Source organism: Bufo bufo, chromosome 8 (genome assembly GCF_905171765.1).
Source record: "Bufo bufo chromosome 8, aBufBuf1.1, whole genome shotgun sequence".
Lineage (NCBI taxonomy): Eukaryota > Metazoa > Chordata > Amphibia > Anura > Bufonidae > Bufo > Bufo bufo.
In genome coordinates, this window is record NC_053396.1 from 55,884,206 (window position 1) to 55,956,294 (window position 72,089).

A 72,089-nucleotide genomic window follows, 5' to 3' on the forward strand; every position below is an offset into this window, starting at 1 on the left:
TGGTGACCATCAACACAATTTCTATCCGATCCTCACGTGTTAACCTCAGCGACATGTCAATGGCTGTAAACAAAGAGAAACTTGTAAATAACTCATGAAAGAACAAAGTTACATTAAAACCAAGCACACCATTGTTTTTCTTGTGAAATTCCCAATAAGTTTGATGTGTAACATGACCCTCTTCCTATTGAAAAAAAAAAAGTTTCCCCCCTCACATATACTAATATGCCACAAACAGGAAGTTAATATCACCAACCATTCCCATTTTATTAAGGTGTATCCATATAAATGGCCCACCCTGTATACACACACAAAATGAGAATATATATGTTGGAGGGCACTATGCTATCTGCTGTTGCACAGAGTAAACAGATGCATTTATTTGTAAATTTTTACTTTTTTTTTATTAAAAAAGCCGGAATTAGACTTACCGGTAATTCAGTTTCCACGAGATCACCACGACGGCTACAAGGAGATTGACCCCTGACCTCTGTAGGGGCAGGAACAGAGAGAGGGTTTAAATCCCCCCCTCCCACCACCAACACCAGTGTGTCCAAAATTACAGAGACAATCAAACAAAAAAGGTGGTGAGAACAAACATAGTAAATCAAGAGGGTATTACTTCATAACCTCATAGAAAATAAGTAAGGGGTAGGGAAAATACGTGCCGTCGTGGTGATCTCGTGGAAACTGAATTACCGGTAAGTCTAATTCCGGCTTTCCACCTCATCACCACGACGGCTACAAGGAGATATACAAAATTATCGCCTAGGGGGGGACGACCGCCTGAAGGACCTTACGTCCAAAAGACAGGTCTGAACTGGATAGGTCTAACCTATAATGTTTAGTGAAGGTGTGAATGTTAGACCAAGTGGCAGCTTTACAGATATCCTCCAGGGAAGCTCCTGCTCGCTCGGCTTGGGAAGAGGACATAGCTCGAGTAGAGTGGGCTCTCAAATTTGTGGGGCAAGGAAGACCCTGAGACTCATAAGAAAAGGAAATGGAATCCCTGATCCATCGAGCTAAGGAGGACCTGGAGGCTTTTAGGCCCTTATTCTTACCGGAGAAGAGGATGAATAGGTTGTTAGATCTACGGAAACCTTTAGATACCTCGAGATAACGTAGTACTGAATGTCTCACGTCCAGGGAATTGAAGCTAGCCTCTCTATCATTAGAGGGATTACTGCAGAAGGAAGGAAGGATTATCTCCTGGTTCCGGTGGAAATCTGATACTACCTTAGGTAGAAAACCTGGATCTAATCTTAGGATAATTCGGTCATCGGTGATGCGGAGGTAGGGCTCCTGAATGGATAGGGCCTGAATCTCGCCTAACCTTCTTGCGGACGTGATGGCCACTAAAAAGGCTGTTTTTAGAGAGAGATGTTTGATAGAACAGCAATCCAAGGGCTCAAACGGGGCGAGGGTCAGGCCTGTGAGTACCGTATTGAGGTCCCAATTGGGGATCCTAGTTTTCAGGGAGGGACGAAGTCGGGAAGCGGCTCTCATAAACCTTTTGATCCAGCGATGATTGGCTAGGTCTAGATCAAAAAAACAGGCTAGGGCCGAGACCTGTACCTTCAGGGTGGAAGGCCTGAGACCTAATTCAAGTCCCTGCTGGAGGAAATCTAAGATCCTCTGGAAGTTGGGTGGCTCTAGATTTGGGGCAGGATTGCCGCTCCAAGAACAAAAACGCTTCCAAATTTTTAGGTATATTGAAAAGGTGACTTTCTTCCTACTTGCTTTAAGGGTTCAAATCACTTGATCAGAAAGTCCTTGAGATCTCAACCTCTGGACTTCAGGATCCAGGCCGATAGCTTGAGAAAACTCGAATTTGGGTGCAGTATCGGCCCCTGATGAAGAAGGTCCCTCCTGGAGGGAAGAGGCCATGGATCTTCTATCGATAGGTTCATTAGTGAAGTGAACCAGCTCCTTTTCGGCCAATAGGGGGCTATTAGGATCAAAGTCGAGTTTTCTGAGTTGAGCTTTTGAATTACCCTGGGAAGCAGAGGCAAGGGTGGGAATGCGTAGCCGAGATCCCAGTCCCAGGGAGTCGTCAGTGCGTCCAGAGCCCAAGGGTTGTCCCGAGGGTTCAAGGAGCAGAATGTTGGTACTTTTGCGTTTTTCTTGGACGCAAACAGGTCCACCTGTGGGACACCCCACTTCTCTACGAGAGTCTGGAACACGTCCTGATTCAGGGACCACTCGGTATGGTCTATCCACTGACGACTGAGATAGTCTGCCTCCACGTTTAGGATCCCTTTTAGATGGATTGCGGAGATGGACTTCACGCGGGACTCTGCCCAGTCGAAGATTTTTCTTGAGATTGACATCAGTTTCTCTGACCTTGTGCCTCCCTGATGAGAAAGGTACGCCACTGTCGTCGTATTGTCGGAGAGTATTTTTATGTGGTGACCCACAAGGAGGGCTTCTGCCGCCTTCAGGGCTTTCCGGACCGCTTCTAGCTCCCTGAAATTGGAAGATTGGGAGCGGGTTACCGAAACCCAGGAGCCTTGAAAGAAGTGATCTCCCACTTTCGCACCCCATCCTTTCTCGCTCGCGTCCATGAGAACTTGGATGTAGGGGGTCTTCTCCCAGGCGACTCCCAAGGACAGGTTGGCTGAGTGTCTCCACCAGTTTAGGGAGACCTTCACCGCGGTGGGAATCAGAACCTTGTGGTTCAGTGAGGACTGTCGCCTGTCCCAAGATCTGAGGATCCATAGCTGAAGAGATCGAAAGTGAGACTGGCTCCAGGGAATGGATGGGATGCAGGATGAAAGAAGGCCCAGGAGGCTCATAGCCTCTCTTATGGGACAAGACCTTCTGCTCTGAAACCGACGGATCTTCAGTTGGAGGCCTTTGATTTTGTCTGGTGGAAGGAAGGTACGCTGAGCCCGGGAGTCCAAGATGACCCCCAGAAACTGGATAGTGCCGGACGGTACCAGATGTGACTTTTTCTGGTTCACCAACCATCCCAGATCTTGGATGAGAGATAGGAAGGTTAGTAAGTCCGATTTTAGATCGTCCTCTGAGTTCCCGACTAGGAGGAAGTCGTCCAGGTATGGAACGATTACTAGTCCTTTGTGTCTCAGGAAGGCTACCATCTCGACCACCAGCTTCGTAAAGATTCTGGGCGCAGACGATATCCCAAAGGGGAGGGCCGTAAACTGGAAGTGGTTGGTTGTCCCCTTGTGATCCTGAATAGCAAATCTTAGGAGCCTCTGGGATTCTGGATGAATTGGGACATGATAGTAGGCATCAAGAAGATCTACTGAGCACATTAGGGCGTTCTTCCCTATTAAGGGGATCAGGGATTTTAGGGATTCCATCCTGAACTTTCGATAAGTTATAAACTTGTTTAGGGCTTTCAAGTTTATAATTGTACGGAAAGACCCCTCTTTCTTCTCCACTAGGAAAAGGCTTGAATAGAAGCCCTGCCCCAGTTGAGAAGGGGGGACCCGTACTATCACGTCCATAGCCAGAAGGCTCTGAACTCCTTGTAGAATTTTTAGATGAGTGTTGGGGGAGCCTGGATTCGTAATGACGAAGCAGTTTGGGGGAAATGAGGAAAGTTCGATCCGATAGCCGGATTTTACGATGTCCCGGACCCAAGGATTCGGGGAGATGGACTCCCACGGAGTCAGAAATCTCCTCAATCTCCCCCCTACGCTGGCGTCATTGTTTATCGGATTTATTTTGGGCAGAAGAGGGATTACCTCTACCCCTGCCCCCTTTGGAATAGCTCCAACGCCCTGACTTTCCCTTATCCCTAAAGGGTTTATTCTGGCTAGAGGGGGCCCGAAAGGGATATTTCCTTTTAAAAGATTTTTCCTCAGGAAAGCCCTTCTTCTTATCTGCGGCCTTTTCCAGGATACGGTCCAAGACCGGGCCAAATACATATTCCCCCGAAAACGGGATAGCACACAGCTTCATCTTTGAAGTGTTGTCGCCCGACCAGCTTTTCATCCACAAGGCGCGGCGGGCAGCGTTGGAAAGCCCCGCATCCTTTGCGGCGAATCTAACAGATTCGGCCGAGGCGTCTGCCATAAAGGCTGTGGCTGATTTCAATAAGGGAAGGGACCTGAGTAGCTCTTCCCTAGGGGTATTATCCCTAATATGATCTCCTAACTCATCTAGCCATATCCTCATGGACCTGGCTACCGAGGTGGCCGCGATGTTAGTTTTTAAATTAATCATGGCCGCCTCCCATGATTTTTTCAGGAGACTATCTGCCTTCCTATCCATAGGATCACGTAATTGCGAGGTATCTTCAAAGGGCAAGGCAGTCTTTTTATTGACCTTGGCGACCTGAATGTCCACTTTGGGAGTTTCATTGAAGATCTTCACCTCGTTTGAATCAAATAATAAACGGTTCTTGAAGGATTTGGAAACCCCCAACCGTTTTTCGGGGTTGGACCATTCGTCCAAAACCATATCTCGGATATTTTCATTGACTGGAAATACACGGGTTTTCTTAACCCGGAGTCTCCCAAACATCTCATCTTGTATAGAGTGGGCTTTTGGGGTGTCTTCTATACCCATCGTAGCCCGGACAGCCCTTAGAAGGTCTGGCATCTCCTCTAGCGAAAAGCAAAACTTCCTCTCTGACTCAGCCATATCGGTATCAGAGAGAAGCTCCTCGTCTTCCCAGGCTCTAGATGTAGACGCATCTTCCCCTGTTACCTCCGGGTCAGATAAGGAGGGAGATGGTTCCCTTCGCCTTTTCAGTGGAGGCGAATCCCGGGGAGGGGGGGAAATTTGGGATAAGGAGGTCTTTACTTCATTACGAATCATGGACCTCAGTTCCTCAAGGAAGGAAGGCTGTTCTTCTGCAATGACGCTAGAGATACAGTCCTTGCAGAGCTTTTTGCGATACTCGTCCGGAAGCCGTTTGAGGCAGGACACGCATTTGGCCTGTTTCTTGATCCTTTTCTGGACCTCCTTAGGAACCTGGGGGAAATAATCCCTATCAGCCATAGGTAAAAGTCGAGGAGAGAAAAAAGCCCCAAGCCTGAGAAGTGGAGGAGAAGGAGTATGCAACCTGGTACAGTGTTTTCAAAACAAGTAGCAGAGCAACGAGCGCTTCCCCACAGGGGACTTACTGTAGGCAGCACAGGAGGGTCTCCAGGGGAGCGGGGTTCAGCCGACATGACCAACACAGCTCCAGGTACACCGCACAGATCGGGCGTTCAGCGCTTGCTGGCGCCGAAAATTTGAATCTGGAGACGCTTCCTGGATGACGTCACTTCCCTCCGTCCACCGGAAGTGACGTCGGCCGCCCCAGAAGCGCTTTGGTGCGCACCCGGCGAACGCCCCAGACTCGGCGTCGGCGGGAGATCGCAGCCGGGAGCAGGCTCACATCTAATAATGGAGCGAGGCCTCCCTCCTCACCCCTGCCCAGCATTAGTACACCGACCGCAGGAGGGCAGGGGGAACACCGGTAGGTGCCAGGAAATTATTACCATCTTCATCTCCCCGCAGGGAGACTCTCTCTGCCCCTGTCCTCTGTAGGGACAGGAAACATTGGTGTTGGTGGTGGGAGGGGGGGATTTAAACCCTCTCTCTGTTCCTGCCCCTACAGAGGTCAGGGGTCAATCTCCTTGTAGCCGTCGTGGTGATGAGGTGGAAATAAATAATAAGGATACGGATAAAATGAGCAAAACACGAGTTGAATCCATCTTGTTTTACTTTCTTTTTTTTTTTACTTTTGATAATTTTATTTTGTATGTTTTTTTATTATAAAAAAAAATATAACTTTTTTCCCCTATAAACCCTGAAAGAGATAAAGATACTATTCAGTATACAGTACTCCTGCCATTTGATTCCACATGTCCTCTACCATGAGTGTGTATTTGGGGGAAGGGTACAGAAAACAATAGGCTTTTTAATTCGCTCATTAACAAGCCTATTGTTTCTGCTTCCCTTCCTCCACATACACACTCAAACAGAAATGGCAGGAGTACACATGAATGCTATGGAATCGCAATTGTGACATTTGATGTACTGTAGTCATATATGAACTGGCTAACTGTCTATCCATCAGTGATATCAATATGGCACAATAGTGATTGCTATTCCTATGCTGGACATTGCTATTCCTCCTCTGGACATAGATAGAGGAAATCTAGCACTCCTACTGTATGTGCAGGCATTATTTTTCCTTTTTCATATTCTTTCTATGTTATAATTATAGTTGTGTATTCTAATCGTGATTGTTCCTATTATCAGTTTTATTATTAATTTGTCATAACATGATCATTAAATGTAGCTCATAAACTCATCCTATAAAGGCTAGTCATTTTTTCCCCATTTTTTTTTATTGTACATTTACTCTATTATTTAATATTATAATAATATCTATTTTGGTAATATTTTCATAATGTCCATTGCAATTGCTTTGATCTTGTTTATCAATGTATAGATTTTTTTTAAATGTATACCTAAATAGTATGATATGGGTATTTTATCAGGTGATTCCTACAGCAACAAGTGGGAGAGTAGCAGAAGTTCCTGTGGTGTCACCGTGCAGCCTTACAAAGGGAAGTCATGAGGAATATGTGGATACTACTCAGCCTCTCCTCGCTAGCCTTGTTGCCGATATATATATATATATATATATACACACACACACACTCACCTAAAGAATTATTAGGAACACCATACTAATACGGTGTTGGACCCCCTTTTGCCTTCAGAACTGCCTTAATTCTACGTGGCATTGATTCAACAAGGTGCTGATAGCATTCTTTAGAAATGTTGGCCCATATTGATAGGATAGCATCTTGCAGTTGATGGAGATTTGAGGGATGCACATCCAGGGCACGAAGCTCCCGTTCCACCACATCCCAAAGATGCTCTATTGGGTTGAGATCTGGTGACTGTGGGGGCTATTTTAATACAGTGAACTCATTGTCATGTTTTGATGAGCTTGTGCAAATTGTAGCCTCTTTTTCCTATTTGTAGTGGAGATGAGTGGTACCCGGTGGGGTCTTCTGCTGTTGTAGCCCATCCGCCTCAAGGTTGTGCGTGTTGTGGCTTCACAAATGCTTTGCTGCATACCTCGGTTGTAACGAGTGGTTATTTCAGTCAATGTTGCTCTTCTATCAGCTTGAATCAGTCGGGCCATTCTCCTCTGACCTCTAGCCTCCACAAGGCATTTTTGCCCACAGGACTGCCGCATACTGGATGTTTTCCCCTTTTCACACCATTCTTTGTAAACCCTAGAAATGGTTGTGCGTGAAAATCCCAGTAACTAAGCAGATTGTGAAATACTCAGACCGGCCCGTCTGGCACCAACAACCATGCCACGCTCAAAATTGCTTAAATCACCTTTCTTTCCCATTCTGACATTCAGTTTGGAGTTCAGGAGACTGTCTTGACCAGGACCACACCCCGAAATGCATTGAAGCAACTGCCATGTGATTGGTGGACTAGATAATTGCATTAATGAGAAATAGAACAGGTGTTCCTAATAATTCTTTAGGTGAGTGTATATACAAATTTCACTGATTCTGCACACAGTTCTCTTGTCTGCGCTAGAAACTGTTTATCACAGCGCATTGCATTTCTATACTGTCTGAGTGCTTCAGGCCCATATATTTGGAGAAATTGAAAATCAGTATATATACACATTTCACTAAATTAGCACCCAGTTTTCTTGTCTGCGGTTTAAAACGTTAATCGCAGTGCATTGCATTTCTGTACCGTCTGTGCGCTTCAGGCCCATATATTGGGAATAATATAGTCGTAAATATAAACAACATCATAAAACAGTGTCTGTACTGCAGATTACAATAGTCTGTGGCTAAAATACTGTCCAAAATCTGTGCTGTTCTGTGTCATATACTGCCCTGTATCTGAAAACTGTCTTTTGTGGACAGTAAAAAAAACTACGTCACAAGACTCACAACCAGTAAAAAATCCATAAATATGAAGAAGGCCAGCACTAATGGATGGGGAAGTGGGCGTTATGCTGATGGTTCAGGCAGAGGTCGTGGCACTGGGCGCAATGAAACTGTGCCTGCTGCCAGTGCACAAAAAAAAAAAAAGTAATAAAACCGTACCCAGCTTCATGTCCAAGTTAGCTAGGCGGCGCATGACAACACTGTCCAAGTCAGACCAGTGCGAACAGTTGGTCGGTTGGCTTGCTGACGATAATGCTTTCAGTCGGCTAAGCACCACCCTCTCTTCCACCAAGTCCAGCCTCTGTAGCCAAGAGTCTGGTCAGCCAACTCCTCGCTCAGATCATCCTTCCTCCCATTATTGAGAGGCCTGCCAAACGAGTGATCACACACTTGGATATTCCCAGGAGCTCTTTTCAGCTCCACTATTAGATTTGGCCCTTGTGGCCAGCATGCTTGAAGAGGGACCTGAGATATTGTGCCCTGATTCCAAACCTCTTGAGCCTTCACCAGGGCCGAACTGGGGATAAAAACCAGCCCTGGAAAAAGTTGCACACCAGCCCCACAGCATTGCGTCATTATTTGCTTGTTTATAATAGGAGAAAGCATTAATTTTAAAACACGTGTGTAAACACGAATATGAACTTTGCCCCACCATAGCTCTTTTGTAGAACCCCCATTGTTCATATTATCACAGTGTTTTCCCAACCAGGATGCCTCCAACTGTTGCAAAACTACAACTCTCAGCATGCTCAGACAGTGTTTTACCACGCCCTTTGACCCGCCCCTTTTTTGTTGGCCACCTATTTAATGATTGTTGCATGCAATATTTTACTTGACCAGCTATTTTAGATATTCTACGTCAGTCCTGTTACAATCCCCCCTCCCCCAATGAGCCTTTTGACCAAATAATAAAAATATTTATAAAATCTCACCCATATGCTGCAAAAAAACAAAAAATCTGCAATGTAAAATCGATAATAAAGATCAACTACAAACAAACATATTTCACATGTAAACTTACAATTACTTGGCCCTTGGGGATCTCGGACACCACTTCCACACTTTGGCCGGGGGGCTCGGCGGAGCTGATGTTGTGTTTTATCCTAATGAAAAAGATTTCATAATAAGGATTTGGAGAAGGGGCAGTGGGATAGCAGAGCAGGGAGAGGCTGGTGCTGCTACTAAGGAGCTCATACCATGGGGGAGTAATAAAGCTCACCATAATGCCCCCCCAGTAGTAATGAGTCTCTTTATAATGTGCAAAACATACCCCTTTGTAATGCCCCCAGTTGAGCTAATGTTTCCATAATGTGGCAATTTAAAATACCCCTTCTCAGTGCCCCCGTAGATGACCCCATAGTGCCCCCCTTTCCCCATAGTACCCACCATAATGTGTCCCAGTATAAAATGCTCCTATACAGAGCCCCCCATATAAAATACCCCTTCTTTTTAGCCTCAGTAGATGCCCCTATAGTGCCACCCAATAATCTGCCAGTAATAAGTGCCCCAATAGATGCCCCCAATCATGTGCCAGTAAGATGTGCCCCCATAGATGCCCCCCAATCATGTGCCAGTAATAAGAGCCCCCACCATCATGTGCCAGCAGCCAGAGCCCCCCGTATCATGTGCCAGTAGCCAGAGTGCCCCCCCTATCATGTGCCAGTAGCCCCCCTTATTATGTGCCAGTAGTCCCCCTTATGTGCCAGTAGCCGCCCCTTATCATGTGCCAGTAGCCGCCACTTATCATGTGTCAGTAGCCCCCTTATCATGTGCCAATAGCCCCCCCATGTGCCAGCAGCCCCCCTTATGTGCCAGTTGCCCCACTTATCATGGGTCAGTAGCCCCCCTTATGTGCCAGTAGCCCCCCTTATCATGTTCCAGTAGCCCCCTTATGGGCGAGTTGCCGCCCCTTATCATGTGCCAGTAGCCCCCCTTATGTGCCAGTTGCCCCCTATGTGCCAATAGCCCCCTTATCATGTGCCAATAGCCCCCCATGTGCCATCAGCCCCCCTTATGTGCCAGTAGCTCCCTTCATGTGCCAGTAGCCCCCCTTATGTGCCAATAGCCCCCATATCATTTGCCAGTAGCCCCCATATCATTTGCCAGTAGCCCCCTTATCATGTGCCAGTAGCCCCCTTATCATGTGCCAGTAGCCCCCCCTTATCATGTGCCAGTAGCCCCCCCTTATCATGTGCCAGTAGCCCCCCCTTATCATGTGCCAGTAGCCCCCCCTTATCATGTGCCAGTAGCCCCCCCTTATCATGTGCCAGTAGCCCCCCCTTATCATGTGCCAGTAGCCCCCCCTTATCATGTGCCAGTAGCCCCCCCTTATCATGTGCCAGTAGCCCCCCCTTATCATGTGCCAGTAGCCCCCCCTTATCATGTGCCAGTAGCCCCCCCTTATCATGTGCCAGTAATCCCCTTATTATGTGCCAGTAACCCCTCCTTATTATGTGCCAGTAGTCCCCCTTATGTGCCAGTAGCCGCCCCTTATCATGTGCCAGTAGCCCCCCTTATGTGTCAGTAGCCCCCTTATCATGTGCCAATAGCCCCCCCATGTGCCAGCAGCCCCCCTTATGATGTGCCAGTAGCGCCCCCCATCATGTGCCAGTAGCCCCCCTTATGTGCCAGTAGTCGTCCTTATGTGCCAGTAGCCCCCACTTATCATGATCCAGTATTGTACCTATATAAAAAATAAAAATAAAATAAAAACACTTATACTTACCTCCAGCGATGCGATGCAGGCCTCTTCCGGCCTGTGTCCCTCGCTTTACGGCTCAGGCGGCGCGATGATGTCATCGCGCTGCCTGCACTGGCCTCTGATAGGCTGCCGGCCTAGTGCTGGTAGGTCGCTACTTGGCCAGGACCACAGAATTAGGGAGCAGGTCACCTCCTATCGCATCCCTAATCTGACCCTGCATGAGCCGACCTTGAAGGTAGGAGGGCTCATGCTCCGGAACCTCGGATCCCTACTAACCCTCCGCAGATCCCTGAGCTAGGAGCTGAGTAGACAGCCCATTCCTGCTGGACGTGGAGAAACAGGAGTCTAAAGTGGCCAAGCTGCAAGGGGATAGAAACAAGAACAGCCTATGGATATGGCAGGAGAACTACACTAGTTCACACCTACCTGCCACAGCCTTGCTGACTGGATCCCGTGCTCACAGCTGATGTCCACACTATAAATAAATGGACACAGCAAACACACATACACACACAGGAACCCAGATCCATAGCTGCATTAAACATGAAAGGAAAACAACATCAACTTAACATCACATATAAAAACTTATGACCACAAGGGTGGCCCTCACTGGCAGATGGTAAAAGACCAGGAGGATGACTCCAGCTTACAAACAAGGCTGGAGTACCCCTTAGACTTCTGATCTTAACTGAGGCTTTATAGCCCATGTAGCCACACCCACACACAGACACACCCAGTGTTCACACAAAGAAGGGAGTTAACCCTTCCTAGACCATGTCAGGGAAGACAGCCACTTAAAGGGGAAGTGTACTCATAACATAAATCCTGTGCACACCAAAACAACAAAAGTGCACACATACAAAGACAGGTTGCCTGGTACAACCGCATGCACTTTACAGCAAGCTGCCTAGCAACAGCTCAGGCTGCTATACTGCCACATACATTATGTTGCCAGTGGCAACCACAGGTGAGGCAACATACTACAGCCCTCAACCTGTGATTGACAACAAGACAAGACCGCAGGCAACTGCATGAGGTTCCAGGAGTCACGGCCATGACCATGGTCGTGACACGAGGTGGATGACGATGAGGCACAGTTGTCAATCACTGAGGTTGTGGTGAGGTCAAGACAGGAGGATGATCAGAGTGAGGAAGTGGAAGAGGAGGTGTTAGATGATGAGGTCATAGACCCAACATGGGAAGGTGAAAAGCCAAGCGAGGACAGCAGTACGGAGGGGGGAGGGATCCGCAGCACCGCAACAGGCTGGAAGAGGCAGTGGGGTTGCAAAAGGGAGAAGTCGGCCCACACCAAACAGGCCCGCAACCGTTACACCGATCAACCCCATGGGTAAATCAACCTTAGCAAGGGGTAGGTGTTCCGCAGTATGGCGCTTTTTTGAGGAAAGTGCAGAGGACAAAAGAGTGGTAGTTTGCAACCTGTGCGGTACCAAAATGAGCCGAGGCATGAACACTAGCAACCTCACCACTACCAGCATGATCCGCCACATGGCATCCAAGCACCCTACTAAGTGGGCCGAACGCCTGGGTCCACAATCTGGGTCTGCGGGTCACACCACTGCCTCCTCTTCCCCTGTGTTACGTGCTGTCCAATCCCCTGTCCAAGACGCAGGCCAGGATGCCTCTCGCCCTGCACCTGGGCCTTCGAATGAACCAGCAGCAACAACATCCACTTATCTGTCCCAGTGCAGCAACCAAATATCCATACCACAGTTATTTGAACGCAAGTGCAAATAACCGCCCACCCACCCACCATAGCACTTAATTGCCAACTTTCAAAATTACTTGCCCTTGAGTTGTTGCCATATAGGCTTGTGGACACTGAGGCCTTCTGCAGCCTGATGTCGGCCGCGGTCCCTCTGTACGCTGCCCCCAGCCGCCACTATTTTTCACGGTGTGCCGTGCCCGCCTTACACCAGCATGTGTCCCAGAACACCACCTGTGCCCTGACCAATGCAGTTACTGGGAAGGTCCACTTAACCACGGACACATGGACAAGTGCTGGTGGCCAGGGATGCTACATTTCCCTGACCGCACACTGGGTGAATGTGGTGACTGTTGGTAATCAGGAGAGGGCGGAGGAGAGATAGGAACCGGGCCGGCACCTCTGCCTACCTGTAGCTCCCCTTAACTGAAACTGAACCAGTTAATAAACACTCAAGACAACAGGTAACCTTTAGCTGGGTGATGATCGGCCACAGCTTATTTATTTTAAACGGCAAAACCAAAGAACATTATCTTGGAGCGGTATGCCAACCGCCGGACTCCCGGCGGGCAAGTACGCCATCAGCCATCTCCAACACTCCGCTGTATCAAATGCCGCCAGCTGTGACTTCATATCTCAAATCATACCGCCATTCTTAAAAGAAGAAGACAACATAAATATCTCCAAAACAACAGTTATACATGTTCCTACACCTTTCTTTCCAACTTTCTCTTTTTCTTTTTCTTTTTTTTCTTTTTATTTTTATAACACCCCTGGAGAAAACCAGAATCCCCAAGGCAACTCCACGCTGAAACTACCCATTCAAGGGCGGGAGGGTGGGCAACTCGGCTTCCGCTACCAAAGAGGAAGTGCAGCAGCAGAGGAGGGGGTTATATAACCCGGTTAGAGGGAGGAGACATACCCCACGCCCCTTATAGTGACGTATCTCCCATAAACCCTTAGGTACCTAAACACAGGGCAAGGTGCTACACATGACCCAAGGCTGGAAAGGGGGACCACCAGTCCCTAAGCACCCTCCCTAAAAAGTCGGGCGCTTGCCAGACTGTTGGTAATCAGGAGAGGGAGGAGGAGAGATAGGAACTGGGCCGGCACCTCTGCCTACCTGTAGCTCCCCTTAACTGAAACTGAACCAGTTAATAAACACTCAAGACAACAGGTAACCTTTAGCTGGGTGATGATAGGCCACAGCTTATTTATTTTAAACGGCAAAACCAGAACATCATCTTGGAGCGGTATGCCAACCGCCGGACTTCCGGCGGGCAAGTACGCCATCAGCCATCTCCAACACTCCGCTGTATCAAATGCCGCCACGGAGGAGACCCACAGCCTTAAACAGGGCTCTGGCCACCACCCAGCAAAAACATGGCCTGTTCAATCCCGTCCTGCAAGCCGGAAATGAAGATGTCTAGACCAATCTCCGTCAAGTGAACACCATCGGGCCTCATAAGGGACCTATTATCACCCTCTAGTTGGCGATGTCTCACCACAATTCCCCCACGGGACCGCACAAACCGGGACATGCGGGAATTGACTGTCCTCCTACATTTCTCAGCAGCCTCGGCATCCCTGGCCCCGTGCCAAACCACCCGAGGGATGATTTCGGACCATACCAGCACCATCTCAGCAAAAAAGGACGAGAACCTCTCAATGTCAGAGCGCATCAGGGTCATGAGCTCAGCCAAACGTGATAGGCATAGGTCATTGCCACCGGCATGAATGACAAGAATCACGGGACCCCTGGAATGAAAACCGATATCTACCACCTCTGTAAGAATCTGTGACCATTTGAGACCTCGGATACCCCTCCAGGATACATCCACTTCACGAAATCACAGCATCCGACCTCCAGGCCTGCACTCCGCCCTTTGAGCTGCCCAAAAAATGTACGAGTGGCCAACCAACCAGACCGCCGGGCGTACCACACCTGAAAGTAAAAACAGTTAGCACAAATGTAACACAAGATGACGCTGCGAACTCGCGCTGCACACTCACTGGTATAAATCTAAAATAAATGAAATCCGCAGCACATCCAGGTAGTGAACAAGTGAAAGAAGCTTTAATCACCAAGCATGCGACGTTTCAATCCTCTCAATGGGATTTTTCTCAAGCAGTGACATAGTGGGCAGTGCATAGTACATATTTAAACACATTGACATAATCAAACAATCAATGAGTAAAATACAATCATTTACAGTAATATGTTAAAAAAAATCATGACAACAGCAGTGTTATCATTACAAAATAGCATTTCATGAAATTACATACAGTGTTACAGTGCAGGCAATACCCGTATCAAATCCAACATACAGTGTACAGGCAAAATACTTTAATAACAATCATAATTAATTCAGGTGTATGTCATTATAATAACCAAAATGTGCAGGTGTACCTCAGTAGAATGATGAGTTAGATCACAGGAGTGTGCGATGGAATCAGAACACATGGGTCACGGCGTCTCAGACATACCAATGCGCATGTCTCAAGGACCTTCCTGGGGATTCCGATCACATGATCACCCATTCTGTTCATTCGATGTAATGCGCATGTCGCAGGACCTGTGAGCATGTGATCACAGCATGTGATCACTCCTCCGGTCATGTGTTCAAGTCAATCATCCGGTCATGTGCTTCAATGTGTCACATGATCGGAATAGACGAACTTGAAGATTCAAGTGTTCAGTGGTATTCAGAACACATAGGAAAGCATGATTAAACAGATCTATTTCCAAAAATCATTATAAGGGACATATATATAGCACCTAAAGTAAGTTATGAATACCCAAAGTATACAGAAATATGTAGTTTTAAAAAACATCATGAGATTATACAGGCAGGCATAAAAAGTAGCAAAGTACATATGGCAGTGTGGGAACCTGGTACAGGATCGTCGCCGCCCCAGGCGCATCAAATCACATGGACAGTGTCATTCATGAGTCACCCATCAATCAGGGAGAAAAAATAACTGTATACAACTGGAAGTACCATTGTTGTGTACAGGAAAGCTATATGTACTAGGCGGAAGTACCGCCGCTTTCCTTGCTATATAAGGACTTAGTTTATTAGTTGTTAAATAGCCCCCTAGTCTAGACGAGGACTTCAGTGTATGCGACTTATGTGGTTATCACAAAGTCCCAACCTGACTTGTCCCCCCTGCCCGTTGGATACCATCCCTGGAAATCCAACATGGCAGACCCGGGATCATCCTCTAGATTCCGGGGGCACATTGGTATATATCCATAGAACATATTAATCCTCTCCCCGAGACTGATGGCTCAAAAGGCCTGTCCATATGTAAATCCGAGCACATGGGTATAGCAACCAAACCATCCCAGGTATTCCAACATCACCTGTGTATAATCACATGCCTGCATACAAATCAAAAAAAGGAAAAAAGTGTCAAGGAAATCAATATATCAGTGCACCTGTACGGAGAACAATCATATGTCATGCAATGCATAAGACATGACCGTATAACCTACTGTGCACAGAAACATGATCTCACCAATCTTGTTAAAAAGACATATTTTTCTAAAGAAAAAGCAAATATAATTGTATAGAGCACTAAAATAAAAGGTGTATATATATATATATAGGTCCCATCATGATCCAGTGGATGAATCTTCCAGCGCTCACCCTTTATTGTGGGTACACACAATATTCACCATAATCTTGAGGGTAATAAAAACAATGTATAAGAACACCTTGTTGTATAAACAAGGGGCACAACCACTTAAAACTCACCATAGGGGCAGGCGAGCAGAATCATGAGCACAATCACCTAGGACAATAACCAGGGCCTATAATCAACATTCAATCCCTGTGGTCTTAAAGTATTAAGTTTAGCAATCCATCGCATCTCACATTTTTTGAGAAGGGCAAGTCTGTTCCCACCCCTCCGTGGTGTAGGGATATGGTCAACCAGCATACATTTAAGGTCCCGCTCCTTATGGTCCATGTCAGTAAAATGCTTCGGGACTGGAAGATCCATCCGTTTTTTACGGATGGTGTATCGATGTTGATTGATTCTACTTTTAAAATCCAGTGAAGTTTCCCCAATGTATAATAACTGACATGGACACCAAAGGATATATATAACAAAAGAGGATTCACATGTCAAAAAGTGCTTGATGTAATACTTCTTCTGCGTACGTGGATGCAGAAAAAAACTGCCTTTTTGCATGTATCGACAATTAATACAATTTAAGCATAGAAAGCTACCCAATTTGGGACTACGCAGAAAGGTTTGGCCCAACTCCTTTTGTGTACCTATGTCAGAAAGAATCAATCTGTCTTTAAGGTTCCTAGTTCTTTTGTATGACATGAGGGGAGGGAGATGAAATTCCTCAATCCCCTCATGACCACTTTTCAAAACTGGCCAGTGTTTCAGGATGATTTGCCGAATGTGTGTACTATCTTCTGTGTACGTAGTTACCAGAGGAATTCTCTTGCTTTGTTTGTCACCATTTTTATTTTTCTTAGTAAGAAGCTCCGTACGTGTTTTGTATTGTATAGAGTTAAGATGTTGTTTAAGTAAAGTTACAGGATAGTCCCTATCTGTCACGAGGGTATCAAGAGCCACGTCTGACTCCGTTATACCCGGGGTCAGGAAGTCGCAGCGGGTGGCTGCGCGCTCTATATCTAAAGATCACGTTGTTTCTTAGTGATTGTTTTCGGTGTTTGCCTTGCTATCCTTTTTGTCTCACTCAGGGATCCGTAGCTTCTCCTCCTCAGCTGTTTCTTGTCTGCCACTCCCAACCTCCTTATATTCTCCCCTCACACTTCTCTAGTTGCCAGTTATAGAGCTTCCTGCCTGGACATCTATACTGACCCACTGGAGTTGTGAATCCTGGTTGTCGTTCCAGAGTGCTACCCTCCGGATCCCTGTTGGGTTTATTGTTGTCTCCTGTTGTCGCCCACCTGGGATTATATGTTGAGTCTGTGTTGTCTGTCCTCCCCTTGGTGTTTTCCTTTAGAGCTAGTGGTGCGGACTAGTGTTCCCACCGCCCTGTTCACTATCTAGGGCTCAGCTCAGGGAAAGCCAGGGCTTTAGGCACGTGATCGGCGTACGGGTGAGGAACCCGTCTAGGGACGTCAGGGCAGCCAGGTGCCAGCCGCAAGGTGAGTCAGGGGTCACCACCTTCCCTCTCACTTGGGCAGGGCCTTCCTCGTTCCCTCCCTCTGTGTCACGTATGTGATAGTCACGCCGACCGTGATATTATAACTGGCCTTTACTTTTTGAGAAAAAAAAAAAAATATATAATTTTTTATTTGTTGTTTTTTTTCCCTCTACTTAGAATCCAATATGGATCCTATTGATGCCTTGGCAGAACAGCTTCAAGGCCTGTCTTTGGAGGTGGCAGGATTGAAGGCGTCTGTTCTCCAACAACAGCAGCAAATGCAGCAGACCGCACCCCCAGCGGTTGCTATGGGTAACCAGGTTGTTACAGAACCCAAGGTTACTCTTCCTGACAGATTTTCTGGGGGAAGGGACAAATTTGCGACGTTCCGTGAGGCCTGCAAATTATATTTTAAGTTGCGCCCTTACTCCTCAGGTAATGAAGAACAGCGGGTAGGGATTGTCATTTCCCTGCTTCAGGGGGATCCGCAATCCTGGGCGTTCTCGTTACCCCCTGGTTCTCAGGCTCTTCGGTCAGTGGAGGGATTTTTTGGGGCTTTGGGTCTCATATATGATGACCCTGACCGAGTCGCCCTGGCTGAGTCGAAGTTACGGAGACTCCTACAGGGAGATCGGTCAGCAGAGGAATATTGCTCAGAGTTCCGTAGGTGGGCTACGGATACTCAGTGGAACGACCCGGCTCTCAGGAGTCAGTTCTGCTCTGGGTTATCTGAAAGGGTTAAGGATGCACTGGCGCTGTATGAGACCCCCCTTTCCCTTGATGCTGTTATGTCCCTTTCTATCAGAATAGATAGACGTCTTAGGGAGAGATCGAAAATTCCTGAGCAATTGGTTACCTCTCCCAAGCAACAGTCAGCCTGTACTGACTTAGATGAGCCTATGCAGCTAGGCGGAACTTCTCGTCAGGTCCGTCCTCCCGAGGTTCGCCGTAGGGGGGGGGCTTGTTTTTTCTGTGGGGGGAAGGGTCATTTCATTAATGTCTGTCCCTCCTTTCTCAAAAACAAAAGACCGTCGGAAAACTACTAACCCCAGGCTGTGCGGAGGATGTCAGTCGGGGGGTATACGTTTCCTCCATACGAACATCTCAATTTGTGTTACCAGCGGTCATTGTTTTTGGTGTTAAGACGGAGTCTATTTCTTTTTTTCTAGACAGTGGAGCAGGGGTAAACTTGATTGATGCCCATTTTGCCCGCACTATGGGTTTGTCTCTCTGTACGCTGCAGAGACCTATTCCCGTATTCGCTATAGATTCTGCTCCTCTGTCTCAGAGAAACCTCACCCACATTGTTCATAATTTACACCTTCGGGTAGGGGACCACCATAATGAGTGTCTTTCATGTTACGTTCTGGAGGGTCTTCCCTCTCCGGTGGTATTGGGTCTTCCCTGGTTGGTAGCGCACAATCCAGTGGTGGATTGGCAGGCCAGGGAGATATTGGAGTGGAGTGAGCATTGCAGAGAGAATTGCTTAAATAACAATTGCTTAATCGCCTCCATAGCTCCCCTACCTACATTTATTTCGGACTTTGAGGACGTTTTTTCTGAAAAGGGTTGTCAGAAGCTACCACCTCATCGTCCTTATGATTGCCCGGTTAACCTGATTCCCGGGGCAAAATTACCCAAGTCCAGGTTGTATAATCTTTCGGGTCCCGAGAGACAAGCCATGAAAGATTATATCTCCGAGAGTCTGGCTAAGGGACACATCAGACCCTCTTCTTCACCCGTGGCTGCAGGGTTTTTCTTTGTTAAAAAGAAAGATGGGGGCCTGCATCCTTGCCTAGATTTCCGTGAGTTAAACCAGATAACCATCCGAGACCCATACCCTCTTCCTCTCATTCCTGACCTTTTTAATCAGATTGCGGGTGCTAGGTGGTTCTCCAAACTTGATCTTAGGGGGGCCTACAATTTGATTCGTATCAGGGAAGGGGATGAGTGGAAGACAGCTTTTAACACCCCTGAGGGGCATTATGAAAATCTTGTTATGCCTTTCGGTCTGACCAATGTCCCTGCTGTCTTCCAACATTTCGTTAATGATATTTTTAGTCATCTCATCGGCAGGTTTGTAGTCATATACCTAGATGATATCTTAATTTATTCGGCTGATCTGAAAACACATGAGGTGCATGTCAGGCAAGTACTGCAGGTCCTACGGACGAATAAATTATATGCGAAAATTGAAAAATGTGTCTTCGCCGTTCAGGAATTACAGTTCCTGGGATATCTATTATCTGCTTCAGGTTTCCGCATGGATCCTGGGAAGGTCCAGGCAATTTTAGATTGGGATCTTCCTGAGAACCTTAAAGCCCTATAACGGTTTTTGGGTTTCGCAAATTTTTATAGAAAGTTCATTAAAAATTATTCAGAGATCGTTAAACCCCTTACCGACATGACTAGGAAGGGGACTGATTTTTCCAAATGGTCTGACGCCGCTAAAGATGCATTTTCCTCTCTAAAGGAGAGGTTTACCTCGGCACCTGTTCTAATTCAACCTGATGTCTCCCAGCCTTTTATTGTCGAGGTAGATGCGTCAGAGGTGGGAGTGGGGGCTGTATTGTCTCAGGGTCCGTCTCCTGGCAAATGGCGTCCTTGTGCTTTCTTTTCCAAAAAATTATCTTCTGCAGAGAAGAATTATGATATTGGAAATAGGGAACTGTTGGCGATTAAACTGGCGCTTGAAGAGTGGCGTCACTTCTTAGAGGGAGCAATCCACCCCGTCACGGTGATTACGGATCACAAAAACCTTCTGTACCTAGAATCGGCTAAGCGTCTCACCCCTAGACAAGCTAGGTGGTCGCTATTCTTTACCAGATTTAACTTTGTAATCACCTATCGTCCTGGGGCAAAAAATACCAAGGCAGACGCATTATCTCGTAGTTTCCCTGGAGGGGGTAATGTTAGTGATCCGGTACCTATTTTACAAAGAGGAGTGGATGTCTCTGCTGTACACTCTGTTCTAGAGGGAAAGGTGTTAGAGGCCCAGGGGGACGCCCCGGCCTCTTGCCCCTCAGAGAAATTGTTTGTACCGTTAAACCTGCGTCTTGAATTATTAAAAGAACATCATAATTCGGCACTTGCTGGGCACCCGGGTAGTAAAGCAACCTTGGAGCTATTGTCTCGTCGTTTTTGGTGGCCAAGGTTGCGTCAGGATGTAGTGGATTTCGTGTCTACTTGTTCTACTTGTGCACGCGCGAAAGTCTCTCATACACGTCCAGCAGGGTCTTTATTGCCACTTTTCATCCCCAATAGGCCATGGACACATCTGTCAATGGATTTCATCACTGACTTACCGTTGTCGGCGGGTAAAACAGTTATCTTGGTAGTAGTAGACAGGTTTAGCAAAATGGTACACTTTATTGCGCTACCCGCACTTCCTAATGCTAAGACTCTTGCTCAGGTGTTTATCAGTGAAATCGTGAAGCTTCACGGGGTCCCTTCCGATGTGGTTTCGGATCGGGGAACCCAGTTTATTTCTAAGTTTTGGAAAGCTTTTTGTTCCCGTTTGGGGGTTCATTTGTCCTTTTCCTCGGCTTTCCATCCTCAGTCGAATGGACAGACTGAGCGTACCAACCAAAACCTAGAAACATATTTAAGGTGTTTTGTGTCTGAAAACCAAGAGTTGTGGTCATTATATTTACCGTTAGCTGAGTTTGCCATAAATAATCATTATCAGGAGTCCACTGGCAAGTCACCATTCCTTGGTGCATACGGTTTTCATCCCCAATTTTGTACTTTCAAAGAGGGGGGGTCTTCTGGGGTTCCCGAAGAGGAAAGGTTTTCTTCATCTCTTTCATCGGTATGGCAGAGGGTGCAAGTTAACTTGAAAAAGATGAGTGGTAAATATAAATGCATGGCCGATAAGAAACGGTCGCCAGGTCCGGACCTAGGAGTGAATGACTATGTGTGGTTGTCTACTAGGAATATTAGGTTGAAGGTTCCTTCTTGGAAACTGGGCCCTAGGTTCATTGGTCCCTATAAAATAGTAGCCGTCATTAACCCTGTGGCTTTTCGCCTGGAGCTACCTCAGACTTTTAAGATCCATAACGTCTTCCATAAATCGTTACTCAAGAAGTATGTTCCACCTCTAGAACCATCGCCGCTGCCACCTCCTCCTGTTATTGTGGCTGGTAATCTGGAGTTTCAAATAGCCAGAATTGTTGATTCTCGTCGGGTCCGCCGCTCTCTTCAGTATCTGGTGCATTGGAGGGGTTACAGTCCCGAGGAAAGAATGTGGGTTCCAGCGTCAGAGGTAAACGCCAACAGGTTCATTCAGGCTTTCCATGCCTCTCATCCGGAGAGACCTGGTCATGAGTGTCCGGAGGCCCCTCGTGAAAGGGGGGGTACTGTCACGAGGGTATCAAGAGCCACGTCTGACTCCGTTATACCCGGGGTCAGGAAGTCGCAGCAGGTGGCTGCGCGCTCTATATTTAAAGATCACGTCGTTTCTTAGTGATTGTTTTCGGTGTTTGCCTTGCTATCCTTTTTGTCTCACTCAGGGATCCGTAGCTTCTCCTCCTCAGCTGTTTCTTGTCTGCCACTCCCAACCTCCTTATATTCTCCCCTCACACTTCTCTAGTTGCCAGTTATAGAGCTTCCTGCCTGGACATCTATACTGACCCACTGGAGTTGTGAATCCTGGTTGTCGTTCCAGAGTGCTACCCTCCGGATCCCTGTTGGGCTTATTGTTGTCTCCTGTTGTCGCCCACCTGGGATTATATGTTGAGTCTGTGTTGTCTGTCCTCCCCTTGGTGTTTTCCTTTAGAGCTAGTGGTGCGGACTAGTGTTCCCACCGCCCTGTTCACTATCTAGGGCTCAGCTCAGGGAAAGCCAGGGCTTTAGGCACGTGATCGGCGTACGGGTGAGGAACCCGTCTAGGGACGTCAGGGCAGCCAGGTGCCAGCCGCAAGGTGAGTCAGGGGTCACCACCTTCCCTCTCACTTGGGCAGGGCCTTCCTCGTTCCCTCCCTCTGTGTCACGTATGTGATAGTCACGCCGACCGTGATACTATCTATGAAGGACTGTGTCATACATTTGAGAGTGTCAGATAATTCATTATTAGGCGTAACAACCTGAGGAAACAAAACATCCATACGCCTGTAGACTCAGAGTTCACGTATGTATAATTATTTTATTTTTTTTTTAAATCAAGAGATCCGGCCTGATGTACCTGGCATAACAGGCAGATTGCCACCTACCAATGCGCATTACCTCCGACTCCGGCAAGCCCGCTCTGGCCGCCTCCGTAGCAGCACCAATGCGAAACGAATGGGTGCCAAAATCCTTCGGCTCAACTCCCAACCGATACAAGCAAGCGCGAAAAACAGATACAAACTGAAATTTAGTCAGGGGGGAGACATCCTGGTGAGTGAAGAAATTGTTACCCCCAACTCGCAACGCGCAGTAAGCAGAAACTAAACGAACTGGACAAGCCACGCCCACCACCTGATGAAGAGGGATCCACACCCCCCTGCCAAACTGATCTGTTTTGGATCTACGAACCAGGACCCTAATAGCCCCGTTCCCGCAGACCACATCCTGAAACAACAAACCCCCTGGTTTCTTACCAGAGGGAGGGAGCAATTCGCCCACTCGAAGGGCAGCAAAAAAGGCCAAACGAAAACAGGCCGAGAACAACGTTGCTTCAAACGCTGAGACACACACCCCCGAACATACTTCGACCAGCCTACACAACAAGCCAAAAGAAATAGGCCGTCTACAATCCTTAACCCTTTCCCGACTGCAATCTGTATATATACGTGATAGCTGCACATGCCCCGTGCAGCTATCACGTCTATAAACGTCAAGACAGTTCTTTAATCCAAGCGCTGCAAAGCGCTTGGATTAAAGCTTCTGCCCCCGCACTGCTGCTGTCACGGACAGCATACAGTTCAGTAATGCCGGCAAGGGACCAATCAGAGTGGCCCCTTGCCGACAATCGATCCGATTAGTTAGTCTGTGCAGACTAGCCAATCGGATCGCGGCAGTGGAAAAAATGCCGGTTTCAGGCTCTGATCTGCGCTCTGCAGATCACAGCCTGAAATCAGGTAGTGTCTCTGTGGCCCCCAATCTGTGCCCCCTTCCTGTGCCCCCCGATCTGTGCTCCTCCAACACCCCCCTGTGCGCGCCTGCCCCTGATGAAGTAGTTTCCCCGCCCGATCCATATTTATGTAGTCCCTCCCTGATGCGGTCCGCCCCATGCTGTCTCCCCGCCCCTCCTGCCCCAGCCTCCCTCACCCTCAAGGTTAGCCGCCGTACCCCAATACAACCCCCCCCCCATTCCAGCGCTGCCCCCGATCCTGTGCCCCCGCTGTGTGTGATGGCGGCGGCTCCATTCCCTGAGCCGCCGCCATCAGCAGCGAGTGTCAGCTCTATGCTGACACTCTGCTGTAACCCCATAAAAGCTGCGGTTGCAGCATCCATGGGGTTAATAGAGGAAGGGAGCTCCCTCTCTGAACCATCGGGGCTGCAGCGCTGATAGCAGCGCCCGATGGTTGCCATGGCAACCGGACGCTTTGCAAAGGCGTCCGGTTGCCATGGCAAAGGCATCTGGTGCTGCCACCTACAGGGCATCTAATAGTATTATACTTTGCAATGCAAGAGCATTGCAAAGTATAGTACAGCCATCAGCCCCATTGGATCTTCATGATCCAAGAGGGACTTGATAAAAAAGGAAAGTGAAAATAATAAAAATGAAAAATAAATAAATAAAAATGTAAATTAAAAAAAGAAATTGCCTTTTCCTATAAAAAAAATAAAAAAATAAAATACACATATTATGTGTCACCGCGTCCGTAACGACCGTCTCTATAAATATATCACATGATAGACCCAGTCCGATAAACACTATTAAAAAAAAAAAAAAAAAACTGTGCCAAAAAAAGCTATTTTTGTCACCTTACATCACAAATAGTGCAACAGCAAGCGATAAAAAAGGCTTATGACCCCCAAAATAGTACCAATTAAATCGTCACCTCATCCCGCAAAACATGATACCCTATTTAAGACAATCGCCCAAAAAATATAAAAGCTATGGCTCTCAGACTATGGAGACACTAAAACATAATTTTTTTGGTTTCAGAAATGCTATTATTGTGTAAAACTTAAATAAATAAGAAAAAGTATACATATTAGGTATTGCCACGTCCGTAACGATCTTCTCTATAAAACTATCACATGACCTAACTCCTCAGATGAACGCTGTAAAAACAAATAAATGAAAGCTGTTCCAAAACAGCCAATTTTTTGGTCACCTTGCCATATAAAGTGTAATAATGAATGATCAAAAAATCCTATGTACCCAAAAATGGTACCAATTAAAACCTCAACACTTTCTGCAAAAAACGAGCCCTTGCACAAGACGCTCGGCAGAAAAATAAAAAACATATGGCGTTCAGAAAACCAATCCAGCAAAATCTGCCTTCCAAAAACCGTATGGCATTCCTTTCCTTCTGCGCCCTGCCGTGTGCCCGTACAGCAGTTTACGACCACATGTGGGGTGTTTCTGTAAACCGCGGAATCAGGGTAATAAATATTGAGTTTTGTTTGTCTGTTAACCCTTAATGTGTTAAATAAAAAAATGCAATAAAATGGAAAATCTGCCAAAAATGTGAAATTTCGAAATTTCATCTCCATTTTCCTTTAATTCTTGTGGAACACCTAAAGGGTTAAAAAAGTTTGTAAAATCAGTTTTGAGTAACTTGAGGGGTGTAGTTTTTGCAATGGGGTCATTTATGGGGGTATCCACTATGTAGGCCCCACAAAGTGACTTCAGACCTGAACTGGTCCTTATAAAGTGGGTTTTGGAAATTTTCTTAAAAATTTTAAGAATTGCTTCTAAACTTCTAAGCCTTCTAACGTCCTAAAAAAATAAAATGACATTTCCAAAATGATGCCAACATAAAGTAGACATATGGGAAATGTTAAGTAATAAATATTTTATTAGGTATGACTTTCTGTTTTAGAAGCAGAGAAATTGAAATTTGTAAAATTGTGAATTTTTCAAAATTTTGGGTACATTTTGGATTTTTTCATAAATAAAGGTGAAATATATTGACTCAAATATATGACTATCATGAAGTACAATATGTCACGAGAAAACAATCTCAGAATGGTATGGATAAGTAAAAGTGTTCCAAAGCTATTACCACATAAAGTGACGCATGTCAGATTTGTAAATTTTGACCTGGACATTAGGGCATCAATGACCCTTGGTCATGAAAGGGTTAAGCACATATTCCTTCTTCCAACCCTTCATGGCCTGCCTGATGACAAAATGCTTGGAAACATCAGGCCAACCGCAAAGGCGAAAGAAAAAGGTTACTTCAGACAACCGCCGCTGCGCAACTGGTGCAAACACACCCATAGATCTAAGTTTGAGTAACCATTCCACCGTCACTTCCAAACGGAGGGAATCCTGCGTGGAGACGTTCCTAGCGCCCACCCCTGATAACCAGTCGGCCCATGCCTTACCGTGACCCCGCCAGGTTGCTGGAGACACTGAAGCCCCAACCAGGGACATCAGTTGCTGGCCGCCAAACGCCATAGGTACTCCGGACATTCCTTCCCGATGTGCTCCGCCTCCGGAAGCAGCTCCCGAAAAACCTGCCAACGAAAACGGGAAAGAGCATCAGCAAAACTGTTATCAACACCTGGAACATGTCGAGCCCTGAAATAGATATTATGCTCCAGGCAACGCAAGACCAAATGTCGCAAAAGCGCAATTACCGGGAGGGAAGAAGAAGACAAGCGGTTGATACAATGGACCACACTCAGGTTATCAGACCAAAAGCACACGTGGTGATCTGAAAGGTCCTGACCCCAAATCTCCACCGCCACCACAATCGGAAATAACTCCAGCAACGTCAAATTCCTACAGAAGCCCTGCGAGCGCCACCAATCCGGCCAAGGAGCAGAGCACCATTCCTTACCAAAAATTGTGCCAAAACCACAGGCACCAGAGGCCTCTGAAAAAAGGGACAGAACCGAATTAGGCATCTCGTCAGAGATCACACACGTGTGCCCATTGTAAGAGCATAGAAACTCCTGCCATACACGCAAGTCGGCTTTGAGGGACCTAGTCAAACGAATGCGATGATGCGGGGACTTAGCCCCCCGGGTGGCTAATGACAATCTCCTGGAAAAAACACGGCCCATGGGCATAACACGACATGCAAAACAAAGCAAACCTAGTAATGATTGCAGCTGTTGAAGGGTAACCTTACGCACTACCAGAAAACTCTCTATCAAATACAACAACTTCTGTAACTTATCACTGGGCAAACGAAAAACCATCTCGACAGAATCAATTTCAATGCCCAAAAAGGACAAACTCGTGACCGGACCCTCCGTTTTTTCTGCTGATATGGGAACCCCAAACCTAGCCATACAGGACAAAAACGTATTAAGGAGAGAAAGACAACCGTCCCCCGATCCCGGGGAAACAAACAAAAAATCATCCAAGTAGTGTATGACCGACGAGGATAAAGTCTCATACCTGACCACCCATTCCAAAAAACAACCAAACATCTCAAAATAGTGGCAGGAAATAGAACACCCCATGGGGAGACAAGTATTATAATAAAACAGACCCTCAAAGGAACAACCCAGAAGATGATGACAATCCGGGTGAACGGGCAAAAGCCGAAAAGCCGATTCAATGTCCGATTTCGCCAGAAGGGCGCCACGACCTGCATTCCTAACCAGCGAAACCGCCCGGTCAAAGGATACATAAGACACTGAGGCCTCCTCAGGCAGAATAGCATCATTCACCGACGAACCCTTGGGGTGGGATAAGTGGTGTATGAGGCGAAACTTACCAGGTTCTTTCTTGGGAATAATACCCAAAGGAGACACTCTAAGGTTGGGAAACGGAATAGATTGAAACGGCCCCCTGACTCTACCCAAAGACACCTCCTTACCCAACTTCTCACGAAGAAACTCAGGAAGCTCCCTGGCAGACCGTAAATTATCGGAAAACACGGGAAGCCTACTCAAGACAAAAGGTATAAAGAAACCAAACGTGAAACCAAAGCGAAGCTGAGAGGCAGCCGCTTTATTGGGGTAAATGTCTAACCATGGGGACATCTCTGCTACGCTCACCGGGGTCCTTAGGGTCTCCCCCACCGGGCGGCTTGAAAAGTCTGAATGGGGGGCGGGAGCACCGGTTAGCAGCATGGTTGCCACCGCAGGCCGAGCATTCATGTTTGTATTTGCACAGACCTGCGTATTTACAATGGCCTTTGTTGAAAAGCCAGCACGCCCCGGGGCGGCGGACGACCACTGGCCCCTGACCAGAAATCGCTCCGGAACCAGTGGCCGCATTGTGAAAGGGGGGCTGACGTTGAGACACCATGAGGCGAAGCCAAACATCAGTAGCCTTAACGCCCCAACCCACCTCCGGATGTAACGCTAACCGCCGCCGGAATTCTTCATCATATCTCCACCATGCGCTCCCGCCATGGGCTCTATAAGCGCTATAAATAGTGTCTTGATAGACAAACAATTCAGAACAGCGGTCAGGGTGACGCTGACCCATGATACATCCTAACACCGAAAAGGCTTGCAACCAGTTATTAATGGTCTTAGCGACCCTGGGTTTTTCGATCAAACGGCTTATCAGGAAAACGCCTCTCTTTGTCCACCGTATGCTGATCCACCGATATAAGAGACCAAATGTCAATATATTGGTTGGACCAGATTTTTTCTTTCGCCGTGTCATCCAGATGACAACCCAGGGGGCTAACACCACAAAAGAAAGAGTCCTTATATACTCCTGCTAAAACCGGGGCACGCGTCAAAGAAGGAGAAGGGGTAGGAGAAGAGGACATTTTAGAAAGCAATGCTTTGAGCGTCAACTCCAAATCTGCACTAACACCCTCTCCCCCCCATGCCCCGGTATATTGGTACTCACCAGGTGCGTCAGTCGCCAAAACCGAAGAAGGACCGGGTACCGGGATCTCAGTCCGGGGTTCCGTCACTGGAGCCAGGCTGGGAGCCCTGGAAGGCACCCGCCTCTTACTTTTTGCACCAGCCGCCCGACCAGACTCCTCAGATGCGCCCGTCGATCCATCCGAAGATGACGGAGAGCACCACCTAGAGGATCTGGAACGCCTGCTGCTACCAGAAACCCTGGAACGGTGACGGGACTGGCGCCTGCGCGCATGGCGATGATAATGCCTCCTACTGTCCGGGGATGATGATGAAGTGTCAGACATCTCCCTGCGCCTGCGCGACTTAACGCTGCTCCCAGGGGTTTGGGGCGGCAGGGAGGGTTGAGGCAAAAGGGAAGGTTGAGGCAACTGAGGGGGGTGAGATGGCAGAGGGGGGTCAGCAGCTACCATAGGGGGCTCCCCCAGTGAGGCAGCAGACCCCATTAAGCCGGCCTGGCTGGCAGCAATCATTATTGGAGCAACCCCTGCACCCCCTTGACTATCATTAACAATAGCAGCCGGCGCTGCAGGCTGAGAAAGAAGGGGGGTCGGGGGGGAGTCGCATGACTCAATGCTGCCCTGCGCTCCCATGATCCTATGCACACTCGCCTGCCACGCACTGACTAATTCCGGCGCGGCTGGGGATGAAGAAGCCGGAAGGGGCGGAGCTAAAGCACACTGAAGCGCCGAACTAGGATGCCGGCTGGACGGGACAGCACATGCGCGGGGCCGGGAGCTTCGGTGAGCGCCTGAAGACCTAAGGGGGAGTGCGGGGAGAGCGGGGGGACTATGACCTAAACGGGTGGGAGGGCGGGTGCGCCGAGAAGACTGCCGGCCTCCATGAGAAGAGGGTACATTCCCAACGGTCGCAGCAGTAGAAGAGGGCAGAGGGGAGCCAAGGCTGCTCAAAAAGGAATGCAGCCAGCCCTCTCCCCCTTCAGAATAACACGCCATAAGGGCCTCCTTCAGTGAAGCGTCCCTTGCGGACATCTCTGTGCGGACAGCCAGACCTACCAACTCGGCTTCCGCTACAAAAGAGGAAGTGCAGCAGCAGAGGAGGGGGTTATATAACCCGGTTAGAGGGAGGAGACATACCCCACGCCCCTTATAGTGACGTATCTCCCATAAACCCTTAACCCCTTAGGTACCTAAACACAGGGCAAGGTGCTACACATGACCCAAGGCTGGGAAGGGGGACCACCAGTCCCTAAGCACCCTCCGTAAAAAGTCGGGCGCTTGCCAGGAGGCTGGGAGTGAGTCGTACACTGGGATGGCACAGGTGCTACCCACGCCCAGGATTGCGGGCCCTACGTCCATTGGGGTCTCCGCGAGCAGCTATGTTACTGGCTCCAACCCCCACTTCTCCTCCTCTTCTGCCTCATCCTCCTCCACTTCCACCTCCAGCAGCCATCAGTCGCTAGCTGGAATCAGTGTAGCACTGCTGTCGGTAAGCGTCAGCAGGCCGTGCTGAAGTTGATCTGCTTAGGGGACAAACAGCACACAACCGCAGAGCTTTGGCAGGGTATAAGGGACCAGACCGAGCTGTGGCTCTCTCCACTCAACCTGTCTGACAATGGCCGTAACTTGGTGGCTGCTTTGGAGCTCGACAACCTGACACACATTCCATGCCTAGCCCACTTCTTAAACTTAGTGGTTTATCAAAACATACACCGATTTGCCAGAGCTACTAGTGAAGGCACGTCGCGTGTGTGCCCATTTCCGCAAGTCGTCCACACCTTCAGCTGGCCTGTCAACGCTGCAGCAGCGCTTGCGGCTTCCAGCTCACCGACTGTTGTGCGACGTGAGCACGCGCAGGAACTCTACGTTCTATATGTTGTCCAGGCTTTGTGAGCATCAGAGGGCAGTTGTGGAATACCAGCTGCAACATGATCGTCGCCTTTCAAGTCAACTGCCACTATTCACAAGCGAGGCATGGGCATTGATGTCAGACCTATGTGAGATTTTAAAAAACTTTGAAGAATCCACACAGATGGATAGTGGCGATAACGCTATTATCAGCGTAACCATCCCACTGCTGTGTCTATTCAAACGATTGCTGCTCACAATTCAGGACGATGCTCTGAATGTGGCAGATGAGAAACTTGGGTATGACATCTCACAGGGTGATACCCAGACCACCCATAGTTCGTCTTCTCAGCACGAATTGGACAGTGAAGAGGAGGAGGAGATGGAGACTGTTGCCTTTGCTACTGAGGCTAGTACCCATGGAACTTTAATTCCATCTGTTCAGCGTGGATGAGCCAAAGAAGAGGAGGAGGAGGAGGAGGAAGAGGAGATGCGTCATCCGTCGACATCTTAACTGTTGGTACTCTGACACACATGCCTGAATTCATGTTAGGCTGCCTTACCCGTGACCCTCGCGTTATACGTTACAAAGAAAACTTCTCATCTCTCATTCCTGTGGTGGAGAGGACGAGTAAAATGGTGCAATACCAGAAGGTACTTGTTGAGAGATTGCTCCGGAATTTTCCATCTGACAACGCTGAAGGCAGAGTCCGTACTTCCTTAGGCAACCAGGGAAGGGAGACAATGGGAACAGCAGTTCCAACAAAGGCAGGGCAACACTCTCCAAGGCATGGGACACTTTCATAACACCCCACCAGCAACCTCACCCTGAAGCGCGGCCTAGTGGTACAAGGAGGGAAAAATTTTGGAAAACAGTGAAGGAATACATAGCAGACCATGTCAGAGTCCTAAATTATCCCTCAGCGCCTTACAACTACTTGGTGTCCAAGCTGGACACGTGGCACGAACTTGCGCTCTACACCTTGGAGGTGTTGGCCTGCCCTGCCGCCCTTTTTTTTCTGAGCGTGTATTTAGTGCTGCTGGTGGCATCATAACAGATAAGCGTATCCGCTTGTCCACTGGCAAGGTTGACTCAGATAAAAATGAACAAGGCCTGGATTGCCCCTGACTTCTCCACTCCACCAGAGGAACGCTGAGCTAATGAGGAACAAACACGCAATTGAAATGTATGCTTTACAATGTACTCAATCCACAAGATTCAGATGCACCCTTTTCACCTCCAAAAAAGGGTATATGTTTGACTCTTGTTTACTCCTCCTCCTCCAGTTACATACAGTATATATGCCCTCAGTACAATGTTTCATACAGTCTGCTCACCTGTAGGCACTCACTCCAATGTTTCATATGGTCTGCTCACCTGTAGGTCCTCACCTCCAATGTTTCATACGGTCTGCTCAGCTGTAGGCCCTCACTACAAGGTTTTATGGGGTTCGCTCACCTGTAGGCCCTCACCTCCAATGTTTCATACAGTCTGCTCAGCTGTAGGCCCCAACCTCCAATGTTTTATGGGGTTCGCTCACCTGTAGGCCCTCACCTCCAATGTTTCATGCGGTTTGCTCAGCTGTAGGCCCTCACCTTCAATGTTTCATACGTCTGCTCAGCTGTAGGCCCTTAATACAATGTTTTATAGGGTTTGCTCCCCTTCAGGTCCTCACCTCCAATGTTTCATATGGTCTGCTCAGCTGTAGGCCCTCACCTCCAATGTTTCATACGTCTGCTCAGCTGTATGCCCTCAATACAATGTTTTATGGGGTTTGCTCACCTTTAGGCCCTCACCTCCAATGTTTCATATGGTCTGCTCAGCTGTAGGCTCTCACCTCCAATGTTTCATATGTCTGCTCAGCTGTAGGCCCTCACTACAATGTTTTATGGGGTTCGCTCACCTGTAGGCCCTCACTACAATGTTTTATGGGGTTCGCACACCTGTAGGCCCTCACCTCCAATGTTTCATACGGTCTGCTCAGCTCTAGGCCCTCACTACAATGTTTTATGGGGTTTGCTCACCTGTAGGCCCTCACTACAATGTTTTATAAGGTTCGCTCACCCTCAGGCCCTCACTACAATGTTTTATATGTCTGCTCACCTGTAGGCCCTCCCTTCAGTGTTTTATGGGGTTTGCTCAGCTGTAGGCCCTCACCATCAATGTTTCATACGGTCTGCTCAGCTGTAGGCCCTCACTACAATGTTTTATGGGGTTCACTCACCTGTAGGCCCTCACTACAATGTTTTATAAGGTTCGCTCACCCTCAGGCCCTCACTACAATGTTTCATATGGTCTGCTCACCTGTAGGCCCTCACTTTAGTGTTTTATGGTGTTTGCTCAGCTGTAGGCCTTCACCTACAATGTTTAATATGGTCTGCTCAGCTGTAGGCCCTCACCTCCAATGTTTTATAATTCTGCTCAGCTGTAGGCCCTCATTACAATGTTTTATGGGGTTTGCTTACCTTCAGGCCCTCACCTCTAATGTTTCATACAGTCTGCTCAGCTGTACGCCCTCACTACAATGTTTTATGGGGTTCGCTCACCTGTAGGCCCTCACCTACAATGTTTCATAGGATCTGCTCAGCTGTAGGCCCTCACTTCAATGTTTTATGGGGTTCGCTCACCTGTAGGCCCTCACCTCCAATGTTTCATACGGTCTGCTCAGCTGTAGGACCTCACCTCCAATGTTTTATGGGGTTCGATCACCTGTAGGCCCTCACCTCCAATGTTTCATACGGTCTGCTCAGCTGTAGACCCTCAATACAATGTTTTATGGGGTTTGCTCACCTTCAGGCCCTCACCTCCAATGTTTTATATGGTCTGCTCAGCTGTAGGCCCTCACCTCTAATGTTTCATACGGTCTGCTCAGCTGTAGGCCCTCACTACAATGTTTTATGGGGTTTGCTCACCATAAGGCCCTCAATATAATGTTTTATGGAGTTCGCTCACCTGTAGGCCCTCACCTCCAATGTTTCATACGGTCTGCTCAGCTGTAGGCCCTCACCTACAATTTGTTTGGGGGTCAGCTGACATGGTATATTATTTTCTGTTTCAGATTTGGAAGGAAACATAATTTGGTTTCCTTCAGTGGTGAATCTTTCACGCATATGTTTTTTACAGGATTCTGTTTTTTATATAGTGGCACAGGGGTAAAAATGTCAATGTTTTTTTTTTTTTTTAAATATGTCAGGCATGACTCCATTTTCTCCTCTCTCCTTTGCAGATGCCTTTTCAGGAGATATTAGACCCTTTCACATTTGGGGCCTGGAGGAATTACAATTGTATTCCTTTTTTTCATTGTATGTGCCACTTTCCCTAGATTTTTTTTTGGGGTAGACAATAGAATTCCAAGATAGTCAGATAGCAGCTTATAATTGTGGTACAGTTCCATAATGTAAAGAGGCAACAAATGCTGACCGCTATTCCCTGTGCTAACTCTGTTATGTGACGTTCTCTGGAACCCAAAGGAACATTACGATTAGAAATTGGTCATTCTTTCTTGGTAGCCTGTGCTGACCGGGTCAATTAACTTCTTAGGTGTTTAGATCAGCAGGCCCTTGCTCCTAATGTTTTTGAGGGTCCCCAGCAGGCCATCAATTATAATTTTTAAAGGGTGTGTATGATGCCCTCCTTTATGTGTAATAAAGGGTGCATTGTAGTGCCAGTTTCTTGTACTTTTTGGCAGCCCTTTTACTTAGTGCATAGGCTTTATGAGTGTAGGAGTCCGACTACCTGAACTATTGTACCACAATGTGAATGAGGCCCTCCTTTATGTGATATACAGCCTGTATCTCTTCTTCCTTGTAATTTTTGGCAGCACTTACACTGTATATACAATTGAATCTACAGGAAAGAATGTTTCCTACCAATTTTTCTTCTAAAAAAGATTTTTTTTTTGTGGGGGCGGGGTTTTGGGCGTTTTTTTTGTCTGTAAAAGTGGCGTACAACTTGGACAACATGGTTCCCAGCAGCGACATTAGTGTCCAAGATGCATCCAGAAATGGTCCCCCTGCTGTTCCTGATCGATTTCAGAGGTGTTTCCATCACTTTCAGATATTTTCCTATGAAAATCCTTAATCCGAGCAGGGGGTGCCTGGTCGCCTCCCATTGACTTCCATGATACTCGGGTGCTCGGCCAAGCGCACGAATATCGCGATGTGTTCGGACCGAACACCCGAACACACAAACACTTTGGTGCTCGCTCATCACTATCTGTAACCAATACTGTACTACATCAGAAAACAATGTCTGTATTGCAATTCTAATAATCTGGGCCTAATATAGTATCCATATTCTGTAGGTTTCTGTGACATATGCCGTCCTGCTTCCGAAAACAGTATCTGTATTGCAAATTCCAATAATCTGGGCGTAATATAGTGTCCATATTCTGTGGTGTTCTGTAAACAATACTGTACTACATCAGAAAACAGTGTCTGTAACCAATACTGTACTACATCAGAAAACAGAGTCTGTACTGCAGATTTTAATATTCTGGGCCTAATATAGTGTCTGTAATCTGTGGTGTTCTGTAACCAATACTGTACTACATCAGAAAACAGTGTCTGTATTGCAGATTCCAATAATCTGGGCTTAATATAGTGTCCATATTCTTTGAGTTTCTGTAACGAATACTGTACTACATCAGAAAACAGTGTCTGTATTGCAAATTCCAATAATCTGGGCCTAATATAGTGTCCAAAATCTGTGGTGTTCTGCAGGGCTGGGACAAGGCCATTTGGTGCCCAGGGCGAAGATGGCAAACTGCGCCCCCCCCCCCCCCCCCCCGGCATACTGGTGGCAATTGATCAGGCAAACTGGCAGCACGCTGGCGGCAATTGATGGGCACAGTGGGGCAAACTGGCAACAATTGATGGGCACAGTGGCTGTGTTTGATGGGCACAGTGGCTGTGTTTGAGGGGCAGAGTGGCTGCGTTTAATGGGTACAGTGGCTGCGTTTAATGGGTACAGTGGCTGCGTTTAATGGGTACAGTGGCTGCGTTTGATGGGTACAGTGGCTGCGTTTGATGAGCAGAGTGGCTGCGTTTGATCGGCACAGTGGCTGCGTTTGATGGGCAAAGTGGCGAAAATTGACGAGTGGCACAGTGGCTGCGTGTGTTGGCACAGTGGCTGTGTAGTTGCACACCAGCCCCACAGCATTGCGTCATTATTTACTTGTTTAGAATAGGAGAAAGCATTCATTTTAAAACACGTGTGTAAACACGAATATGAACTTTGCCCCACGATAGCTCTTTTGTAGAACCCCCATAAAAACTTACAGTTACTTGACTTGGCCCTTGGGGATCTCGGACGCCACTTCAACACTTGGCCGGGGGCTCGGCGGAGCTGATGTTGTGCTTTATCCTAATGAGAAAGATTTCATAATAAGGATTTGGAGAAGGGGCAGAGGAATAGCAGAGCAGGGAGAGGCTGGTGCTGCTACTAGGGGGTCATACTATGGGGGAGTAATAAAGCCCACCATAATGCCCCCCCCAGTAGTAATAATTCTCCTTATAATATGCAAAACATACCCCTTTGTAATGCCCCCAGTTGAGCTAATGTTCCCATAATGTGCCAACATAAAATACCCCTTCTCAGTGCCCCCGTAGATGACCCCCATAGTGCTCCCCCCTTCCCCATAGTACCCACCATAATGTGTCCCAGTATAAAATGCCCCTATACAGAGCCCCCCATATAAAATATCTTCTTTTTAGCCTCAGTAGATGCCCCTAAATAATCTGCAGTAAGATGTGCCCCCATAGATGCCCCCATATCATGTGCCAGTAGCCAGAGCCCCCCCCCCATATCATGTGCCAGTAGCCAGAGTGCCCCCATATCATGTGCCAGTAGCCAGAGTGCCCCCATATCATGTGCCAGTAGCCAGAGCCCCCCCCCCATATCATGTGCCAGTAGCCAGAGTGCCCCCATATCATGTGCCAGTAGCCCCCCATATCATGTGCCAGTAGCCCCCCTTATTGCCAATAGCCCCCTTATGGGCCAGTAGCCCCCTTTATGTGCCAATAGCCCCCCTTATGTGCCAGTAGCCCCCTTATGGGCCAGTAGCCCCCCTTATCATGTGCCAGTAGCCCCCCTTATCATGTGCCAGTAGCCCCCCTTATCATGTGCCAGTAGCCCCCCTTATCATGTGCCAGTAGCCCCCCTTATCATGTGCCAGCCCAGTAGTCCCCCCTTATCATGTGCCAGCCCAGTAGCCCCCTTATGTGCCAGCCCAGCCCAGTAGTCCCCCCTTATCATGTGCCAGCCCAGTAGCCCCCCTTATGTGCCAGCCCAGCCCAGTAGTCCCCCCTTATCATGTGCCAGCCCAGTAGCCCCCCCTTATGTGCCAGCCCAGCCCAGTATTGTACCTATATAAATAAAAAAAATAATAAAAAAAACTTATACTTACCTCCAGCAATGTGATGCGATGCAGGCCGCCTCTTCCGTCTGTGTCCCTCGCTATACGGCAGTCAGGCGACGCGATGCACCGGCCTCCGCCTGCACCGGCCTCTGATAGGCTGCCAGCACTAGGCCGGCAGCCTATCAGAGGAACAGGAGGGGACACACCTCTCCCTCCTCTGCCGCAGCGCAGGCATCTGTATTGCCGTCCTGAGGACGGCAATACAGATGACTATGGAGATGAGCGCTTCCGCAATGGAAGCGCTCATCTCCTGCTCTGCCCTGCCGCCGGCCGCGGCCGCCCCCACTTGTCACCAGGGCCGCGGCCTTGCGGCACTCAGGCTTGCCGACCCACCGGGAAATTTCCCGGTATCCCGGCAGGCCAGTCCGGCCCTGCTGCGCCCCCCTCCTGTCCGCAAATGGTAGCGCCCAGGGCACCCGCTCCTTCGGCCCCTGCCTTGTACCGGCCCTGGTGTTCTGTAACGAATACTATACTACATTTGAAAACAGTGTCTGTACTGCAGATTCCAATAATCTGGGCCTAATATAGTGTCCATATTCTGTGGTGTTCTGTAACCAATACTGTACTACATCAGAAAACAGTGTCTGTATTGCAAATTCCAATAATCTGGGCCTAATATAGTGTCCATATTCTGTGGGTTTCTGTGGCATATACTTTCCTGCATCTGAAAACTGTGTCTGTATTGCAGATTCCAATAATCTGGGCCTAATATAGTGTCCATAATCTGTGGTGTTCTGTAACCAATAATGTACTACATCAGGAAACAGTGTCTGTATTGCAGATTCCAATAATCTGGGCCTATTATAGTATCTATAATCTGTGGTGTTCTGTAGCCAATAGTGTACTACATCAGAAAACTGTGTCTGTATTGCAGATTCCAATATTCTGGGCCTAATATAGTGTCCATATTCTGTGGTGTCCTGTAACCAATACTGTACTACATCAGAATCAGTGTCTGTATTGCAAATTCCAATAATCTGGGCCTAATATAGTGTCCATATTCTGTGGGTTTCTGTGGCATATACTTTCCTGCATCTGAAAACTGTGTCTGTATTGCAGATTCCAATAATCTGGGCCTAATATAGTGTCCATAATCTGTGGTGTTCTGTAACCAATAATGTACTACATCAGGAAACAGTGTCTGTATTGCAGATTCCAATAATCTGGGCCTATTATAGTATCTATAATCTGTGGTGTTCTGTAGCCAATAGTGTACTACATCAGAAAACTGTGTCTGTATTGCAGATTCCAATATTCTGGGCCTAATATAGTGTTCATAATCTGTGGTGTCCTGTAACCAATACTGTACTACATCAGAATCAGTGTCTGTATTGCAAATTCCAATAATCTGGGCCTAATATAGTGTCCATATTCTCTGTGTTTCTGTGACATATTCTGTCCTGCATCCCGAAAACAGTGTCTGTATTGCAAATTTCAATAATCTGGGCCTAATATATTATCTGCAGACTTTCTATGGTCAGATGGACAAAGTGCAACAGGTTTCTCCATCTACACTAAACTGTACGGATGAAGAAATCTCCCACTGGGCCAAGCCTAAGCTCTCAAAGTACCTGAACAATCTGATTGGATGCAGGCATTGCTCAGGTATTTTGAAAGCCAGCGGGTCCAACTAGCAGTATACTGAAGCTTGGCCTAGTGGGACATTTCTCCATCCGCACAATTGAGTGTAGATGGAGGAATCTGTTGCATTTTTTACATCTGACCATAGAAAATCCTCAGATAATCTATAGGTGTATGGCCAGCTCATGTAACCTGAGAGTTAATGTGCCTGTCTTTGCAACGCACTGGATGCAGGAGTCTGTAACGCACTGGAATCAGGACTTTGTACTGCACTTGTCGCAGGACTTTGTAACGCACTGGACGCAGGACTTTGTAACGCATTGGACGCTGGACTTTGTAACGCACTATTGGACGCAGGACTTAAATCACTCACAATATAGAGAATACAAGCATCCCCCTGGCCCTGCAACCTGCTTGTAGGAGTCTTAGGACCCCCTAATTTATTTTATTTTTTGTTGCCCCAAAGTGCCACCAATCAGCCACTTCCCACTACTCACACAACAACTATAAACTATTTAACTAATAACTTACTAGTAATAACTAAACTACTTAACAGTCAGTCAGTCACATTCACTATATCAGTAAGTAGATTCAGCCAGTACCCAGGCTCAGCACAATGGGAGGCTGGAAGCAGGCAGGCCAGCTGGAAGGCAGCATAACGTACGTCACTCACTGCGTCACGCACCGGCTCCTCCCACTAAGCAGGCGGAGCAGACGCATCACTGTGACGAAGTGAGTGACGTCCGTTACGCAGCGGTCTAGCCATGGCCCAGGCGGCCTGCCTGCTGCTGCGCTAGTGGTGCTAGTTGTCTAATCTTCTTAACTAGAAAAGTTGAACAACAGTAAGTAGTATAGTAGTTAATAGGAGTCGGCCCTGCAGGAAGAGCAGCGGGCACTCTAATGGCCGTGGGCCCTCGGTCCATGACCATGTGCCCGAATGGTCAGTTCGCCCCGGGTATGAAGGTCACCTGCAGATTAATGCAGACCAGGGGGCGTAGCTATAGGGGAATCAGGGAAAGCTGCAGCTTTTGAGCCCTGACCCATAAGAGGACCATCCAGGAGGAGGGGGACTAAAGGAATTGGTCAGGGCCCCCTCAACAGTATTACACAATTAAATTATATACAGTGACATTATAGACAGTGTATAAAATGGATGGAAAAGCTGCCGACCCTGGTCTGAGAGAGAGATTTTACTAGCCACAGGAATGGGGGCGGCATGAAATGAAGGGGTCACTAGATCCCAGTAATTTCTAGCTACACCATTGATGCAGCCCACAAAAGCAAGTTGGGTTTATTGATTCTAAAACCTTAATTAAATTGTGGGCCTGGTGATCAGTTTAAGGCCTTTTAAGCAGCATTAGCAGCAGCAGCATGGTGATAACAATGAGTGGCAAGGTGACATACTGTGGAGATGGCAGCATGAGGAGGCCATATAGTGGCACAATGACAGAGTCTGGATAAAAGACTGAGGCCACAGATTGTTGAGAAAGATGCAGCTGGAAAAAATCTGTGGAGCTGTATGACGGTCACCTGCAGATTAATGCAGCCATCAAAATCAAGTTGGGTTTTCTCGGTTCCACCTCATCTCACCAGCAGGCCCGCAACTCAAATCTTTTACAGGGTCAGCTCACATGCAAGCCCTCGCATAGAATTTTTAGAGGGTCAGCTCAGCTGCAGGTCCTTGCATATAATGTTTTACATGGTCAGCTTACTCGCAGGCTTTCGCATATAATGTTTTACAGGGTCAGCCTACCAGCAGGCCCGCAACTCAAATCTTTTACAGGGTCAGCTCACCTGCAGGCCCGCAACTCATGCTGCCTTGCTTTGAAGTAGTAGCTGTAGCCGTTTATCAGGCTCCCTCTCCAATGATTCCCCATTACCGGTGGTCACCATGTTAGGCGCATAAAAGAACATCGAAAGTTGACAGGGAAGATATCAAAATGGATAGTGGACGTCACGGGCACGTGCGATCAGGCAGAAGTTATCTAGAGTCAACAAGCGGCAGCAGGGCCTCTCCTGTATAACTTTGCTCATCCAAAATACCGCAGTGACATTCCCTGTAATTTTTTATTACTCATTCCAATAACAGGGCATCTTAAGAGTCCTGTATTGTTATTTATCGTCACTACCTCCACGAGTCGGGAGTGTGTGATTTGAGCGCCACCCGCTTGCCTTCCCTGGATGTGGTAGCCGTTTCTCAGGCTCTATCTCAGGAATCAAACAGATTCCCCGTTACCCGTAGTTTTCAATGGTTTTGAACTGACAATTACATTGAAAGTTGATAGGCCAGACATCCGAATGGATCGTCGCCGTCACGGGGATGTGCCATCGGCCCCAGGGTAACTAGAGTCATCAAAGCGGCAGCAGACCACCGCCCATAATGTTTTAGATTGTCAGATCAGCAGGCCCTTGCTCCTAATGTTTTTGAGGGTCACCAGCAGGCCATCAATCATAATTTTTTAAGGGTGTGTATGATGTCCTCCTTTATGTATAACTAAGGGTATATCGGAGTGTCTCTTCCTTGTAATTTTTGGCAGCACTTGCACTTTATATACAAGTAAATATTCAGGTAAGAATGTTTTCTATCAATTTTTCCTCTAAAATCTTTTTTTTCCCCTTGGTTTTGTGCATATTATTGTCATTATGTAAATGTGGCGTACTATTCAGACAACATAGTTCCAAGCAGCGAACAGTAAGTCCAAGATGCATACATACATCCTTCCCATGCTATTACAGAACCATTTCGGTGGTGTTACCAACAATTTCTGACATTTTCTTATGAACCAGGCACCCTCCCCTCTTCAGAGCAGGGGGTACCTGGTTTAATGCTCGGTTTCTCCCATTGACTTCCATTATACTCGGGTGCTCGGTCGAGCACCCGAATATCACGATGTGTTCGGCCCAAGCCCCCGAGCACTATGGTGCTCGATCAACACTAATCATTTTCAATTATTTTTCTATAGAGGGTGTCTGCAGTGACTAGAGACCAATACCTTCTGTATGTCAGGGCCAGAGATTGGAGAAACATAACTTAAAATTACTATATTTTTTCCATCATTTTAAATAATTTTTCTATAGAGGGTGTCTGCAGTGATTAGATACATCAGTCCAATACCTTCTGTGTGTCAGGGCCAGAGATTGGAGAAATATAAGTGAAATCTATTTTCCTTTTTCCATACTTTTACGTACTTTTTCCATATACTGTGCTTGCTGTGAACTGTGACATCCGTGCCACATCTTGTGTGTCAAGCGTGCATATAACATTTAATATGCTCAAGGCAAGCAGTAAGGGATGGGGAAGTGGCCATGATGCTGATGGTTCATGCAGAGGCCGTGGCCTGGGCACGTTGAAACTGTTGCTGTTGCCAGAGCACAAGAAAAACTATCATCCACGATACCTAGCTTCATGTCCCAGTTTGCTGGGTGTTGCAGGACAAAACTCTTGAAGTCAGACCAGTGCGACCAGGTGGTCAGTTGGATTTCAGCAGATAATGCTTCCAGTCGGTTAAGCACCACCCTGTTTTCCACCAAGTCCAGTCTCAGTAGCCAAGGGTCTGGTCAACAGAATCCTCACCCTGATCCTCCTTCCTCCCACCATGGAGAGTCTGGCCAAACAAGTGATCCCACACTCGGATATTCCGAGGAGCTCTTTTCATAGCAATTACTTGATTTGGCCCTCTCACCAAGCACGCTTGAAGAGGCACATGAGATCTTGTGCCCGGATTCTCAACCTCTTGAGCTTCCACAGTCACAAGAACATGACGGTGGGGAACGGCAATTAGTGTTTAATAAGGTGGATGATGATGAGACACAGTTGCCAATGAGTCAACCGCAATTACTGTCTCAAGAGATTGATGAAGAGGATGAGACACAGTTGTCAATTACTGAGGTTGTGGTTAGTTTAACAAATCAAGAGGATGATCAGAGTGAGGAAGTGGAAGAGGAGGTGTTGGACGATGAGGTCACGGACCCAACCTGGGAAGGTGGAAAGCTGAGCGAGGACAGCAGTACAGAGAGGGAGGGATCTTCAGCACCGCAGCAGGCTGGAAGAGGCAGTGGGGTGGCAAAAGTGAGAAGGCGGGCACCCCCTTGCATCAACCTACCTTGCCAAGGGGTAGGTGTTCTGCAGTATGTCATTTTTTTTTAGGAAAGTGCGGACGACAAAACAATAGTAGTTTGCAACCTGTGCCACACCAAAATGAGCCGGGGCGTGAACACTAGCAACCTCACCACCACCAGCATGATCCGCCACATAGCATCCAAGCACCGTAATAAATGGGACAAACGCCTGGGTGCACAATCTGTGTCTGCGAGTCACACCACTGCCTCCTCTTCCCCTATGGTATGTGCTGGACAATCGCCTGTCAAAGGCGCAGGCGAGTATGCCTCCTGCCCTGCACCTGGACCTTCACAAGCACCATCAGCGACCACATCCACTTCCCTGTCCCAGTGCAGCGTCCAAATGTCATTACCCCAGGCATTTGAGCGCACGCGCAAATATCCAGCCACCCACCCACAGGCCATAGCACTTAATGCACACCTTTCAAAATTACTGGCCCTTGAAAAGTTGCCATTTAGGCTTGTGGACACTGAGGCCTTCCACAGCCTGATGTCTGTGGCCGTCCTGCGGTACTCTGTCCCCAGCCGCCACTATTTTCCGAGGTGTGCCGGGCCCGCCATACACCAACATGTGTCCCGAAACGTCACACGTGCCCTGACCAACGCAGTTACTGGGAAGGTCCACTTAACCACGGACACATGGACAAGTGCATTTGGCTAGGGACGATACATTTCCCTGACGGCACACTGGGTGAATGTTGTGGAGGCTGGGAGCGAGTCGTACCCTGGGATGGCACAGGTGCTACCGACGCTGAGGATTGCGGACCCTAATTCCATCAGGGTTTCCGCCACCACCTACGTTAGTGGCTCCAACCCCCACTTCTCCTCCTCCGCCTCCTCCTCCACTTCCACTTCCACCTCCGAATTATCCGCATGCAGCACCAGTCAGCTGGAAGCAGTGTAGCACTGCAGTGGGGAAGCGTCAACAGGTCGTGCTGAAGCTGATATGCTTAAGGGAGAAACAGCACACCGCCGCAGAGCTGTTGCAGGGGATAAGAGACCAGACTGAGCTGTGGCTCTCGCCACTCAACCTACAACCAGGCATGGTTGTGTGTGATAATGGCTATAACTTTTTAGCGGCTTTGGAGCTCAGCAAGCTCCCACAAATCCCTTGCCTAGCCCACGTCTTCAACTCAGTGGTTCAGTGGTTTCTCAAAACCTACCCCAATTTGCCAGAGCTACTAGTGAAGGTGCGCCGCGTGTGTGCACATTTCCGCAAGTCATCAACAGCTTCAGACGGTCTGTCAACGCTACAGCAGCGCTTGAAATTGCCAGCTCACCGGCTGTTGTGCGACATGAGCACGCGCTGGAACTCCACGTTCCACATGTTGGCCAGGCTTTGTGAGCAGCAGAGGGCAGTAGTGGAACACCAGCTGCGATATGGTCGTCGCCTTTCCAGTCAGCTTCCGCTAGTCAGAAGCGAGAAGTGGGCATGGATGTCTGACCTCTGTGACGTTTCAAGAAACTTTGAGGAATCAACACAGATGGTGAGCAGCGATAACGCTATTATCAGCGTAACCATCCCACTTCTGTGTCTACTCAAACGCTCGCTGCTCACAATTAAGGACGACGCTTTGCATGTGGAAGAGGTGGAAATGGGGGAAGACAATGCACAGGGTGATAGCCAGACTGTCTGTCTTCTCAGCGCGAATTGGACGATGAAGAGGAGGAAGAGGAGCAGAAGACGGTTGCCTCCGCTACAAAGGGTAGTACCCATGGAAGTTTAATTCCATCTATTCAGCGTGGGTGGGCAGAAGAGGATGAGGAGATTGAGAGTGATCCTCCTGATGACGACAGCAAAGTCTTGCCTGTTGGTACTCTGGCACACAAATGCTGACTTCATGTTAGGCTGCATTTCCCGCGACCTGCGCGTTATAGACAACACTTATAACTGGGTGTTCACCCTTCTCGACCCCCGCTACAAAGGGAACTTCTCATCTCTCATTCCTCAGGTGGAGAGGATGAGCAAAACGGTGCAATACCAAAAGGTCCTTGTTGAAAAATTGCTCCAAAAATTTCCATCTGACAACTCTGGCGGCAGAGTCCATTGTTTCTTGGCCAACCGAGGAGGGGAGACAAGGGGAACACACAGCAGTTCCAACAGAGGCAGGGCAACACTCTTCAAGGCCTGGGACAGTTTCATTACACCCCGCCCGCACCCTCACCCTGATGCGTGGCTTAGTGTCACAAGGAGGGAAAAGTTTTTTTTTTTTATCAACTACGTTTTTATTGACAAAAGTATCCATCAAATCAGTGGTTACAGCTTACATTAGATCAAAGAAAAATGATAAAGGAGTTCGCAGACTCCAATACAACAGTATCAGACATTAACAATGTATATCATATGCAAAAAGGACAATCTCCTTTTTTTCTCAGACAACTGGCACTTACACTGACTTATGCAAGTACTGAGTAATATAAGTATCAATAAAAAAAGTAGAAACCAAATATTCTACAGACTATTAGAAATCGGTTAAAGTGCTACAAGACTGGGATTTGGTATAGAAGAACTTCAAAAGTGGGGGATGAGTAAAGACTATAGTCGAAAAGGAAGAAAAAGAGGGATGGGAAGGGGAGGGGGGGTCGCCCATAAAATTGACTAATAGCGTACAAGGTTAGCTCCTGAACTTATTGCTTATTCCCTGTGCAGTGGGGGGATGATAACCATGGAGCCCAAACTAGAAGGTATTTGTGGTGAGACCTGGATGATCTGCTGCACATCTCTTCGAATCTACATATTTGTCCTACTTTCTCCAACCATTGATCTGTTGTGGGAGGTGAGGTATATAGCCATCTCAGGGGGATCAGTGACCTGGCTGCCATCAACATATGAGTTGTTAAATTTGAGGAAGAAGGTCTATAACTTTCCGAGACACAATCCAACAAAGCTATAGAAGGGGTTAAAGTCAAGTGTTTATCTCTGAATTCATTTATCACTCGTTCCACTTCACTCCAAAAGGGTCTAATCCCAGGGCAAGACCACCAAATATGGGTGAGTGTGCCAATCTGTGTCTTGCATCTCCAGCATAAATTTGTGGGCGACAAACCGTGTGTATAAAGGAATTCAGGGGTCTTATACCATCTTGAAATAACTTTATATTGAGTCTCTTGCAACCTAACGCACCTGGAGTAACCATGTGAGTTTTGAAGTACATGGTTTTTATCTGCATTTGAGAGCGTGATGTTTAATTCCTTTTCCCAAGAGGCGATGAACCCTGGAACGCCAGTGTCCATGGCCTCTCTGCATATGCGTAATAGTTTTGACAAATTCCTCTCGCGGCTTTCAGATCTAGATATGGATAGCTCAAAATTTGTCTTATCCCTTAAAGGGAAGAAACTGCCAATAAACTCTTTGCAACAGCTATTGAAATGGGCAATGTGCAAGAATGTGAGTGAAAAGTTTGGTAGGTATAAATTTTATCAAAACAACAATAGACAAAGGAGGGAAAAGTTTTGAAAGATGGTGGAGTACATAGCAGACCCTGTCAGCGTCCTCAGTGGTTCTTCAGTGCTTTACAACTACTGGGTGTCCAAGCTGGACACGTGGCACGAACTGGCGCTCTACGCCTTGGAGGTGCTGGCCTGCCCAGCTGCCAGCATTTTGCCTGAGCGGGTGTTTAATGCTGCTGGTGGCATTATAACAGATAAGCGTATCCGCCTGTCAACTGAAAATGTTCATCTACAAATGAACAAGGCCTGGATTGCCCCAGACTTCTCGACTCCACCAGAGGAAAGCGGATAAACAAAGGCACTTTAAATATGTTGTTTAATGTACTGAATACACTGCATTCCCATGCACCCCTTCCACCACAAAAAAGGGTATATAGTTAAATCTTCCTTTTCTCATCCTCCTCCTCCTCTTCCATCATATCAACATGCTTATTCGTCACATATAATGCCCTCACATATAATTTTTTACAGCGTCAGCTCAAATGCAGGCCCTCGCATATAATGTTTTACAGGGTCAGCTCAACTGCAGGCCCTCCCATATAATCTTTTACAGCGTCAGCTCAAATGCAGGCCCTCGCATATAATGTTTTACAGGGTCAGGACCTTTTCCTATGACCCAAGGCACCCTCCCATCTTCAGAGCAGGGGGTGCCTGGTTTAATGATCGGGTTCTCCCATTGACTTCCATTATACTCGGTTGCTCGGTAGAGCATCCGAGCATCCTGATGTGTTCGGCCAGAGCACCCGATCACTTTGGTGCTTGATCATCACTATTCGTCGCATATAATGTATAATGCCCTCGCATATATGCCCTTCGCATATAATGTTTTACAGGGTCAGCTCAGCTGCAGGCCCTCGCATAAAATTTTTTAGAGGGTCAGCTCACCAATAGGCCCTCACCTACAGGGTTTTACACGGTCAGCTCAGCTGCAGGCCCTCGCATATAATTTTTTTGAGGGTCAGCTCACCAGCAGGTCCTCACCTACAATGTTTTACTGGGTCATCTCAGCTGCAGGCCTTCATATTTCATTTTTTAGAGGGTCAGCTCAGCAGCAGGCCCTCACCTACAATCTTTTAGAGGGTCAGCACACCAGCAGGCCTTCGCATAGAATGTTTTACAGGGTCAGCTCACAAGCAGGCCCTCGCATATAATTTTTTAGAGGGTCAGCTCACCAGCAAGCCCTCGCATATAATGTTTTACAGGGTCAGCTCACCAGCAGACCTGCACCTAAAATCTTTTACAGGGTCAGCTCACCAGCAGACCTTTACATATAATTTTTTAGATGGTTAGATCACCTGCAGGCCCTCGCTTTTATTTTTTTAGAGGGTCAGCTCACTAGCAGGCCCTCACCTACAATATTTTACAGGGTCAGCTCACCTGACGGCCCTCACCTACAATCTTTTACAGGGTCAGCTCGCCTGCAGGCCTGCGCAATATAATGTTTTAGGGTCAGCTCATCTGCAGTCCCTCACCCTCAATCTTTTAAAGGGTCAGCTAACCTGCAGGCCCTCGCATGTAATGTTTTAGAGGGTCAGCTCACCAGCAGACCCTCACCTACAATATTTTTGAGGGTCAACTCACCTGCAGGCCCTCGCATATAATGTTTTAGAGGGTCAGCTCACCAGCAGTCCCTCACCTACAATCTTTTACAGGGTGAGCTCACCTGCAGGCCCTCACCTAATTATACCTAATAGATAATTTGAGCGCATGCTGCCTTGCTTGGAAGTGGTAGCCGTTGCTGTTTTTCAGGCTCCCTCTCTGAAATCAAACCCTGATTCCCCGTTATCCGTGGTCGCCGTGGTTGGCGCTGAATATAACATTGAAAGATGATAGGGCAGACATCCGAATGTATCGTCGTCATCACAGGGACGTGCGATCGGGCCCAGGTTATCTAGAGTCACCAAAGCGGCAGCCGGCCCTCGCCCATAATGTTTTAGATGGTCAAATTAGCAGGCCCTTGCTCCAAATGTTTTTGAGGGTCAACAGCAGGCCATCAATCATAATTTTTCAAGGCTGTGTATAATGCCCTTCTTTATGTGTAAAAAAAGGGTGTATTGTTTTGCCGGTTCCTTGTAATTTTTGGCAGCCCTTTCACTTAGTGCATAGGCTTTATTAGAGTAGGAGTCCCACTGCCTGAACAATTGTAACACAATGTAAATGAGGCCCTCCATTATGTGATATACAGGTTGTATCGTAGTGCCTCTTCCTTGTAGTTTTTGGCAGCACTTGCACTTTATACACAAGTAAATATACAGGAAAGTATTTTTCCTAACAACTTTTCCTCTAAAATCGATTTTATCTTTGTTTTTGTGCGTATTATTGTCAGTCTGTAAAAGTGGCATATTACTCGGACAACATGGTTCCCAGCTGCGACCTGGGAGTCCAAGATGCATCCAGACATCCTCCCCATGCTGTTTCCGAACCATTTCGGTGGTGTTTCCATCAATTTCTGACCTTTTCCTATAAACCAGACACCCTCCCATCTTCAGAGCAGGGGGTGCCTGGTTTAATGCTCGGGTTCTCCCATTGACTTCCATTATACTCGGGTGCGCGGTAGAGCACCAGAACATCCCGATGTGTTCGGCCCGAGCCCACGAGCACCTGAGCACTAAGGTGCTCAATCAACACTAGCATTTATTTTAAATAATGGAAGTGGGGCACACTCTAAAAGCATAGGGATCTTTATTAGCATATAACACTATTAATAACAATACAATAAGGTTTCAGCATATATAAAATATCAGCATATATAAAAAAATCTGCATATATAAATGAAGGAGCAGCGGATAAATACTATTACCAACACTAAGATAGATGGTGGATTTAAAAAGCAACAATAAATACAGAGTAAAAATGTATTAAATCAGACAATTTAATTTAGTATAAATATGGATCCCAATAAATAAGCTGTTGGATTCAAATATTCAGAAATGATCATACAAAAATTCAATAATGATCATACGAATAATTCACTGGTCGTACTTGGTATATTGTTTCATACACAGTTTTTGCGTTAATGTAGGTAATCCTCTCCTGCAGACAGTCCTTTATCACAACTGATGACGATAGTCAATGTCCTAAGCAATTTCCTCTTTCAAGCGATCGCTTTTCATAGCAAGTACAGCGGGACGCCGCTGTGCGTATGAACAGCCTGACTATTGCCAAATATAAATCCTTAGGCTGCATATGCTTAGGACATTGACTATCGTCATCAGTTGTGATAAAGGACTGTCTGCAGGAGAGGATTACCTACATTAACGCAAAAACTGTGTATGAAACAATATACCAAGTACGACCAGTGAATTATTCGTATGATCATTATTGAATTTTTGTATGATCATTTCTGAATATTTGAATCCAACAGGTTATTTATTGGGATCCATATTTATACTAAATTAAATTGTCTGATTTAATACATTTTTACTCTGTATTTATTGTTGCTTTTTAAATCCACCATCTATCTTAGTGTTGGTAATAGTATTTATCCGCTGCTCCTTCATTTATATATGCAGATTTTTTATATATGCTGATATTTTATATATGCTGAAACCTTATTGTATTGTTATTAATAGTGTTATATGCTAATAAAGATCCCTATGCTTTTAGAGTGTGCCCCACTTCCATTATTTATACTATTTATCTCTTTCAGACTGGGTGTTGTCTGTTAGTGGGTGCACCTCTGTTTGGATCTCCACCTTATTTTAGTGCGACATTATCTATTTATTACTAGCATTTAGTTGATTTATATTAACATTTTTTTTTTCAATATTTTCATTTTTCTTATGAAGCTGTGTGTGGTATGAAGCCATCTCCCAGCACATAGGCTTTTACTAAAGAAACAAACTTAGTGGACTCTGTTGTTATTTGAAACCCAAACCTTCTGTGTGTGTAGGCAGAAGAATTTCCATTACAGTATACTCTTGCCATGTTGGGACACATGTGCAGTGGCCAGGTACGGGTGGATAATATTCTGTATTTGTTGTGACGCCAATTGCAGCGTGCGCAGGGTACTATCCCAGGGCCCTTTCCAAGGTGTTATAACGCACGTCCCAGATTAGGAATGCCAGAGTGGTGTGATGGCCTATAATGTCTCTGTAGTGTTGTGGTAGTTGTGTCACTGTGTCTCCTACCTGGGTATGGCCGGACTTGTGGCTCCTGGCTCACTTGTAATAAATTTGAGTGTAGTGATAGTAGGAGTAATAGAGGAACTTTGCAGAATAAATGATGTCCAGACCTTTAGATGAAGTTCAAACATTGCTTTACTAGAAATAACTTGCATCCAAACAGTATACAGCTTTGGTCTCTTAGTCCCAGCAGGTTTTGGCAATGATTGGCAGGAATGAGTACTTCTGCTTTAAATGTGGAGCTTGCAGGATAAACGTCTCATAGCTCTGTAACTGTGGCAGGATTAGCTTCTGCACTTATCTTTAAGGCTACTTTCACACTGGCGTTTGGTGCAGATCCGTCTTGTATCTGCACAGACGGATTCACACCGATAATGCAAACGCTTGTATCCGTTCATAACGGATCCGTTTGTATTATTCATTTAAAAAAAAGTCTTGACTTACATTGAAAGTCAATGGGGGACGGATCCGTTTTCAATTGCACCATATTGTGTCAGTGAAAAATGGATCCATCCCCATTGATTTACATTGTAAGTCAGGACGGATCCATTTGGCTCCGCATAGTCAGGCGGACACTAAAACGCTGCAAGCTGCGTTTTAGTGACCGCCTAGAAAACGCAACGGAGACCAAACACAGCCAAATTGATGCATTCTGAACGGATCCTTATCCATTCAGAATGCATTGGGGCTGAACTGATCCGTTTTGGGCCGCTTGTGAGAGCCCTGAAACGGATCTCACAAGCGGACCCAGAAACACCAGTGTGAAAGTATCCTTACTTCTGCTGTGTGGAGACAGAATTGGAATTGGCTTCTCCTAGGCACTGGACTTATCTCACAGATGGATTCTCAGTGGATGCTTTCTTCCTGGAACTCTGGAGTTTGTGTGTAGTTTCTGCTTTCTTCATCCAGCAGAGCTGAGGGTGCTCAGACTGGGAATATGGCCACGTCTCAGCCAAGACTAGGTCCTTACTGTCTTCCCTATGCAGGGGAACTCCATTCACACTAGTAGGAGGTGGGCTACACTACTCTAACTTCCTTCTCCACCCAAACTTCAGTATGTGGGTCCAGCCCACGTCTCCACAGAGGGGGAGCTAAGCTGGAATAATCCATTCCAGCTCAGATACACTAAACTGTAGCTTGTACCTGCCAATGGGTTGCTGCCACCTACTGGAAACCAGGCTAATTACATGAACCATAACTTTTAACATAGTTTTATATGCACATTTTTGGAGGACATAATATAAATCTGATGACATTATAAAGGCTCTTAGAAGATAGTAGCGGGGTAGAGGCGTGTAGCAACACAACTCTGGGGTCTTACACATGCACTCTTGGACAGCTCACACATGGGACAATGCACCCTTGGACAGCTCACACCCAGGAGACATGCATGCTTGGGTAGCTCACACCAGGGAAACATGCATGCACGCACAGCCCACTCCCAGGACACATGCACGCTTGGACAGCCTACACCCAGAACATATGCATGCTCGGACAGTCCACACCTGGGACATGTCTGCACATATTGCAGTGTCCCACTATGTGCTATATGTGGGCACTTTAAACATTTGCTGCTGTCATATTTGATGTATTTATATGGCCACATATTATATGTAGCTTCCGGTGTGTTAATAAAGCTAGTTGTAGTTCAAGTTGAGAGAGGAAGGAGAAGCAAGTATATGGAGGAGCAGAGCAGGCTCAGTACAAGATGTAGCTGCCTTTCTTTCCTCTGGGCTCTGATCAAGCCTGGAGAGGACAGGCCAAGTAGTCACAGTGGACAGGTGAGTCTATGTACGAATATAATGCAAGTCTAGTGAAGATTAGAGCTGAGTCTAGCCAAGGGACTTCACAAGCACCAGTGACCAGGAGGAACTTAAAGGTACCTGGACACAACTGGATGATTAGTGCACAGAATTATCCTTTTTCACTACATGCCTTCTGGGACAGGGGTGGACCTGAATATTTCAGGAGAGCAGTGGCATAGCTATAGGGGTCGCAGCGTTCGCACTTGCGACCAGGCCCCTAAGTCAGGGGGGCCCACGGGGCCCCCTAGGAGAGACAGAGTAAAGCCCTGACTCATGGAGTGCTCTGACGGGGCCCGGCATGAAGTACAGTGAAAATGCTGGGCCCCGTCTGAGCGCTCTTCAAACATGTACTGTATAATATGAGCCGGGGGGGGGAGGTTGGCGCAGAGGCAAAGGGGGGCAGGCGCACTCACACAGACACTCGGCAGTTCTTGTCACTGCCGGCCGGGCTGTATCCAAAGTGAAGCAGGGCTCCAGTGCTCCCCCTGCTTGCCGCACATCGCGCTGCTAGCTGTGGGAGGAGCGCTGAAAGACTGGGAATGAGTGTGGAAGCACGTCATCAAGGACTCAGGTAAGCATGTGTTTTTAGTTTTTTTCCCCCCCTAAAGCTGCAGACAGGGGGAGGGGGGAAGGATGGCACTGATGATGATGCCCCCTGTGCAGTGTGTGGTTCCCTCCCTGGTACTGATGACGATGATGATGGTGCCCCCTGTGCAGTGTGTGACTCCCTTCCTGGCACTGATGATGATGGGTGGGCATCTCTAATCTGGCATAACTACTGTGAGGGGGTACATATCTGGGCATCGCTACTATGAAGCGACACATATCTGGACTGGTATAACTACTGTGGCCCAGCTGGCAACCACCAGCTCCAGGTAATCAACCTCTCAGATCATATCCTCACCCAGGATCAAATTTCGATTTTGGGGAAGGGGCTTTCCTTCTCACCAGCTTGTAACCTTGACCTCTTTTCTGTAGTGAAGGATCTTCACCTTTTCGCAAGAAAACTGGTTTTTAAAAAATTATTCAGCGGTAGAAGTGATCCGAATTTTCTGACAAGATCTGAACAAGAAGCCCTAGCGACACTCAATGCACTTTTTGAGGAGCAAGACACCACGCCAATCGCGGGTGAGTTTCCAAAACATCTCCTCCCCAAATCCAAAAAATTCCTTCCCCTATCCCTGTACCCCAATGTGGACATGTTTGTGAAGCTGGTTGAGGCGGAACTACGCATGATCCCCATTGGTGGAGGTAGGGATAATTGCACTAGGGGGGAGAGAGCAGCCATTCGTGAGATTGGGGGTTGGAAGGATGCGGTGGTGAAACCGGCGGACAAGGGTGGGAACATTGTGTTGTGGCCAGTCACTCTGTATGAGAGGGAGGCACACAAACAGCTCGGTAATGGGAACTGCTACAAAAAACTCACCTTTAACCCATCTATCAAGTTCAGGGCTGAATTGGAACTTTTGTTGAAGACGGGGGTGGATGCTGGAGTTCTGTCTGAACAGCAGTGTTCCCACCTCTTGCCCGCCTACCCTGTGATTCTGTAAAGGGGGAATATTAATCACCAATATTTATGCAAATATCAATAATTAATATTCATAAATGGGAGGAGCCATCTATTGATGACTCCGCCCATTTATACCTTTATATACATATATTACACAATACTTTCGCTATGCTTTACACTAATCACTACGCTAGCTGCATGCGCCTTACTAACTCGCTACCGCTAACAAGTACACGCTACACAAAGGGTACAAATATAACGGTATTTATTAAAACCTAATACACTAAGCACGCAATACACTAACAATACACAGCACTACAAATATACAATCCTAAACTACACTACACGTTCCCAATTCCACCCATCAACTAACTATACAGTTCACACATACAAGTATATAACAACCCACCCCACCTGACTACCCACTGTCCCTACGGGGTACGACAAGGGTTACACGGTGGCACTACAGGAGTGTATGTAGTCCACAGACACTAATACAGTAATAGGGGTGAGATACAGTGGGGGTCATCAGGGGGGTGTAACCACAAATACAATCAGGGACACAGGATCAGGGAATCAGGGACAAGGGTTATCAGGGGTACAAACAAGGATACAATAAAGCAAGGGTTTGGGGGATCAGGGTGTCCAGTAACACGGAATCAGGGCCCAGGGTACACATCAGGGGCAAGGGTTAATCAGGGCCCAAGGTGCACATCAGGGATACAAATATAGGGGTTACAGGACCAGGGGTGATAGGGTAACCAGGGGAGAGATATAGCGGTAGGGGGTCAGGGGATATAGGGTTAATAAGGGGATGTGAGGGGTAGGTAGGGGCTACACAGGTAGATACTTAATCCTTCCAGCGTTCCCGGTGGTCATCATGGAGCTGCTCTCTCCCATGTGTCTCTGATTCTAGTCTGGTTGCAAGAGAGCGCACCTCTGTCCGGTTTGGGGTTTTATAGCCCAAAAGCAACCCCCTCCTCCTTCCTCAGGCATGTGACATCATAGTGTGCCTTAGTCCCCCCCCTAGTCCCAAAAATGCTGGGAGTAATGGGCATGGCCATGGGGCAGAGGTGTGGAAAACAGGTTATGATGTCTCTGGTTAGAAGGCCCTCTCACGAACGGTGCCAGAGAGTCTGATTGTATGGGGCCTGAACAAAAGGGGACTAGATGCTAATCAGCTGTTATCCTACAGGCTATCAGCACAAGTTTTTCTCTAAACAACTCTGTAGATAAGAGTTGGAATTGCATATATACATATATATATCCACAGATGCTTGGGGCACATCTATAAACACATACACATACAAAACCGGGGGTATGAATGGGCAGCAATAAGCCCACATACATACTGTCATGCTGACATAAGTGTATATACATAGACACGTGTGCAAATACATACACACATATCTATATATACACACACCCTCGCATATATCTGGGGCATCACATACAGGGGACATGCATATGTCCCCACTTGCCATACAGGGCCAATATATACACGGTCATACAGGAAATATATACTAACTATAAGGGGACACATATAAGGGGGCACATATATATACTAATATAAGGGGGATTATAAGGGGGCACAGCTTCCAGGGACCACATATTTCCCGCAGGGGCCACCATGAGCCCCTGGGGATCACCATTTCCAGACGTGCGCAGATACTGGGCACATCTGCGCACATCACACAATGATGCGGTGGTTAATGTATGCATATATATACCAAACATGCCCGCACGTTTGCAGGCATGCATGGATATATATGCATACGTCTCAACCCTTCCTCAACAATCCCCCTGTTGTCGGACTATATAATACGACAATATATTGGGGGAACGGGTTGAGATATATTTGCCCCCCCCCCTCAACCCCATCCTGGGTGGAAGTTCAGGAAGAACTGTAGTGCACACTGATCTTTAGGTACTTAAACAACCCTCATCCAGCTTCCTCCGACCTGCCCTTCACCGTAACCTACTCCTCCGTCCACAGGATACACCGTCTTCTTCTCGCTGGAACTTTCTTGACATCTTTAGGATACCACACACCGTCTCTCGGGAATAGCCAATCTTCAAGTGTCGTCGTCCCCCCCAAATCTGGAGCGGGTTCACTCTCGCAGTCTTTAACTGGCCTTTCTTTAACAGTCTTTTAGTGTCGGCCACCCCCCACTTTGGAGTGGCCACACCCCCACAGTCTCTCTGTATTTCTGCCGATCTTCAGGTATGGCCCGCCTCCAAGGAATCTGGAGAGGGTTCACCCTCACAACCTCAGTCCCAACTTTCTTCAATCACCACTTTCGTCCAACATCTGTTTCCATCTTGATGGGTGCGGTTCTCCCGTGGACAGATTAATAGGTCTTTACAAGGCAGGTCAAACTCTTAAGCGGTGATGTCATAGTACCTAAATTCTACTGCGGAGAACACCTCCGTCACACTACACATCCAGCCCTTCCCTTAAGAACTTCACCGTTCCAGGGTTCAAGGTGGCAAATGGCAAAGGCCTGTCCCTATCCTAATCTTATCCCCATTCACACAATATACATGTCACATCCCTCCCAACATCACCAAATTCCATTAAGTGTGTGTACCCATAGAGGCTCAAGCAACATGGCCTATCTCTACACCTCCAAAGACACAGGTAGGTCCATTGTGGAAGCGCTCATCTCCATAGTCATCTGTATCGCCGTCCTCAGGACAGAGATACAGATGACTGTGCTGAGGCAGGGGAGGGAGAGGCGTGTCCCTTTCCCTTCCTCTGATAGGCTGCAGGCACTAGGCCGGCAGCCGATCAGAGGCCGGAGCAGGCGGCGTGATGACATCATCACGCCGCCTGAGCCGTACAGCGCGGGACACAGGCCGGAAGAGGCCTGCATCGCATTGCTGCCAAGGAGGTAAGTATAAGCGTTTATTTTTTTTGGTGTACAATACTGGTGGCTACTGGCACATAATGGGGGTCTCTGGCTACTGGCACATAATGGGGGTCTCTGGCTACTGGCACATAATGGGGGGCTGTCATTACTGGCACATAATGGGGGCTGTCATTACTGGCACATAATGGGGGGACTGTTATTACTGGCACATAATGGGGCCTGTCATTACTGGCACAAGGGGGGCTGTCATTACTGGCACATGATGGGGGATGTTATTACTGGCACATGATGGGGGGGCTGTTATTACTGGCACATGATGGGGGGCTGTTATTACTGGCACATGATGGGGGGGCTGTTATTACTGGCACATTATTTGGGGCACTATAGGGGCATCTACTTAGGCCACAAAGAAGGGGTGTTTTATATGGGGGCTCTGTACAGTAGAATTTTATACTGGGATACATTATGGTGGGTACTATGAGGAAGGGGGTGTCACAACCAGACAGCTGAGAAGCTCTGACAGGAGCCTTCCAGATCCTCCTCCTTGAGTTTCTTTGTTTTGGTTTCAGTTCCTCATCTCGTTAGTCTATCTCAGCTGTCATGCAGTTGGACTGATTGCTTCCCTTTAAGTTCCTCCCCATAATGCAGTAGTGTGCGGCTTATACAACTTCCTGGAGTGTGTGTGCATGCTGTTCCTATTTCCCAGTCCTCTGCAAGATAAGTGCTGTTCCTTTATTTGTGATTTTCTGTCTGCTGGATTTCAGGAGACCCTGACTCCATCCGGGTCTAGTGTAGGGAGCCGGTGGTCGTGTCCCCTCACTATTGTAGGGTCTTCAGGTATTAGATAGCCGAGGTACGTGAATATGCGCCCATCCACCTTTGGGGTGTTCGCATAGGCTGAGCAGTCAGGGAGAGTGGCAGGTCTCATGCAGGGGTCTCCCTTTTGTTCCTTAGTTGTGGATCCAGTGAGTCATTGAATATATTGCATTGTCTTGTTTCCTGTACACCATCCGTGACATTATAAGCCGCCAAAACCGTCTCAAGCATGGATCCGGTTTCACTTTTGGCTGAACGCTTCCAGGGTCTTTCATTGGAGGTAGCTGATCTCCGTAAGACTTTTTCTCAGTTTCAAGTGACCGGTTCAGCTTGCGTTCATGGAGTTTGTTCTGAGCCTAAGATCTCGCTCCCGGATACGTTCTCCGGGGGTAGTGAGTATTTTGTGCGTTTTAGAGAGGCTTGCAAACTCCATTTTCGCCTTCTTCCCCATTCCTCTGGTGATGAGGAACGGAGAGTGGGGATCATTATATCGCTGCTCAGGGGTAACGCTCAGTCCTGGGCCTTTTCGCTGCCGGAGGGGGCACGGCCCCTCCGTTCAGTGGATAAATTTTTTGTAGCCCTGGGTCAGATATATGATGATCCGGATCGTATTGCTCTGGCTGAGTCTAGACTACGTCTGTTATGCCAGGGTAAACAATCCGCAGAGATATACTGCTCAGAATTTCGGAGATGGGCAGCTGATACTGGTTGGAATGATGCTGCACTCCGAAGTCAATTTTGCCATGGTCTTTCAGAGGGATTGAAAGATGCATTTGCCTTTCATGAGAGACCTACCTCCTTGGATTCTGATATGTCTCAGGCCGTTCGTATTGACAGGCGTCTTAGAGAGAGAGGAGAGATCTTTCCTTCCTGTCATACTCAGTCCCGGGACAGTGCAGCGGTCTCATTCTGTGCACAGGGGTCTCAGTCGCTGTCAGCCCCTTCTGAGCAGGAGCCCATGCAGCTGGGGTTGATTGCCTCTGACAATAGAAGATTCAGCACGCATGGGAAGGTTTGTTTTTGTTGTGGAGGTATAAATCATTTGGCAAATGTTTGTCCCTCTAGGAGATTCAGGCAGTCTTCTGGGAGTAATAAAGAAACAAAAAGGAAAAAATCTTTTAAAAATGTTCCGTCTGTTACTACCGTATTGGCAGGGTTGAGGCGGAAATTGAAGGTTTTCCGTTTGCTTGTAGTTCCCGTTTTGTCCTGCCAGCTAGGGTGGCGCTAGAGAGCAAGAGCATTTTTTGTGAGATTTTTGTGGATAGTGGAGCAGCTGTCAATCTCATTGATAATCAATTTGCAATAACTCATGGTTTCCAGGTATGCACTTTGGGAAAGGATATTCCTGTTTTTGCTATTGATTCCGCTCCACTTTCTCAGAAATCATTAAAGGGCATAGTTCACAATATCCGTTTAATTGTGAGTGATGCTCATGTTGAGGATGTGTCATGTTTCGTCCTTAGCGGTTTGCCTACTCCTCTAGTGTTGGGGCTACCCTGGCTCACTAAACATAACCCCACCATTGATTGGCAAGCGAGGCAAATAAATGGTTGGAGTGACTTTTGCAGAGAGAATTGCCTCATGACATCTGTTTCTGAGGTTTCTACTAAGACTGTACCACCTTTCCTCTCTGAATTTTCGGATGTCTTCTCTGAGAGTGGAGTTCAGGATTTGCCTCCGCACAGGGAGTACGATTGCCCTATTAATCTCATCCCAGGCGCCAAGCTGCCTAAATCTCGTTTATACAATCTTTCCCAACCTGAGAGGGTCGCTATGCGTGCTTATATCTCTGAGAGTCTGAGAAAAGGACACATACGACCCTCGAAGTCACCTGTTGCCGCTGGTTTTTTCTTTGTTAAGAAAAAAGATGGTTCTTTAAGACCTTGTCTGGATTTCAGGGAGCTGAACAGTATCACTATTCGTGACCCTTATCCGCTTCCTCTGATCCCGGACCTGTTTAACCAGGTTGTTGGGGCTAAAGTCTTTTCCAAATTAGACCTAAGAGGGGCATACAACCTGGTCAGGGTCAGAGAAGGAGACGAATGGAAGACGGCTTTCAATACCCCTGAGGGCCATTTTGATCATTTGGTTATGCCTTTTGGTTTGATGAATGCTCCAGCCGTTTTTCAGCATTTCGTGAACAGCATTTTTTATCATTTAATGGGAAAATATGTATTAGTGTATTTGGATGACATTTTGATTTTTTCTCCTGATTTCAAGACTCATAAGGAACACTTACGTCAGGTCTTGCTCATCCTGCGGGAGAATAAATTACACGCGAAACTGGAAAAATGTGTGTTAGCGGTTCCAGAAATTCAATTTCTGGGGTTTCTTCTCTCCGCTTCTGGTTTTCGCATGGACCCCGAGAAGGTCCGCGCTGTGCTTGAGTGGGAGCTTCCTGAGAATCAGAAGGCGCTGATGCGTTTTTTGGGCTTTGCCAATTATTACAGGAAATTTATTTTGAATTATTCCTCTGTTGTTAAACCACTCACTGATATGGCCAGAAAGGGGGTAGATTTTTCTTCCTGGTCGGTAGAGGCGCGTAAGGCCTTTTCTAATATCAAGGAGAGGTTTGCTTCCGCTCCCATCCTGGTACAACCTGATATTTCCTTACCCTTCATAGTTGAGGTTGATGCTTCTGAGGTAGGGGTGGGTGCGGTCTTGTCTCAGGGTTCCTCTCCTGCCAAATGGCAACCGTGTGCCTTTTTCTCGAAGAAACTCTCCTCCGCAGAGAGAAATTATGATGTGGGAGATAGGAATTGTTGGCCATCAAGTTGGCTTTTGAGGAATGGCGCTATTGGCTAGAGGGAGCCAGACACCCTATTACCGTGTTTACTGACCATAAAAATCTGGCCTACTTGGAGTCAGCCAAGCGTCTGAACCCGAGACAGGCTAGATGGTCTTTGTTCTTTTCAAGGTTTCATTTTGTTGTCACGTTCCGCCCTGGGGTTAAGAATGTGAAGGCAGATGCCCTGTCACGTTGTTTTCCGGGAGGTGGGAATTTTGAAGACCCGGGTCCCATTTTGGCTGAAGGTGTGGTGGTCTCTGCTTTTTTTCCTGAATTGGAGGCAGAGGTGCAGGCAGCCCAGTCAGAGGCTCCTGATCTTTGTCCTCCTGGGAGGTTGTTTGTGCCTCTCGCTTTGAGACACAAGATTTTTAAGGAACACCACGATACGGTCCTTGCTGGGTACCCGGGGGCAAGAGCCACACTGGATCTCATCGCTCGGAGATTCTGGTGGCCTGCGCTTCGTAAGTCGGTTGAGGGTTTTATGGCAGCTTGCGAGACTTGCGCTCGTGCCAAAGTCCCTCATTCACGGCCATCAGGTCCTCTCCTTCCCTTACCCATTCCTTCCCGTCCTTGGACACATCTGTCCATGGACTTCATAACGGACTTGCCTCATTCCTCGGGGAAGACTGTGATTCTGGTGGTGGTGGACCGTTTTAGCGAAATGCATTTCATCCCTTTTCCTGGTTTTCCCAATGCTAAGACGCTGGCGCAGGCATTTATTGACCACATTGTCAAATTGCATGGGATTCCTTCAGACATAGTCTCTGATAGGGGCACGCAGTTTGTTTCCAGATTCTGGAAGGCTTTCTGTTCTCGCTTGGGGGTTCGGTTGTCATTCTCTTCTGCTTTCCACCCGCAGTCGAATGGCCAGACAGAGCGCGTCAATCAGAATCTGGAGACATATCTGCGCTGTTTTGTGGCGGAGAATCAGGAGGATTGGTGTTCTTTTTTGTCCCTTGCTGAGTTTGCTTTAAATAACCGTTGTCAGGAGTCCTCTGATAAGTCACCATTTTTTGGTGCATATGGGTTTCATCCGGTTTGTGACTTTCTCGGGAGAGGGGTCTTCTGGTTTACCTGATGAGGACAGATTCTCCTCGTCTTTGTCATCTATTTGGCAAAAGATTCAGGATAATCTAAAGAGCATGAGTGAGAGATATAAGCGTGTGGCAGATAAGAGACGTGTGCCTGGTCCGGACCTGAATGTTGGTGATCTGGTGTGGTTGTCTACCAAAAATATCAAATTGAAGGTTCCCTCCTGGAAGTTGGGTCCTAGGTTTATTGGGCCTTACAAGATCCTGTCTGTCATCAATCCTGTTGCCTACCGTCTTGATCTTCCTCAGACTTGGAAGATCCATAATGTTTTTCATAAGTCCTTATTGAAACCTTATGTTCAACCTATTGTACCCTCGCCTTTGCCTCCTCCTCCGATTATGGTTGATGGAAATCTTGAATTTCAGGTCTCTAGGATTGTGGATTCTCGTCTTGTCCGCGGTTCCCTCCAGTACCTCGTTCATTGGGAGGGTTATGGTCCTGAGGAGAGGATGTGGGTCCCAGTGACGGACATTAAGGCCACTCGTCTCATCAGGGCTTTCCATAGGTCCCATCCTGAGAAGGTGGGCTCTGAGTGTCCGGAGTCCACTCGTAGAGGGAGGGGTACTCTCACAACCAGACAGCTGAGAAGCTCTGACAGGAGCCTTCCAGATCCTCCTCCTTGAGTTTCTTTGTTTTGGTTTCAGTTCCTCATCTCGTTAGTCTATCTCAGCTGTCATGCAGTTGGACTGATTGCTTCCCTTTAAGTTCCTCCCCATAATGCAGTAGTGTGCGGCTTATACAACTTCCTGGAGTGTGTGTGCATGCTGTTCCTATTTCCCAGTCCTCTGCAAGATAAGTGCTGTTCCTTTATTTGTGATTTTCTGTCTGCTGGATTTCAGGAGACCCTGACTCCCTCCGTGTCTAGTGTAGGGAGCCGGTGGTCGTGTCCCCTCACTATTGTAGGGTCTTCAGGTGTTAGATAGCCGAGGTACGTGGATATGCGCCCATCCACCTTTGGGGTGTTCGCATAGGCTGAGCAGTCAGGGTGAGTGGCAGGTCTCATGCAGGGGTCTCCCTTTTGTTCCTTAGTTGTGGATCCAGTGAGTCATTGAATATATTGCATTGTCTTGTTTCCTGTACACCATCCGTGACAGGGGGGGAGAGGAGTACTATGGGGTCATCTACGGGGGGCACTAAGAAGGGGTATTTTATACTTGCAAATTATGGGGACACTGAGGGCATCTACTGGGGCATTTTATACTGGTACATTATGGGGGGCACTAGGAGGAAGAGGGGAGAGGAGCACTATGGAGGCATTTACTTGGGGCACTATATAGTTGTATTTTATACTGGTACATTATGTGGGCACTATGGGGACATTAGCTCAACTGGGGGCATTACAAAGGGGTATTTTTTGCACTGTCACATTATAAGTAGAATTATTTCTACTGGGGGGCATTATGGTGGGCTTTATTACTCCCACATGGTATGACCCCCTAGTAGCAGCACCAGCCTCTCCCTGCTCTGCTATCCCTCTGCCCCTTCTCCAAATCCTTATTATGAAATCTTTCTCATTAGGATAAAACACAACATCAGCTCCGCCGAGCCCCCCAGCCAAGTGTTGAAGTGATGTCCGAGATCCCCAAGGGCCAAGCCAAGTAATTGTAAGTTTTCATGTGAAATATGTTTATGTTATACACATATAGCATACACTGTACCACACAATATACAGTATACCGCTACACTGTGTAGTCTGTTCTATAAGCACCATTGTTTTGTGGCGGCGGACAGAAAATAATCTGGAAGTGCCCCTCCCGAGACCAGGCTCTGGATCCGCCACTGCACAGTTCATGCGTTATTATACTTTGTGATAATGAATATGCCCCTCCCCTTCATTACATTCTCAGAAACAAGCAGAGCATGGATGTCAATAAAATTATGCCCCCCCCCTGGAAAAATTTCTGCGGACGCCCATGGAAACGACTATAGGATGCAAATGTGTACAGCCAAATAATAACTCACCGCAATGCGTTGGGCGAGTTTCCCTGGGTATAGGCTGTCACACATTTGTACCTAAAGTGTCTATGGGTACACAATCGACCAACAAACACAATCAATAAATGTACAATACAATGTGCTATGGGGTTTCAGGGTAGTACAAGTTATACGTCCCAAACCCTCATAGGAAACAAAGTGTCCATACAATATTTGGCTACAGGAACAATGTTTGAGTTATGTCCCGAGCCTCCTCCTTTGGTTAGTTCGGTAAAGTTCTGTGTGGTTCTGGTGTATTTGGTCAATAAGTCCCTTGACCCTCCGATATGACGATGACCAGAACCAGAAGAAGTTTCACTGGGTGAAACAAGTGATAGTAGCTCTTCCACCCGAACGTCTCCAAGTCTTCCTCCAGAGTCTGAGATAACGCTCCCGCTGGATTGTGGCACAGTCTTCCATCTCTAGAACACCTCTAGACAGAGGTCGCTTGGTTGCCAAAATCCAGTGGGATCCTCTGGAGCTTCACAAGAGTGTCAGGGGGAATAGCTGGCCTCTTCTGTGGCATCTCCTGGGTTTTTCTTCCACTCCATATAAAATCACACCTATGGCAGAAGAAAATACCAGGGGCTCCCGGGGGAATTTCTCCCCTAACAGTGCAATTAAATGTAAAAATTCCCAGCACCAATACCTTTGACCCATGGGTAGAGAAAGGTATTGGGCTGCCCTTTATCTCACATGGCCCCTCGTCATCCCAACACTGGTGTCTGAACACCCTACCTTCAGAGGATCGTCTCTGCAACACATCCCTCTGCACCAACAGATAAGCATGGCCACCCTACTAGGTTAGGATAACTGGAGTTCTGTGGACAAAGCACCATCTTGTTATTGATGGCACCGCATCCCTGTCCACCCATGTGTACCCAGGCCGATTTCCCCCTGTGATCCCGTCCTGTTGGGGCCCGCAGAACCAATGGCATAGTCATGCCCTGGCTCCCCAGGACCCCACAACACAAGAACACAGTCCACACTCTGCGGCCAAACACTCCGCGTCCAATCCCTATCAGAGCTGTGCTACCTGCTCGGACTAGAATCAAGTGCGCAGCACAACATTACACCAATGTTGTCTGTCCGCCCCAGTCCCCAGCGCAACACAGCCCTACCGAAAACCTTGAGCACAACAGTGTTATCTGTATTGATCCGAGACCCTGGCTGCCCAGAATAAAATCACATCATCCTTTGTGTAGGATTTCCCATGTGAAATTATCTGCTCGCGAACCTATACGTTCTCGATCCACAGTATAACACTGTTCCACTCCAAGGGGACACAGAATGAAACACAAACAGCAGACGGGACTTACAACACTACATAAATCAGCATGGTGGAACACATCCGTAGACAAGGACTACCACCATCAACATCAAGAAGAACGTACAAACAGATAATAAAAACACACAACATGGACATATACAGGGAACAAACTGTGTAACAAATAGTACAGGGGTGTCAAATGTTGCCTAGCCGAGCTTGGCCACTCTGACCCCTCAGCGCCTGATGAGTCATGTGTCGCTGAGCGGTAACGCCTTTATGGCCAAGCTGACTAGACCCCACTGCATAATTTGTTACATGACTCCCATCATTGGACACATTGCAATTACTTGCACAAGGGCAATTCCTTGCAATGTGTCCTTTGTTCCCACACCTGAAGCACCTGATTGGGCTTTCTGTCCTGTGTGCTTTGCAGTGTTTTGCTTTATGACCCAAGCCACCACACGCAAAACATTTGATGTTTGCACGGCATGGCTTAGGTCCGTCCACACTGCAACCGCGCTCCCTGAATTGTTCCATCCTCAGGGAGGCACTTTTCACGATGTTTCTTTTCCCCAAAGTCAGGGAAAAATCTCTGTTAGTCTGGACAGGCTTGGTCTGGTGATTTGGCCTGTCACAGACTACTCTCCCCCCTCTCTGCCCTGCATAGGGCAAAGTTTTGGGAGATTCCGACCCTGACTTTACGGGAAAAGAAAGGGCCGGCACCAACTTGGTGATTACCTGTTGCATGCCAGTCATTATCTGGGAGCTTACAGCAACCTGAGCCTTCAATTTGGCTACCGTCATATTAGTAGAGGCAGTCTGCTCCTTGAAGGCCTTGACTTCAGTATAAGACTGAGTCAACTTAGCCTCAATTTCCTCCTTCTGCCTCTGCAGCTCTACTAACTGTGACTCTAACCTAGCCACCTGCGCATATCGGTCAACAGTAGATTGCACATTCTCCGCCAGCTGTGTCCGTAATGCCGAAACCTGGTCCGAATTACTAGCACAGCACTGGCAGTGAATGGCCTGAGGAATTGTCCCCGTTGACTGAGACACCAGCGCCACTTCCTTTGGCTTACAGATGCTAGCCTCAAACGTATGAACGAGTTTGGCTAGCATCTGAAGCCGTTTGGTGGCCTTGTTCAACACCATCCGTTTGTTAACACATAGCTTGTCGTAACTACAAGCCTGTGCTAACAAATCGGACCACAGCATTTCTGCTGACTTGTATGTGGTGGGGAGGATGGGGTTAAATGTGCTGTGTCTGCTCAAGTGTTGCAGTGTGGGGAAGTCCATACTCACCGTTTGCTGAGCGTCCATCTTCTCCCTCGCAATCACTTGAGCGATGCAGTGACCGTGCAAAGCAAATAGCAAAATATTAATTCACAGAACAGATTATAGATTCTCTGCTAAAGATTTTGATCTGCGCTTGGTGCCGTAAGGAAGAGTCGCGTTACCTGTCCGAATTATCAGGTCCTAGACGCTCAGACCGCTGACCACGTCTCTCTTGCCTGACAATTCACAGGATGACCGACCTCTAACCTCAAAACCAAACACAGATTTCAAAATCTAAGCAGTGGGCCTGACTCGCCAATGTAAAGGGGGAATATTAATCACCAATATTTATGCAAATATCAATAATTAATATTCATAAATGGGAGGAGCCATCTATTGATGACTCCGCCCATTTATACCTTTATATACATATATTACACAATACTTTCGCTATGCTTTACACTAATCACTACGCTAGCTGCATGCACCTTACTAACTCGCTACCGCTAACAAGTACACGCTACACAAAGGGTACAAATATAACGGTATTTATTAAAACCTAATACACTAAGCACGCAATACACTAACAATACACAGCACTACAAATATACAATCCTAAACTACACTACACGTTCCCAATTCCACCCATCAACTAACTATACAGTTCACACATACAAGTATATAACAACCCACCCCACCTGACTACTCACTGTCCCTACGGGGTACGACGAGGGTTACACGGTGGCACTACAGGAGTGTATGTAGTCCACAGACACTAATACAGTAATAGGGGTGAGATACAGTGGGGGTCATCAGGGGGGTGTAACCACAAATACAATCAGGGACACAGGATCAGGGAATCAGGGACAAGGGTTATCAGGGGTACAAACAAGGATACAATAAAGCAAGGGTTTGGGGGATCAGGGTGTCCAGTAACACGGAATCAGGGCCCAGGGTACACATCAGGGGCAAGGGTTAATCAGGGCCCAAGGTGCACATCAGGGATACAAATATAGGGGTTACAGGACCAGGGGTGATAGGGTAACCAGGGGAGAGATATAGCGGTAGGGGGTCAGGGGATATAGGGTTAATAAGGGGATGTGAGGGGTAGGTAGGGGCTACACAGGTAGATACTTAATCCTTCCAGCGTTCCCGGTGTTCATCATGGAGCTGCTCTCTCCCATGTGTCTCTGATTCTAGTCTGGTTGCAAGAGAGCGCACCTCTGTCCGGTTTGGGGTTTTATAGCCCAAAAGCAACCCCCTCCTCCTTCCTCAGGCATGTGACATCATAGTGTGCCTTAGTCCCCGCCCTAGTCCCAAAAATGCTGGGAGTAATGGGCATGGCCATGGGGCAGAGGTGTGGAAAACAGGTTATGATGTCTCTGGTTAGAAGGCCCTCTCACGAACGGTGCCAGAGTCTGATTGTATGGGGCCTGAACAAAAGGGGACTAGATGCTAATCAGCTGTTATCCTACAGGCTATCAGCACAAGTTTTTCTCTAAACAACTCTGTAGATAAGAGTTGGAATTGCATATATACATATATATATCCACAGATGCTTGGGGCACATCTATAAACACATACACATACAAAACCGGGGGTATGAATGGGCAGCAATAAGCCCACATACATACTGTCATGCTGACATAAGTGTATATACATAGACACGTGTGCAAATAAATACACACATATCTATATATACACACACCCTCGCATATATCTGGCGCATCACATACAGGGGACATGCATATGTCCCCACTTGCCATACAGGGCCAATATATACACGGTCATACAGGAAATATATACTAACTATAAGGGGACACATATAAGGGGGCACATATATATACTAATATAAGGGGGATTATAAGGGGGCACAGCTTCTAGGGACCACATATTTCCCACAGGGGCCACCATGAGCCCCTGGGGATCACCATGGGCAGACGTGCGCAGATGCTGGGCACATCTGCGCACATCACCCCATGATGCGGTGGTTAATGTATGCATATATATACCATACATGCCCGCACGTTTGCAGGCATGCATGGATATATATGCATACGTCTCAACCCTTCCTCAACAGATTCCAACACTTTATTTTCTCCCCAAGGTGCATAAGGCCCTGTCGAACCCACCCGGGAGACCTGTCGTCTCAGGAACCAATGGCATGATTGACCCTATATGCAGATACGTCGAATATTTTCTACATCGTTTGGTGGAGGAACTTCCCTCATATCTGAAAGATACAATGGATGTGTTGAAGAAAGTTGAGAGCATCCAGTTGGAACCTGACATGTTGATAGCCACCTGTGATGTCGAATCGCTCTACACCTCGATTAGACACCAGGATGGACTAGAGGCAACACAGTTCTTCCTACAGACAACCAACTGGGGTAAGGACAAATGCAGTTTTATACTGTCTCTGCTTGAGTTTGTGTTGACCCATAATTTTTTCACGTTTGGGGGGGTCTTTCTACCTACAGCTCCAGGGAACAGCGATGGGGGCGTCTTGTGCGCCCTCGTACGCAAATTTGTTCCTGGGGCTGTGGGAGAGGGAGATCCTCCAGACGGATCCCCTGCCAATGATGAGCAAGGTCCTCTTTTGGGGACGTTACATCGATGATGTGCTCATCATTTGGCAGGGGACCGAGGAGGAATTTGGGCTCCTCATTCGAGAACTGAACAACAATAATAAAAACATTAAACTCACTTTTAAGGTGGGTCAGACCAATATGGAGTTCCTGGATGTGGTCTTTCGGGTGGGTTCACAGGGCCTATTGGGGACGGATCTGTTTAGGAAGGAGACGTCTGTCAACTCTCTTCTCAGTGCACAATCAGCACACCCCAACAACCTCATAAGCATACCAGTGGGCCAATTCCTTCGGGCAAGGAGGGTCTGTTCTACAGATTCCTCCTTTGAATCACAATCGGAGGACTTACGACACAGATTCCAGCAATGTGGCTATGGTAAGCAATGCATAGATCAAGCATATCTGAGAGCAAAATCGGAAAAGAGGTCAGATCTTTTGTTCAAGAAAAAGAAACAGAATTCAATGGATGAGATCCGTCTGATTACGAACTACCATAAACAATGGAGAGAAGTACGGGAGGTTTTAGCCAAATACTGGGGTGTACTACGCTTGGATCCTCAGTTAAAAATTCACCTATCGTAGAGCCAAAAATATTCGGGACCACTTAGTTTGGAGTGACTACTTGCAGAAAGCTCCGGGGCTCTTTGGCACAAAAGGTGCACCTTGGGGCAGTAGAGAGTGTGGCAGGTGTGTGGGATGTGTCAACATGGACAGGGCCACACACTTTTGGGATTCGGGCCACACTAGGGAATATAAGATCACACACCCAATAACATGCACCACAATAGGTGTCATTTACTGGGCAATTTGCCCCTGTGACCTTATATATGTTGGCCTAACATCCAGAGAGCTCAGGCGGAGAGTTAGGGAACATATCCTCTCCATTGAGGCTGCCAAAGAAGAACAGGACACATTGCAGCTAAAGACCCTGGCCAGGCATTTTAAGGAGCGGCATAATTGCGATGGATCCCCCTTAAGATTTAGGGGGATCGATCGAGTCATTGTGTCCTCCAGGGGTGGCGATTGGAAAAAAACACTAGGCCAGAAAGAAACAAGGTGGATTTACACCTTCAATACCAACGCCCCCCTGGGTCTCAATGAGGGTAACAGTTTTGTTCCCTTTTTGTGAAGCAGTCCAGCAGCATTTGGCCCTTTAGACAATTTTCTCTCCAGCACATCCCCTTCTGCCCCTTCTGTATACGCTCTGCAGTGCTTCCTCTGACCTGGGGTCCCGACTGTTTTTATGAGTCTATTATGTTTTAACTTCATCATCATGTTTTTAACTGCTATCTTTTTGATCATTGTTGTATGGTTTTCCTGTTCACTCATGTGTGTGAATTTTGTTCCTCTAGAATTGCCAGGACCAGTTGATGTCCATCAATCATGCCGCTAGTGTTCTGTATCATTGTAATTGGACACATAGTCGTTTGGCAATCCGGCTACTAAGAGTTCCTCTTTCCCTTCCCTCCTTCCTCCTGCCTGATCATTCTATCCAATCTCCGATACATTTTTATTCCATTTGGGCCGTCGATGCCAAGGAGGACCCCTGATCTGGATGGAATTGGACTGGGCTGTATGGTCTATAGCCTATTTTTATTCAACTGTGTGTAGCAACCTTGTATGTAGAGCTACTGGGTGGCCTGGTCCATTGGGCCTTCCAACTTGGCCCTGGGTCAATGTCACATGTCTATACACCGTATATATATATTCTTCACTTCACATTATTATTTTCACTTGCATGGCACTTTTTGCACTTGTCTTTCACTTGCACATTATTTTTTATTTTCATTTGTAATTGTGTTCACTTACTTATTTTCTATTATGCTTCAAGGGGCTCCTTGCTCCCTGCTGCGATTTTTATTGTAGCCTTATTGCTAATTTTATTATGAATTACACAGTATATTATTTGTTGGTGTGGACCGCTGCTCCGGCTCAGCGGGGCTAACCTTCAAACATACACTTTTGACTGTACATGCCCAGTATCTCTTATATGAATTGTTCTTACATTGTATTTATCTAGGTCTGTTGGCTTACATTGGGTTGTTTCATATTTTTACAAATTGTTGGTTGAATATGTATTTTAGGTATAGGTCTTATAGGATCGCGTCCGCTTCATTACATCAACGACCAGCGACAATCACTGCCATGACCAAACATGGCGTTGGTGTCCTCATATGGGTGGATTACATGACCTGTCGGCTGGTGTGGGCGGTCCGGGAGTAGGTCGCGGCCCACCACCCTAGCTGCGCTCATACAGTCATGTGATCACCCTTACATCTCCAGGGTCATTGTGGTTTCTCTATCACATGGTGCGCACGCGCCATTACCGTGGTCACAGTGTATACAATTTTGGAAGTTCGTTCTCATGCCGGTAGTCTCGCGTGATTTCCGACTTGTGCGGAATGATGCTCCGCTGTTACGTTTCTTGTTGGTATGTTGTGCACATGCGCTGAGTTGGGGTCATACATTGCACACCTCTTTACCACTGTTCTGAACAATCCATCCACGCGAGATCTCCGGATGTGCGCGGTATGTCCGCCTCTGGGCTCGGCGATTATTCAGTACACCTGCGTGATCACCCTCATTGCATTGGTGTGTGCTACATGGATCACGCCCAGCTGGCAAATCCTGCTTTTTGCACAGTTTGTTATTGGCTCTACCGGTGGGAGTCTCTGGGTGGTTGGGAGAGGAACAGGGGTACTTATACCTGGCTGGTGACCAGGAGTAACTATACGCCCCCTGAAGAAGCGAGGCGAAACGTGCGTCGGGCTAGGAGCCATCACCTCATCCTCTCCTGGTCAGTATAGGCTGCTCCACTGTCAGTTGTTTCTTGTATTGCTTGTTGCAGGCGGGTCAGCAACTGGTCACAACTCTGTGATCATACTATCCTTGCTGACCTCCTTGCAATATTATTGCGACTTTTTTTATATTTTTCAGTGACATGTGGTGGCGCATAAAGACTGTGTGTCTTCTGTGTGGTCATTTATAGGTATTCGTTACCATCTATCACATCAGTACAGACAATATTCTGTCTCATTCGGCCTTATATACTATCTGACTTACCAGCTTAGGACTATTGGTGGCTCCGTGCACTTGTCACTTTATCCTCCTGCATTTTTTTATCACTGACTGCAAACCGCTGTATTTGTATTACTTGTCATTTGTTGTCTTTCTATTAATAAAGATTAATTAACTATATATGTGTGAGACTTTTTTGGTTTTCTATAACTACTGTGAGGGGCACATATCTGGGCATCGCTACTATGAAGGGACACATATCTGGTATAACTACTGTGAGGGGCACATATCTGGGCATAACTACTGTGAGGGGCACATATCTGGGCATAACTACTGTGAGGGGCACATATCTGGGCATCGCTACTATGAAGGGACACATATCTAGTATAACTACTGTGAGGGGCACATATCTGGGCATAACTACTGTGAGGGGCACATATCTGGGCATTACTACTGTGAGGGGCACATATCTGGGCATAACTACTGTGAGGGCACATATCTGGGCATAACTACTGTGAGGGGGCACATATCTGGGCATCGCTACTATGAAGGAACACATAATTGGTATAACTACTGTGAGGGGCACATATCTGGGCATAACTACTGTGAGGGGGCACATATCTGGGAATATCTTCAGTGAGGGGGCACATATCTGGCTACAACTACTGTGAGGGGGCACATATCTGGGCATCGCTACTATGAAGGGACACATATCTGGTATAACTACTGTGAGGGCACGTATCTGGGCATAACTACTGTGAGGGGGCAAATATCAGGGCATCGCTACTATGAAGGGACACATATCTGGTATAACTACTGTGAGGGGGCACATATCTGGATATAACTACTGTGAGGGGGCACATATCTGGGCATAACTAATGTGAGGGGACACAAAAGTGGGCATAACTACTGTGACAGGAACAAAGGTGGGCATAACTGCTGTGAGGGGCCACAAGAAGGACATAACTTTTGTGAAGGGCCACAAGGTGGGCATTAGTAATGTGAGTGGCCACAATGTGGGCATTAGTACTGTGTAGCAGCATTTAGGGGAAATGTCCTAGATTACCCTGCTATACATTGGCAAGGTTCGGTCTTACAGGACCAGCACAGCGCCCCCTGCTGGTGATTTCACATGGGCATTCACCATCCCTTCCTTTTGTGATTTTTTTTTCTCTA

The 72,089-nt window shown here is 47.3% G+C and overlaps 1 long non-coding RNA gene across 1 annotated transcript; it reads right to left on the reverse strand.

The window, feature by feature from the left end:
- Window positions 1-22,603: 22,603 nt before the first annotated feature.
- Window positions 22,604-23,109, reverse strand: LOC120977752. The gene is made up of 2 exons (XR_005773953.1): window positions 23,010-23,109; window positions 22,604-22,757 (listed from the first exon to the last, which is right to left on the reverse strand). It is a non-coding gene; the product is annotated as an uncharacterized LOC120977752 (long non-coding RNA).
- Between the last annotated feature and the right edge of the window lie 48,980 nt (window positions 23,110-72,089).